Source organism: Phalacrocorax aristotelis, chromosome 2 (genome assembly GCF_949628215.1).
Source record: "Phalacrocorax aristotelis chromosome 2, bGulAri2.1, whole genome shotgun sequence".
NCBI classification, from domain to species: Eukaryota; Metazoa; Chordata; class Aves; order Suliformes; family Phalacrocoracidae; genus Phalacrocorax; species Phalacrocorax aristotelis.
In genome coordinates, this window is record NC_134277.1 from 1 (window position 1) to 70,671 (window position 70,671).

Here is a 70,671-nt window from a genome sequence, read left to right on the forward strand (position 1 = left end):
AGAGAAGAGAAGAGAAGAGAAGAGAAGAGAAGAGAAGAGAAGAGAAGAGAGCATTAAGGTCCCCACCATACTCTGCCTCCCAGCCCTTCCGCTCCTTGGTACCTGTGCACTGTTGTAGTTTCTCTGAGAGCTTGTGGAGGGAGAGTTATTTCACACCAACGACACAGAGGGCTTTTACACATTGGAGCTGAGACCCTGACCAGCTGCCCCCATTCAGCAGGGAGACAACCCAAACGGTGGAGCGGCTGGAGGGTTTCTGCATGGGGACATAGGCAATTTCACTCTTTTTTTTGTTGCTGTCGGGACATTGTGAATGCATTTCTAGATGCATGCGGTCTTTGGTAGCCTGTAGGCTGGGGTTCATTGCGCATACCTGTGGTAAAGTGAGATGGAGCGGGGCTAATTTCCAAGTCGGAAGCAGCTCAGTACGTGAACTCTTTCATTTTCTGACTGTTGCATAATCACTGTTTGGAGGCTTAATTGCACCAAGGGCTCAAATGAAACCCCAAACCCAGGAACAACTAAACACAAAAACTCTGTAGAAACATATTAAAGGCAGGAAGTTCTTCAAACCCCATTTCTTCTCTGTACCAGCATCATTTCTCACACGCCAAGGCCTGTGAGTCTCACCGCTGCTACTGAGCACAGGAAGGCCAAAAGTTTGTTATTTATATCAGACTTCTTAAAGGATTGCTTTCCCTCCCCTACTGTCTCCTCAGCTGTCCCTACAGCTCCAACCAGATGCTCTATGATAAGAGAGGAGGCTTTGAGACTGGAAGATTTGCTAAGCAGAAAGTCTGGCTGCCTGTCTTTTGTTCCCATGAAAAACTGCAGTGAAAAAAAGGGAAAGTATTTTGATTTTAATTTAATTTCTTGCTTCTGAATTTTATCAGAGAAATTGATTGTAAAAACCATGTGTGAGCTGATGGATCAAACTGACTGTTCTCTCATTTTTATTTTTCTTTTGATGGCTGAAAAGGAGATTAAAAATACAGGTTTCAGCCCATTTCTTTTTATTTCAGCCAGCCAAGAAAAAAAAATAGCCAGCTTAAAAATACCTCCCTTGTAAAGTACAAGCAGGCCACAGAAATTTCCGTTTTGAAGTATAAGCTTTTGTATCAATAACAGGGACCTTTGGGGTATTGCAGCTCTAGCCAAGGTGCACCTTGGCTTGGCTTCTCCACAAGCTGCTGATGTTCCTGGCCCCGCTGCCCATGTCCCAGCCTTCTGTGAGAACTTCTCCAAGACCCAGGGTGCCCACCTGGGTCTCTGGGACTTCGTATGGATGCTGGGAGGGAATATGGGAACGCTGTCCCAAAAGGTTGTCCCAAATGGTTGCCCAAAGAGGGGCAAGAAGTGGACACCAATCAGCAACGGAAACCTTTAGGCTGGAGAGGAAGACATGGGTTTGAGCTTTCAGCGGAGTGAAGGTCCGCAGCATTTTCCCAAGGGGGATGAGTTTGCAGGTAGGATTTGAAATGTTTGCTCAAGGGTTTGCAGGACTTGTTGCCAACGACCTTTATTCCTACAGAAAAGGAGAACAAGAAGGTATCTTAGCCTGACACACTGGTGACGGTGGCTAAGAATTAATATGGGACTGATTAATAGCAAAGAGTCTGGGGCCAGGTAGGAAAGATTAATAGCTGTGTTCATTAAGATTATTCCCACTGACGTTAATTAAAATGACAGAAGCGGAACGAGAACTTCAGTTACTTCGTTAGGTCAGCTTCTCTCTGGCAGACAAGATCTCAAATACAGGGCATGGCTCTTAATTGTTTAATACGTCTAAGGGTGCCTGATAGACTCTGTGGGGATTTACAAGGAATTAATTTCAAAGGGAGGACACTACGGTTTGACCCTTGTTGGTAGAATTCTGCCATTACATTGTATTTAATAATAAATAGAGATTAAGTCAGTCTTCTCCTGGCACAGCATTCAGCAGGTGAAGAACAGCTGAAAATTCTGAGTCCAAATAAAGCCCAGAAGAAAGAATGGGCAGAACACTCACCCTAAAATGCTGGTCTCCCCCCAAAAAATCCACCATTACATAGGCTTCTGTAGCCAGATCGCTACGTTCTCAATTCAATCGGCAACATGAAAATACAGTTCGCAGCTGAGTACAAGAAACATTCAAGGGCACTTGGTATTTTCTTTATATAGTGCTTTAAACTACCATTTAAAAAATGACATTACACTCCTTTTGAGTGCTTTACACTTGGCTAATGTTCAGTTCTCACTGAAGGCCATTTTTAACGCACTTATATTGATTTGATAGGAACCTCAGTGTCGCCACCCCTATTAAGGAGGGTTATTCAAGAGGCTGATGGGGAGAGCACAGGGGTTGCTTGGGACTAGAATCATTAAAGTCAGGTAGAAAAAAGTAGGGCACAAATAAAATCAGCTCAGCAGCCCACATGCCTTCTACCGGGGGGAAGTATGGAGACTTCATGTTGCACAAAAGACGATTCAATGGGCAAATTTTGCAACAGAAGAGGAAAGAAGAAAAAAGGGCTTGCTGGGACACAGCTCAGAGGGGCTGGGAGAAGAGATGGGTCTTGATCTCATTGTGCATGAGAAAACTGGGGATATTCCAGCTTCGTTCCCTCCTCGTGCTGCTCACAGACTTTCTTCCTCAGGACCTCTTCCATGACCTTCTTCTGCCCTGGTACAAGGGCGGGCAAGGGGAGAGGAAGAGGATCCTCATCTTCCTTTTCTTTTTAGCCATCTGGCAACAAAATCAGGACACTGTTGGGTTAATTTAATCATTTTGGCAAGTGTGGGTCACCAGCCAGCCACGCTCAGAACAGAGCTGGGGAGCAGAGCCATCCCTTCCATTGGGTAGAGCAAAATTTAGCTGTTTTGTAACCAGTATGCCAGTATCACTTGTCATATAACAGGGCAAGCCACATGTGATGGGGGCAAGAAAGGCTGATTTTGGTCACATCAGAGCCCCACACCCGTTTTTGTTGTGAGATGCTTTCCACCCAGTCTCCGACAGGTCACATCCCTGTGGCAGGGCAAGACACACAAGCGTATCATGGCCCCAAACACATTTGGACAGTGTTGCGAGGCTCCTGCTCACACTCAGTGTTGAGGTGCCATGTGCACACACTGGTGCAAAATGTACAGCCCCGTGCTTCACACTCGGTGCATCAGGCACATTAGGTATAGCACAGCACACTGCATGTAGCTCAGGACATCACACAAAGCCTGTGGCATCAAACTCAGCCCAGCACATTGATCACAGCCCTCGGCATCGTGCGCAGCCCAGTGCATCACACACAGCCTGCTCCACCTCGCACAGCTCGGTCGATCCCACGTGCCTCAGTGCGTCATGCACAGCTCAGCACGTTATGTACAGCACGGCACATCACACACAGCCCACTGCATCCCGCACAGGTCAGTGCATGGTGCATAGCCCAGCACATCACACACAGAATCACAGAATCCCAGACTGGCGGGGTTGGGAGGCACCCCTGGAGCTCACCCCGTCCCACCCCCTGCTGGAGCAGGCACCCCCAGAGCAGGGGCACAGGGCCGCGTCCAGGCGGGGGGTGAATGTCTCCAGGGAAGGGACCCCACAGCCTCTCTGGGCAGCCTGTGCCCCTGCTCTGGCACCCGCTCAGGGAAGGGGTTTGTCCTCATGTTCAGGGGGAACTTCCCGTGTTCCAGCTTGTGCCCGTGGCCCCTTGGCCTGGCGTTGGGCACCGCTGAAAAGAGCCCGGCCCCATCCCCCTGACACCTGCCCTTCAGATATTTATAGGCACTGATGAGATCCCCCCTCAGCCTTCTCTTCCCCAGGCTGAACAAGCCCAGGTCTCTCAGCCTTTCCTCACAAGGGAGATGCTCCAGCCCCTGATCCCCTTGGCAGCTCTGCGCTGGCCTTGCTCCAGCAGCTCCCTGCCCTTCTGGAACTGGGGGGCCCAGAACTGGCCGCAGCCCCCCAGGTGTGGCCTCACTGGGGCAGAGCAGAGGGGGAGGAGAACCTCCCTCGCCCTGCTGGCCACACGCCTTTCCATGCCCCCCAGGGCACCGCTGGCCCCCTTGCCCAGGAGGGCCCAGAGCCCATTGCACACGCATGACCCACTGCATCACCCGCTGCCCCACGCATCGCGCACAGCCCGGAGCACCACACCCCATCCAGCACCTCTTGGTGGGTCACGCCCCACCCCACACACCATGCCCCACCCACTGCCCCACCCATCACCCCGCCCCACAGTGCAGTCTGGGGTGCTGAAATGCCAGGGGCTCTGCGGGCAGCTCCGAGCAAAGCCTGCCCAGATGAGCCAGGCTGGGTGCTGAGGAAGCCGGGGGCAGCGAGCTGCCCCGCCTGGCATCCCTGCGCCAGCACCCGCAGACAGGCCTCGCGTAGGTTTAGGCAAATTGCACAGATTCTTAAAATAGGACCTAACCCACACCAGACTTGGGCTGTGAATTGGCTAAGAGTTTCGTGATGGAGAGAGAAAGATGTCTCAAGGGGAAATACAGAGCTCAGACAAGCCTTTCCCCCTCCTCTTCCCATTAATTGCAGGGTTTCAAGGGCTTACTCCCCCATACTGGGATGCATCTCATATCTGAAGATGCGCGAGGCAGATCCAGGCCCTGTTTTGGCAAATACTGTTGGCTTCCCTCAGTGGAAACTCAATTAAAACAGGAGAAAGGGATTATGTATGCTTCCGTTTAATTAAAACCTCTTTGTGCAGCACACTACCTTCTCCTAAGAAAGCAGTGCAATATTTCGGGGGGGAGGGGTGGAAAACGAGGACAGCTCGCAGGTGTTTAAATTACAACCACTTATCTCAGCGGGTGAGGTGACGTCTCTAGAGAGCCTCACAGACAAATTAGTTCAAGTCTTGCCGCTGAAAAGCCAGACTTTACAGACTTCAGAGGGCTGGGTAGCTCCGCAGGGACGCTTGCTGCTGCAAACCGAGGCCAGGCAGGGAAAAGCCCGTTCAGTGGCAGCTCCCCCCCTTGTTAGCACCAACCTACCCTCCACGGCTCTGCTGCTGGCCCAGCGGCGCATCGCCGAGCCGGCAGGAACCACGCTTCCACGCTGCACGGCCAACCATAGTCAAAAGGGAGCTGGAGCAAGATAAATTGTCCCATTGAAATGGATTCAGTGGCATCCCTTGGAGAGCCCAGACATCAGAGACAGTCTCAAGTCAAGCTGACGGCTCCGGCTGGAGACAAGGAGCTGCTGTAGATGAACCAGAGAGAGGAGGATCCACCACCGTGGGAAGCTGGGATGGTGGGGGGATGCTGGGGCTCACACCTGGCAGAACATGGCCCAACCCTGCCCCAGACAAAAACCAGTAGGCACGAGAGCTGGATCAGGCCCTCTGGGCATCCTCTGCAGGAGGCTGCTGAGCGCTCCACTGACAATGAAGGCGGGCCGTGGGTGAGGAGCTCGCGGTGGTCATGACTCTGAGCAGAACAACAGGCAGAGTAACGAGCATTGGGGGACACCACTTGGGAGCAGGGAGAGAAGCCTCTCAAAGTGCCTGGCACCATCTGAGATGTCTGACGGTAGCTGCGGTTGGATTAGATGACCTAAATAAGTCCTTTTCAGTCTAAATTATTCTCCAACTCTATCCCACCTGGCTTCCAAGCACCATCCAGAGGCAAGAAGGTCTCCAGAGGTCCTGGGTCATCACACTGTCTGAAAGTTTCAGAAACTCTCAAGCATCTCAGATGGCACCGAGTGTCTATGTGTGGGCATCTGAATCATGGCCCACATCTCTGGCTCAGATTTGTGACATATACATAGGCCATAGGGAGATGAAGACATTCCTGCAGGGGTGGCTGGCAGGTGTGACACAGACCCTGCAGGAGACCGACGCCTTTCTGGAGCAGCAGCCACTGTCCCCCACCCCAACTATCTCAAGCCTTGGGGCACTTCTCAGGGGACTCACTCTATCACTGAATATGTGCCGCTGAAAGCAGGAAATCCAGGATGTGCTGGGTTTTGGTAGGCATGGAGCAGAGAGAAAGACCTGATAGAGGTAAGGAGGGGATCGTGGAGAAAACTGGAGCAGTGAGGAGGATTTGGTGGCTGGGAAGAAAAGGTATTACAACCACATGTTTATTGGGGTGACAATGGCAGGAAGAAAGATGTGAGTGGCAAAAATAAGAGGCTGCCTTGCGGAGAGAGCTAAATAGATATCCAGAATATTGGAGAGGGTTTTGCTAAAGTCTGGGTACAAGCTGGGTACACTCCACCCTGTGGGATGGTGTTTCGGCTGAAAAAGCAAATCACAGAAAAGTCCAAACTTCTAAAAACCTTCTGATAGATAGGAGACAGACACCAGACGAGGACCCAAGTGGTCCACCTTGCTTTCTACTGGCGGCACTTAACGTCTCCATGAACCTCAGGACCTTGTTATTGACCAAGACCTCCCACCCACTATACATCAGCCTTTAGGGCTCTCTGGAGTGAAAAGTAGAATCATAGAGTCATAGAATCATTAAGGTTGGAAAGGACCTCTAGGATCACCAAGTCCAACCGCCAACGCAGCACTACCGTGCTTCCCAAACCATGCCCTGAAGTGCTGCATCTACACATCCTTTAAATACCCCCGTGGATGGTGACTGCCCCACCTCTCTGGGCAGCCTGTGCCAATGAAGTCGTCCCCTGCTCTCTTGGTGAAGCTGTGCTTAGGATGCTTTGGGCTCGATTGTGCAGAAAAGCACTTGGGATTGATTGGGCTGAAGTAGCAGAGGCCAACATTGCAGCTGAGCAACTACAACATTCAACTGGCAGCAGGAAGAACTGTAAACTCATCCTGTGCTTAAATTAATGTGAGAGAAAAGCTGCAGTAAGACAGGGGCATAGACACCTTCCAAAGGTAACTGCTGGCTGACCAAGAGGGGTAACGAAACACTGAGGCTGACCTTGGTCTTCTACAGAGCCAGATGGCTGTCCACAGCCAAGTGTCACCAGGAGCAAGGCAGGGCACAGTGACAGTGTCTCCTGTTGGAGTGGCTTCACTCGAGTGATGCAGAGGAGGTTACGCCACAGACAAGACAGAGCACCAAACGCAAGAACATTTCCAACTCCCCTAGTAGCTCAGAAACTGGTGATTTAGCTCCACAAGGAAGGGAGAAGTTCCAGTGAAGATGTGAATTCAATCTCCATCCCCAGCCCCCCTCAGCAAACAGCCCCTGCTCTGGTCTGTGTCTCCGTGCTGTGGTTTCACATGAAAACACTTTTACACAGCAGGTCAGCTGTGCAGAGCGAGAGAGGTGTGTTAGGAACTCGGGTCATGCCAAGGGAATGGGGCTGCTCAGGCTGAGAAACGCCACCAGGAGGGTCCCGTTCCTCATTAGAAGTCACTAATGAGAGGCCAAGGCCTGGCAGGATGCAGGAAGTGTTGCAGGCCACCAGTGAGCTGGAGATTTTCTTGCGAAGCTGGAGTTTAGGCATGTTCCACCCATGTCCCCACTTCAGACATTTCAGCATGTCAGTAGGTCTGTACCCCAGTGGCTGGGGTCACTGGCTGGCGCCCAGGCCAAGACTTTATCCACTGAATCATAGAATCATAGAATCAGTCATAGAAGCATAGAGTGGTCTGGGTTGGAAGGGACCTTTAAAGGCCATCCAGTCCAACCCCCTTCCAATGAGTAGGGACATCTCCCACTAGGACATCTTCAGCTAGAACATGTTGCTCAGCAGCCGTTCATTCTGTACCACCCCTGAGACTTAACAAGGATGACAACGAAGACGTTGACTCCTTCCCACCTCACCCTCACTGACGCGCCAACCTAAGCCTCCAGGCCTATCACCTGGCCTCTTCTCACCACACACTTGTCCTGCAAACCAGCCCCCTCCCACCGCTACCTCCTGGCTCCGACGCTGAGTCATGGGGTCAGAAGCACAGAGGGAGATTATTTTGGCATGGAAGATGACTCTATGCCTTGTGCTTGCGTTGTACCCAGGACCAAGGGGAAACAGGACTTGCTCCGCAACTTCCTCAACGCTTGTTTCCCCGTTGTGCAAAGGTTAAGCTCCAGCAAAGAGCTCAGGAGCCACATCCCACGTTGCCTTGCAGCTCTTTGGGGAATCCAAGCTTAAAGTTTCTGTCCATTGCAATGCGGCTAGCTCTGGAATCTTCTGCTTTTCCAGTATACACAGAGTGACTGTGGGGAGGCGGGAAATTAGGCTGAAATAAATAAATTAAAACCAGCAGGAGGGGATCGACATGCTGCTTGAATTAGTGTGGAGGGTAATTGTAAACAACTGGGGAAATGTGCCTTAAATTAATTTTTAGGACCTAATGGGATTTTGCTTGGACTATAGTCAAGAATGAAAAGCCTTCAATGGCAAAACAAGGCACTTTGCATAAATTAGCAGTTATGACATTAGTGGAGCTGGCTCTTTTTGGCCGGCGACTGAGAGTATGTGTGCGTATGTGCACGCCTGCATGGAGGACTTGGGATTTGCTCTTATTTATTATCTAGAGCTTGTTTAAAGAAGTTATAACAGGAAGGGGAGAATCTTGACGCAGACACTGAAAAGCCAGGACTCCTGGGCCCTGCCTGGCTCGCCGTGGGGGGAAGCGCGGGGGGAGGGAGAAGGACAAGTCACCAACCTCTTTGTATTGCCATGTATTGAACTGGAGTGAAGTTTTTCCTTCTGTAGAGAGGTATGTTGGGACTCCCCAGGACAGAATGACTTCTCTGGGAGAAGGGAAGAGGTGTTTTGGGAGGCAGAATGATCTGGAATGACAGCCATGGAGTCCAAGAAAACAATGAATATAATCTTTAGAATCAGTCTCTACTCAAAGACCATAAAAAACCATCTCCCTGGGAAATATACAGATTGCCCATAACACCTATTGCAAGCAGCAGGCTGGAGCCAAAATCACAGAATCACAGGATGGTTTGCGTGGGGACGGACCTTCCAAGGCCATCCTGCAGTGAGCAGGGACATCTTCAACCAGATTGGGTTGCTCAGAGCCCCGTCCAACCTGGCCTTGAATGTTTCCAGGGTTGAGGCATCCACAACCTCTCTGGGCAACCTGGGTCAGGGTCCCACCGCCCTGAGAGTAACGAATTTCTTCCTTATATCTATTCTGAAACTCCCCTCTTTTAGTTTAAAACCATCACCCCTTGGCCTGTCACAACAGGCCTTGCTAAATATCTGTCCTCATGGTGGACAGACAAAACCAGAACGGTTTGTAGCCACTGATTTTTGGCTCCAGTGGCACTGAAGGTTACACACCCTTGTGGCATTAATAGCAGGAGTCTGAGGAGTGGCTTGGGGGACAACCTACCGTTGAGTCACGAGGTCCAGACAGGACCCCCTGGCTTTCTAAACTCCTTCTCTGAGAGGAGTCTAGGTGCAGCTAAGGCCAGTCTTAGTCTCAGACTTGGTCAACAGTTTATTTTCTAAGGATTGTAGCTGTAACCACCCATCAGAGTATTTGTTCTTAGTAACTAATTTGGCAGATGCCCTGTTTAACGTTATAAGGCCGGTCGCATTCAATGAGAACAACCATGGCTAGATTAATGAATAGCGCGATTTATTAGCGCAGCATGTACACAGGTTCTTTGGATTACCAGTTACAGGACACACATAAATACCAAAGATATGAGTAACACTGCGAGGCTACAAGTGCATTAAGCAAATATGAAGCGACTCCAATGCATTAGAGATTTAAAGTGACTCTATATAGAGGTTTCTAAGCTTTCCCGGGAAACGCTTGGTATTAACAAGTGCTCAAATCTTACCCAAGGTGTCCCAGTGGTGGGGGAAGGAGGCTCAGCCCTTCGACTGGTCCCAGAAGTCAGAGTGGTACGTGATGATATCTTCCCTAAAACCTTCTTTCTCTTAAATTATTTTGTATTATTTTTTATCTTTCAGGTGGAGCTTGAGTGACTCTAGTCATACATACCTTTATTAGGATTGGTGTAAAGTTTCCTCGCTTTGCTTTTAAAGGCGTAGACTAGAAGAAATTCCAAGCGCATGCCCGGTGAGGGGTGGTCGCACCTTAGAGGTGGGTGACTTTTGGGAGGGAGGTGTGTTTTGGTATTATAATGATATTATAATGAGCAAAGTTCACCAAAAGGACAGCATTTTGTCAAAAGTATGATGGACTGTTGGCCCAGGGTGGCAAACATGCAGCGTGCCAGCTCCATGGTCCCTCAAGTTCCCATTTATCGCAGAGCCTGGCCGCGATGACTCCGCACCACTCCACCCTCCGGACAGCTCTTCTTGTAGTCAGTAGCCACGTTCTCCTGGCATTGCCGACATCTATGGTTACTGGGGACCTTCCATGGAATGGATTCCTCACGTCAGCTGTGCTCTACCCTGAAAGCTTCTTCTATGCTGTACCTTTTCTAAAAACGTAAGTTTAATTTCTGAGTCACCTCCAGCAATTACTCCACGACGTTATACCTGGGCTCCATCCCCAATGCTGTTGATGGTTATGCTGTATATATTTTTTATATATATATATATGTATATATTTCAGTATTTTAATTGCAGCTTTGCAAAAGCATCAACACTTTCCAGATGCTCATTGTGGAAGAAAATTGGCTTTCGGTTGGGAAACTTAAATTTTTCACTACATTCTTATGTTATCTTCGTAAGTAACACTTTTCTTTTTTACTCTTTAGGTTTTTTATTTTCCTCCTCTGCAAACCATAATGAGGTTCAAAACGCTGTTATGCTGTCTGCTGGATTAAAGTAAAGGAAATCTACACCTACTTTACCCAAACCCAGCATAAATACCATCGGCCACCAAGAAGGACTACCCATGATCCATTAGCCCTGAAACTGATTTATTTTGAAGTAGTATAAAATAAAATCAAATGTTTTTGTTTTGCTTTCACTTTATACGCCCACATAAATTGGAAGTACGTCCCCTAACCTCAGTGTCCACCATGTCTGGAGCGTTGGAGGCCTCGTCTTTCTGAAAGCAGTTCTGTTTTGTAAAGTTTGGTGGCCCTCTATCCTCTGGGCAATCCCTGCATGAAAGTACTGTCGGGTCCCTCAAAATCTCAGCTTTCATTGATGTTTATCCGGGCTGATTTTGAGGGAAGGGCAAGAAACAAAATCCCTGTGTAACAAACATCAAAATAACACTAAGACAGAGACTAGAACATGAACTTGGAGCTTGACAAGGGATGGACTTCTGCTTTCTTATCAAGCAGAGGTTAGGGTTAGATGCCCCAAACTTACGGTAGCTCACCTGTTAATATCTTTGACAGTGCCTTTAAGAGGCCATTTTAATAGATCCATGGGCTTCATTGTGCTCAAAGACCACACTTAGTCATAAACTAGATACATGCACAGTCTAAAAGCATCAGACTTCAGTAGCCAGCGCTTATGAAGGCTCCATCAATCCTGTTTCTCCCAATCTTGGCTACTCAATCACATAAGAAGGTGGTAATACCCGCGTATTAAAAATGGAGCTTTCTCTTTACTCATTTCATATTGATTAAGCTGTATTTTAAAGTCAGTTTGCTATTGGGTTAATTTACCTTCCACCCCAGTTCCCACTCTGCTTGGAAATGGGATCCAGATGGACAACATTTCAGAGTTTAATTCAAACTCATTGAAGTCAGTGGAAGTTTTTTTTCCATGAGTTTCAAAAGGTTCTGGCCTCTTTATCACTTTGCAGCAAGATGCCTGGCCACAATCTCCATCTCTGAAATGCCAATAGCAATTAAAAAAGCTGCGAGAAGGTTAATATTCCTTCTGCTTTTATTATTCCCACAGAACGCAAACAGATTCGTATCCTCACTGGAGGCAATAAAGCCATCCACATTTGATCATTGGGGCATATGAGTGTTCAAACGCCGCCTCCTGCCAAACTTGAAGGTCCTTCACCAGCCAAACTCCTACTGACTTTGGCAAGGCTTAGCCAGCACACAAATCGTCGTGGGGTTTAAGTATGACACTGCCTTCCCGTATGACCTCCGTAGCATTCAGAGGAACCATCCAGAGTACCTTAACATAGGCCTAATGCCCAGATACCTGCCCCGGTTCTGCCCGTCGTGAGTAGATGCACCTCCAGATGTTCCGGGCTAACGTAGAAAGAAAAGCATTTAGTACTATTTCAGGCCTCCCTAAGACTTTCGTGCATTTCCATTAATAAACTTTCTGGACTGCTTTTTTATTTGGCATGATTCAATCACAATTCCAATGGAGACCAACTGAAAAGCTTTTCTCTTTCTTAAACCGAAGCGTTGACAGGCATGGGAAGACCCCTATCCTTACATCTCCAAATGTTTGCCAGAAGTTTTTTGGCACTCCAGAGAGTTATACTTCATGCAGAGAGAGGGACAGGTCCTTAAGAAATTCCGCACATTAGCTGTTCTTCAGTTTTCTGAAGGACAAAGTCCCAGTAGCACCAACGCCTCAAGCAACCGTTTTGCAAAACATCAAGCCATGATAACTCCTGCCAAGCACTCCAGGACACGAACCACCCTCAGCTTTACAAACATGCCATAATTCTCCATTAAATACAGATGAACAGTAAGCCCTTCTCTCTTCTTTTTCTCTGTCATTATTTTAGTGAACAATAGGTCAAAAGCCTGCAGCCAGGCCGTTGCAAATGAAACACTCTCGGGCAAAAAATATGTCAAACCTTTCCTGGTGGTACCTAGGTGGAATGATCTCATCTGACCTTTGGGTTTCCTCAGTCCTTCAGATACCCCAGGGGGAAAACTCATTAATAACAGCATGGCTTTCCTATTATTAGTTACATTTACAATATCCAAATGCCTGCAAGATGTTGTTTTATTTAACACAGCTTCATCTACCACAGATAGAGTCTATGAAGAGCTGTGGTAGGTTAGTCTGCTGTTGAAAACTGCTTTTTACTGGACATTTTCTGCTCTCTAACAATCACATAATAAATTCAGCGGGAGTTTTATTAGAACTCTTGGGGTATTTTTCTTTCAAATATCGTAACATGAAGGAAAAAAAAAAAAGTCATACAAAGCTTGAAGCAATCTCTGGCTGTCTTGTTTTAACACAGTTTTTGAAAGGGAGAGACATTCAGAAACGGCAAGATGACAAGCGCTGTTTAGGAACACTCTCACTGGGCCAAGCGAAACGGGTTTGGTTTTCTCTAGTACAGCTGAAATCTTCTGCTGGAGAGGGGTATTGGGGGAGGGGGTCCTGCCCCCCTGCCCCGCTCTGTGAGACCCCCCTGCAGCGCCGCCTCCAGCTCGGGGCTCCTCAGCACGGGACAGACATGGGGCTGTTGGAGCGGGGCCAGAGGGGGCACAGAAATGCTCCGGGGGCTGGAGCCCCTCTGCTGCGAGGCCGGGCTGGGAGAGCTGGGGTTGTTCAGCCTGGGGAAGAGAAGCTGCGGGGAGACCTTATTGCAGCCTTCCAGGGCTTAAAGGGGGGCTGTGGGAAGGGTGGGGGCGACCTCTTTAGCAAGGCCTGTTGTGACAGGACAAGGGGTGATGGTGTTAAACTAAAGGAGGGGAGATTTAGGCTGGATATAAGGAAGAAATTTTTTACGATGAGGGTGATAAAACCCCGGCCCAGGTTGCCCAGAGAGGTGGGAGATGCCCCATCCCTGGAAACACCCAAGGTCAGGCTGGCCGGGGCTCTGAGCAACCTGATCTAGTGGGAGATGTCCCTGCTCACGGCAGGGGGTTGGACTGGATGGCCTTCAGAGGTCCCTTCCAACCCAAACCTTTCTATGTCTCTATGATTTCCTTTGCCCAAGTATTTCCAGGATTTTCCTCTGCGCTGCCTTATTTTGTGGGACACATTTCTAGGTCAGGATCTGAGTAACTGAAAATGATCTTGGCAAAAAATACAGGCAAAAATGAGGTCTTGGAGGTTGAGGCCCAAAGAAACTGAATGGAGAGGCAGTGTTGATTCTGTATGGCACTCAAGAAGTGGTTACAGAAGGCTAATTCCCATACCATCCACACTGAAAGTCCTGTCCTTGTGGGCCTGGAGAGCTCATAGAAGAAGTGGGGCTTCCTCCTCCCACCCTACTGCAGCATAGAGATGCTGCAGCACTTGGTGGGGTGAGGGTCATCTTATTTTTGCCCCAAGACTTCAAAACAAAGCAACACTGTCATCCACCTGGTGCTTAACTAGCCAAGCCACAGAAGTCTGATGGAATGCAGTCACAGGAGTATGCCAATGAGATATGTTCATGGAGGAGACATGAACAACGTCTCTAAGCGCAGTGGTCCAGGTGTAACTTCAGACCCAGGTACGTCATCACCACCAAAAGCTGTGAGGGTAGAGGATTACCTTATATTTGCCCTTGCTGTACTTATCCTTGAATACCAGCAACTTGCCATTGGTTAAATAGGATACTTGGCTGGAAGAGATGGTTTTCTGACTGAATGGGGACATTTTTATATTCTTAAGTCCTCCAGATGCTTGGGAAGCTCTGAGAAACTACTCTCAAATGCATCAGCCAGTGCTGGGAAACTTTGAAGTCACAAAAACATCACCATCCGGTAAGCACTGCAATTCATTAATCCTCTTTAAAAGTCCCAACTCATCTGCACGGTTCATGGTGCAGCGGGAGTGTACAAGGGCCCTACCAAAAAGGAGCAGGATGTAGTCGTATTTCACAATGATACTGGTGTACAACACCCCAAGGGAGAGAGAGATCATCTCTTGGGTTGTTTCACCTCTGGCTTCCATGAAACCAGACACGACGTCCAGCTCCCATCTCACCCTTCACCAGTTCACCACCAGCAGCTGACCATGAGTCACCACAGGTATGAGAGAATGACCAAAAGCATGGAGCAACCTGGTCTCCTCCAGTCACTCAGATTTTTAATTTCTCATCTTAAATCATATGTCAAAAACTGGAGCATTTACAGACAGAGACACAGACTTTCAGCTGGCAGCATCCTTTCAGTCAACCAAGACTGTCTGGTACCACATATGGATCTGGGGTAGACAGCACACTAAATAAAAGTCTTCTGAACTGAAGCTCCTCCAGTTGGACCTCATTTTTCCCCTAGAAAAAGAGCTGAGAACTTCTTTAACTGTTCCGTGGCCCCAGATTGCTCTTTTTGCCAAAGTCAGGGACATTTGCTATTAATGTACTACAGAAAAATTTCCCTCCAGGACACACATTTACCAGAGCAAATCTCTGACCAGGTGATGCCTCTTGGTGCTGTTCCTGAATTTCATCTTACCTCCAAATTAGTGGGAGGAAACGTAAATAGATGCACAAATTTACACACATAGCTATAACATAAAAAGAAATATATATACTTAGCAGCATCCACAGATCACATGCAAAATCTTCCATGCCACAGTACTTTTGACTTTTGGCAAGTCAATTGGGGAATAATTCAAGATCTGGGGTAGTTCTTTGGCCCTTGCAGACTTTGCTGCTGGAAAGGTTCTATATCTGCTCCCAACCCAAGGGATGGAAATGTTACATGTGGAAAGGCCAAGGAGGAAAGAAAGGGGAAGACCAGGCCATTCTCACCTTCCAGCAACTGTGTCCTTTGCTCCAGAGAATGGGACTGATGGGCAACCCACGGATGGATGGATGAATGGGCGGACGACAAGCTTCTCATTATTGCTTGACCGAACAAGCAAGTCAAAAACTGATGGGTCAGCCACCACCCAGGGGAGTCTAAGCACCACCCAAAGTGGTGATGCCTTACGTTATGCTGTTCCAAGGTCCGACATACTTCACTTTTTTCTAAAAGGTCCATCCTTACAATCATGTGGTTACATGAAAGAATTCTGGTTTTCTTTAAGCGTAGATCCAGCTCTCAAGGTTTTGGTGGAGGACACTTAAAAAACAGGAGGAAAATAAGAACACGTACATATTTATTGTTCAACATGCGATGTGCCCATCCCATGCCATTTGTACTGCAAATCAAGCATAACTCAACCTCTGCCTGCTGTGACCTCCTGGCTCACACCGTAACCTCCTTCCCAAGCATCGCTCACAAGGAAGATGGGGAAATGGGAACCAAAATAAACCAATGGATCAGGTGAGCTCCTTTTTAAGTGGTTTTGCTCTGTGTGCTCTCTGTGGCCCTTAAGATTGGGTCAGCAGCTCCAGAGGCAGCCAGGGAAATCACGGGCAGCCCCAGGAGGAGCCTCCTGTCCTCAGCACGGCTGCCAGCCACCTCCTTATGGGACTAAGCAGTGACCCTGCACCAGATCTGTTGGTAATTTGGGCCACTGAATTACGCTGCCACTTAGATTTGGTCACTCGCAGATTGCCAGGGCTGGAAAACTCTGGAGTCCTGCTGGGGTGGAGAGCAGGCTGGCCACCTTCCCCAGCCGCCATGAGGTGGTCCTGAGCCACCTCCAAATGCATCACATGGCCCTTTTTCAGACTCATGACTCCTAAACCAATATGCTCTGGTTTGTTTGGCTGTTTGGCTTTTTTTTTTTTTTTTTAAGCTTTTTATCCACTTTTGGGGTTTTGGAGGCCTTCTGGATTTGTATTTGTGAATTCTGAACTCTCCATGAGGGCAATTCTTCTCCCTCACTTTTTCCAAGTGATAGCCAACTTTTCTGTGTGATGGCAGAAAGGGCAGCTTGGAGCAAACCCTGCCTCATCCCCAAGACCCCTGACAAAAAGTCGTGAGGGTTGGTGAGAGCAAGAACCAACACTCGGAAGTTTTCTCTATCCTCCTTTCTCCAGGCTGCATTACCCATGGAGAGGGGTGGGATAGAGAAGGGGGGAGAAAAACTAATGCCAGCCACGAAAGTAAAGCTCAATCTCTGCTAATGCACCTTCGTCCCGAGCTGTGACCTTCCCCGTCTAGCCCCAGCCTTGCACTCGCAGTGACTCCCAGAGCTCTCCGGCAAAGCCCTTGGCTCCGATCACCGTCCCACTGTGCCTGAAACACCTTCAGCACATGGCTGCCACCTCGGCGGGGTGTGATGGAAATAAATCCAGCAGCTGCAGCAGCTACCACACACTAATGAACTTCCAGACAGCAAAATTATATTGGGACTTTGCCATCTCTTTTCCTCCTGCCCCGTTCTTTTATTGTTTGCCTCTTCCAGCCAAAACTGCAGGAATTGCCTTGGGAAGTTTTCGCATGCCTCTGCCAGTAGGAAGTGGAAAATCGCGGTGGTGGAACATCGCGTTGAGGGCTCTGCTGTGCACGGCCCGTGGGATTCGCCCCAGCACCTGCTCCAAATTCCCGGACACAGCAACGAGCCCCAGGCAGGGGAGGACATAGTCCTGCTGAGATCAGAGGCTGTAGCATCAAAAGGCAAGTCCTGGATGCAGAGCTGCTTCCCACTGCGTGTGTCCCCCCAGCCCCTTTTCTGCCTCTGGTCACCCCATTAAAGCCCCAGAGAAATCCCCTCATTAGAACTGGGGCAAGTGGGGCAGGAGTCCCCTTCTCTGCTTGTGCCATGTCTGTAATTAATGCTCAGTGACTGTCGGGCTCGGGTCTCCTTAGGCATTGTAAGATCACATATAATCATAGAAAGGTTTGGGTTGGAAGGGGGCTTTAGAGGCCATCCAGTCCAACTCCCTGCCATGAGCAGGGACATCTCCCACTAGATCAGGTTGCTCAGAGCCCCGGCCAGCCTGGCCTTGGGTGTTTCCAGGGATGGGGCATCTCCCACCTCTCTGGGCAACCTGGGCCGGGGTTTCACCACCCTCAGAATAAAAAATTTCTTCCTTATATCCAGCCTAAATCTCCCCTCCTTTAGTTTAACACCATCCCCCCTTGGCCTGTCACAACAGGCCTTGCTAAAGAGGTCACCCCCACCCTTCCTACAGCCCCCCTTTAAGCACTGGGAGGCCGCAATAAGGTCTCCCCGCAGCTTCCCTTCCCCAGGCTGAACAACCCCAGCTCTCCCAGCCCGGCCTCGCAGCAGAGGGGCTCCAGCCCCCGGAGCATTTCTGTGCCCCCTCTGGCCCCGCTCCAACAGCCCCGTGTCTGTCCCGTGCTGAGGAGCCCCGAGCTGGAGGCGGCGCTGCAGGGGGGTCTCACAGAGCGGGGCAGGGGGGCAGGACCCCCTCCCTCGCCCTGCTGCCCACAAGATGGTGGGAGCCATTCCCCAGCACCTCCTAGGACAGAGCCTTCACACCATGAAGAGGTCATGATTTTAGCAGTAACCGAAGGAGTCTTTTTCCCACTTTTGAAAGGGCTTGCACTAAGTCCTGCCAAAAAAAATATGAAATCAGATCAAAAGGTGCCTGACCCTTGATTGCTTTGGCCCAGTTCCTCAAAGGCATATGGGCAACTGAGCCCGTTCCAGCACAACAGCATTAATGTGGGCTGAAATCTGTAGGATTTGCCACGTCCATGTCAATAAGGCCCAGCAACCCATCCCTCATACAAGGACAGCACTGGTGATCTTGCAAAGGGCTGCAGCTCCCGTCTGCTGGTTACGCACAGAAACATGGCCAGAGGCCAGACATCAGTGCCAAAACTCCCCTAAAAACACAGGGTTTAGGCACCCTTGAAATCATAATCCCCAGCTTGGCGTGCTCACCCCTTTTTAAGGTACCATAGGGTCATAAGACCCCCCCATAGGTAATTTCAAATATAGGTGCCATGTGTAGACACCCAATTCAGTTGCCCACACCTAAGTATCCTGTGCCATATGAAATACCCTGTGGAATCCCTCCACGCTTCCACCTCTGATTGCAGAGGGTCACCTGCCATTGCCACAGGTCTCCCAGAGGTCCCAAGCCCCATCCGTCAGCCATGACCAGAGCATCCCAGACGATCCTTGGAAACACTCAACCATTTCCTAAGCATTTAAGAAGCAAAATTCTGCCCTACAATCTCTGCTCAGTTTTGTAAGATAATGTTGCAGAAGAAAATTTTGCAGAAACCTGTTTTGGAGGCTTGGAGGCCTGTCAAGTCGTGACGGCAGCCCAGAAAAGTGGGGTTTTTTGTTTCTTTACCAGAAGCAACAATGGTCCTAATTCTCCAGGGAGCTCAGCTCATGGGACAGGCAGCAGAAGCTCTGAACTTGGCAGAAGTCTGGCCAGGGACGTCATAAAAGGATTTTTCAGCAGCTGTCAAAAAATGGGTATTTCCTTTCATGTTTCTGCAGCAACCAGACACTTGAAAGCCTGACCTTGTCCATGGGTGTGGACAACTGCAGAAACATGGCCTGAAGGGCTGAGGACTTGGGATGAAGCCTCCCCTCCATCATCCCAGCAAGTAGGACTCTGGGATCTCCTGGCTTGGGGATCCCACATGAGCGCAATTGCTCCGGCACACCAGGGTCGCTCCTGCTTCGTGTCACGCAGCTGTCAAAGTCTCCTTCGAAATCTGGCCCACCCTGCTGTCTTTTATTCTGACCGAGCGCATGTTATACCCAGTTTCTCGTAAGACAAACAGAGGGGTGTCAAGACAACTGTCTGCTAAGGCATTCTCCAATGCCGGAGCGCAAAGAGCACAGAAGGAAATCCAGTTAAAAGATGCAGGGGGTGGCATTTTCTAACGAGAGGAGAAAGAAGCATCATAATTTTTAAAAGGCCATCATATTGGCTGAGGATAAACCAGATCAAGTGACCAGGAGAGTCCTGCAGGGATGTATTTGACATCGTTGTCAATTTTGTAACATATCAGCCCTTTCTACAATTGTCGGTAAAAGGCAGTGAAGCGACCACACTCCAAATCAACCAAAGAAAAACAGTCTGTTGTACAGATGCAAGTTATTAAAGTGAAAGGTTGGGAGAGCAGCAGCGACAGCAGATGGTGTTTAGAAAGGAGACAGATTTGCCTGACACGAGGCAGAAAAAGGCTGGAGAACATGGAGACAGCAGGAATAGGACAAGGCATGGGCTGGTTGGGCTTTGTTTCATTTTTTAACCAGTAAATATGCCCTATCCCACCACCTGCCTGCAAAAAGCCCCGCAGCTACTCAAAGCACAAAATGGTTCATACAAATACATAGGCATTTATCTACTCATCATGTCCCCTCTGAGCAAGGAGGGAAGGTGGATGACCCAGCACCACCTTACCCCGACCGTCCAGCTCTCCCAAAATTGTGCTTACACCCCAGGAGTCTTCACAGCGTGACCTCCAGGCTGCCGTCACCTCCTGCACGCAGGACAGCGTCACCTCCAGGCATTCAACGCTTTCCCACTTGATGATGGACCTAGAACAGACCTAGACCTGAGGTGTGGAGGAATTCAAGACACAGGAAGAGGACTCTCATCAAGAAGTTGTTATTCAGTGATTCACTGATGTTTCCTGTGTTCAGCCTCTGTCTCTGGTCCCTCAGCACCGGGAAGCTGAAATCTGAGGCTGTGGTTGGCCAACCAGTGCTGCTGCCAAGGCCCAGTACCATCCATGGACAACTGTCAGGCACCTGCAGAAGCAAGACGGAGTCCGGGGGTGAGGACACCAACCCCACGTTGGGCCATTGGTGAGCTGGTTACCCCAGCCTCAGCTCCCCTTCCTGCACAGCATATGTTGTCCATGAGCCTTCCCCAGCCCAGCTGCCGACTGCAAGAGGGTCCTCAGTGTGGGTGATTCTCAAGGAGTCCCTTCCATACCAATATTTATAGTGTCCTTGGCAATGAGCAGTTGGGTTAGGTCATTGGTCAGCACAGGACATGGTTTCTGGATTAGTTACCGTAAACCAGGCTTCCAGCTGTGCTGCAATTAGCCGAGCAGAGGGAAGAGCAGCACAATTGACCTAGGATTTATCTCACATAGTGATTCCTCTCATTCCCACTCAAGTCTCATGGCCAGCAGAATTCCTGCAAAGACCTCACCCTCCTCCATCAGGGCCATGATCCAGCTCCCAGCAGCATGGAGGCACCCCAGGAGATGTATGTGATCCTCAGGTTTGGCCAGGGATGAGGTCTTTGAGCCATGCTGAGCGGAGAGGGAAAGCTAAGGAGCATTCCCAGCATCCATGTCTGCAAGACCCAAACCTACTATCATGAGCTACAGCTAAGGCTGGGTGCAGAAGGCTCATATGCAAAGGATACAAGGCCATGACACACAGCTAAGCAAAAGCAGGTCCCAGACCATACCAAGGCATTGCATTCCCCAAGGAATTCCCCCGTATTGAGAAAGCATGATTTGCTCTGCTCATCTGCACACGTCACCAGGAAGTTATCAGAGAGTTTGTGCGCTGGACCCAAGACCATGGCTGTTGGTTTTTCCTGTGTCTCCAGGACGAACAGATGCACCTCCAATCTCTGAGTGGAAAGCAGATCATTATTAACGATTTCTCTTCCTCTTCCATGGAAGGCGCTTGTTGTACTAGCCCCTTGTGGCCAAGAAAATCACAGAATCACAGGATGGTTTGGGTTGGAAGGGACCTTTCAAGGTCATCAGGTCCAACCCCCTGCCATGAGCAGGGACATCTCCCACCAGACCTGGTTGCTCAGAGCCCCGACCAGCCTGGCCTTGAATGTTTCCATGGGTGGGGCATCTCCCACCTCTCTGGGCAACCTGGGCCAGGGTTTCACCACCCTCAGTGTAAAAAACTTCTTCCTTATATCCTTCCCCCAACCATCTATTGTGTCTTTTTCCTTGAAATTTCTACAATTTACTTGAATCCCATCCCAGACTGCAGCAAGAGAGGCGATTTCAGCCCAAAGGCAGCTTGAATACAGCCTCTCCTGTGTCCTCAGTGCACTCTATATGTTTATCCACAGACAGATGGGTTGGAAATAGATAGGCAGCTCTGCACGCTGTCCTTGTCCTTGCCCAAGTAAGAATTGCACCCTTTATTCCTCATCGTATTAACACCAATAATAAATGCTAAGCCTACCGCTCAGCCCAATCCAAAAGGAGGAGGACTTCTCGTTCACGCACAAGGACAATTTCCCAGTTTGTGGTCCTCACTGCAGCAGAGGCCTCTTCCACATCGGTTAGGACTGTCCTAATGATGTTCCCAATGGATGACACCGAACCTGCCGCTCCTTCTCCCTGCTTTGTTCACATGCCACGTCCAGCCTCTTGGGAAGCTGGAAAGCAAGCCATGCTACTAACCAGCTATTCACCAGGATGGAATAGCAGCCAAGCAAAACATGAACAGAAATAGGAAGGTATTTTTTCAAATCCTTTGGCATTTTACCGGATTTCCATGCATATATAAGCAAGCTGCTGGCAAGATGCCACTTTATACCTCAGCAGCTAAAATAGACACTCCTGAATTCAGTCCATTCCATCCCGTTAATCATTTGGCCAATATTTCTCTCTCTAATCACATTTCAGTTGATTAGCAGATGATGGTCTGGGCCATGAGGCTGAGCTTCATGGTCTCCCAGAACCATGAAGCCCATCTGACTACATGCAGATGTGCCCGACACATCTCCAGCTGAACTAACCGCTGTTGGCGTTCTTTGACATTCAGTGGAGATCAAGTCAATCAAGTTCATCCTTTCACTCCAGCTTACACTAAAATAGACATTTTGAGTAAACCAGAGGCCTCATGCCCTAGAAGTTCTTGTTTCTGTCCTTCAACACGTAGAGGGAGCCCAGGGTGGTTTGTTGGGCTGGGGACACCCACCCTGAAGATGGCCAACGTGAAGTGAGAGCCACTCCACACCATTCAACATGACAGTGGCGTGCATCAAAATTCACGTAGCTCTTTAGAGGCACTTGATAAGACCAGTGCTTTTCACAACCTCGTCCTACAAAAGGGCAAGCATTTCACCCCCCATGGCAAACCAGGGTACTTGCTCTCTGGCCCAAACCCGGGCTGCACCTCAGAGCTGGTGTCCACACACTTAAACGCATTCCATCACAGAATAAATGGGCAAATTGGGTCTGGTCCTTGGCCTGTGCCACCCCTGACCTTTGCCAGGACGTTGTTTGGGACTGTTTCTTCTCACAGCCCAAACCCACGCCGGGTCCATGCTAGCCATGAAACAGTCCAGGCAAACTTCTGACTGAGCCTGGGGCCATCCCTTTTTAATTTAGTAACAGCTGGGGCCATCTCTGACTAGTGGTCAGAAGGGGAAGAGCCAAGGCTTTATGGCCAGGCTGTGGATGAGACCAGATGATCGCCCCAGAGGAGCCATTTGGCCTTCTCAGAGCACCATGACCCAAAGATACTGCACTATTTTTATTATAATTGGTCTTATGAGACACCATATCAGCAAGGGCAGAGCTCCTAGGTGTCATTATGGGACTTTCTGTCCACCCTTGGTCTTGCTCAGGACCAGGTCTTTTTAGGCTGCTTCCTTCCCCTGAGCCTGCCCAGCCCATCCTTGCTCTTCCTTCACCTCCATCGCTGCTCTCTGGGTGGTACCACTCCAGCACAGCCTCTTTCAAGACATTTCCAAGCCTCCACAGCCATTTTCCTTGACTATCCTGTAATCTCTATTTCTTCGTCCCTCCTTTTTGCATCCTCAAAACATCCCAACACTCCCACGATTCCCAAACTCTACCACTCCTCCCTGCAAACCCAGCGCCTATATTTACACAGGGCACCTCCTGCAAAGCCCACGTTTGCCATTTTTTAAGGCAGTGCCTGCAGGTTTCCAGATGTCACAGGCCCATCCAACCACACCAGCAGCCAGAAGAGCTTTCCCCACTTCTCCTGGGCCCCATCCCACCTCACTCAGGGACACACAGCACTTTGGTCCCAACACTTGGCTCAACAAAGCAGGGTTGGGTAGAAATTTGACCTCAGAGACTCCTACACTCATGAAATATTGGTGCAAATCATTTCAAGGTGTGCATTGAGGTGATTGAGTCTAAATCACGTTAATCCCCTGCTCCTGCCCATAAGTCCAAAGAGCTGTAATTTGATTTCCATCTAATAAATGATCCTAAAACAAATTCAGACCTCTTTGATTCTGAGGGCTCATCTACTCAGAGACACTGATTTAAGGTCCGCAGTGGATTAGTTAAACTGCGTTAAAACCCCGTGAGAACATTCTTATTCAGAACTAAAGTGGCTTAATTTGATTTAGCTAAATTCTCTTCCAAAGCTTATAACAATTGCACGGGCAGTAAATCAAGATGCACTTAATTACGCATAGAGGGCTGGTGCAGCTCACTAGTGATGCTGCTAAGGTGTGAGGGGAGGTGAGCTGATGCGACCATCGTCCAACGTGAGGTCATTTCTCAGGTCCTCCAGGCAGCCAAGGTGCGAGATAAAAGTAGAGATAACTCAAGGTGCCTTGCCAAAGGGGAGTTTTCAGCCCCAGCAAGCTGCAATCCCCTCAGAGGACTCTGCAATCAGCTCTGCACGGCCCAGAGCTCGAGGACCTTAACCAAAACAAGATGTCCCCAAATAAATCACAGAGAGGAGGCAGAGTGAATGCAGTAAATAGCCCAGGAAATCAAAGAGCAGTCCCCCACCGAGCAGGCAGCTGCGCTCCCCACCGCCGACCGGGAGCATCCTCCTCCCACTGGGAACAGCAGCCCATCACTGCTTGAGAGGGGCTTGATGGGTCCTTTCTGTCCTCCTGCTCCACTCGGGGAAAGTCCTGCAGCAGCTCCTCCTCCCCCAGAGCAGACCTCACTCATGGGGCGCCACCCTCAAGGTGCACAGGGTGCAGTTGCCCCCAAAAAGGCCGTGGGTTGGAGTCTGGCACCTTCAAGACGTAGGGAAGGCAGTGCCCTGCCTTTAGAAACCAGCTCTCTTGATGGATCTCCCTTGCTCTCCTGAGGCTCAGAGCATCCTTCTCCTTGCACCCAGCGCGCAATCCTGGGCTGGTCAAGGTGGCTAATGCCAACCCCGGGAAAACTCCTTTGCTTCTCAAACACGGCCCTTGGCCAGGATAGCCTGCAAAGCGAGGAAGCCCCCAACACACTGGAAGGATGTCCTCCAGCCTCCTTCATACCACGAGGTACAAATGTGCAGGAGTATCATCAGCTGAGCGTGAGCCGTGGGATCCTTCTCCTTTCCTTCATGTCTCAGTCACCCTGGATGCCTTTGAAATGCCTAATTCCTCCCAGCCCCTGGGCACCACGAACACAACGCGAGTTCAAACGCAGCTCTCAAAGATGGACAAGTCCCCAAACGAAACCACAGAGGAAGGGGAGGTTTTGCGAAAACGAAATGGGAAAAACTCACACACGCAGACAGACACACAAAGAAACCCTTTAATAAATAACACAAGCGCGTGCCGCAAACGGAGAAGCAGGGGAAGGGACGCTGGTGACCAGCCGGACTTCATCCACATGGTAGAACTTCCCTGATTCATAACCCCAGCCCCACCTTACCTCCAAAGTAGCCTGCGACTGGGACATGGACATACCTCTGCATGTGAGACACGGAGAGCGGGACAGCGGAGTCCACTGCACAGAGCCACTTTTTTTTTCTTTCTGATTCCTAGGATGTCGAGGAGTAAGAATGAAGTTTCCCCAGTCATAGGAAGGACCTGCAGCTATTTCTATAATGATTTTCAGGTAGAGGCTGTAACCTGGTGGAGAAAAAATAATACATGGTACCTAGCAAGCCATGACGCAGTAAATAAGTCAAAAATAGCTTAATCATTTAACAAAGAATGCCCCATTTGGGACAGTAACATTTCACAGGCAGGGTGCCATTAATCAGAGGGGGAAACAGCTCCTCAGTGATGGAGGAAACAGAAATATTACTTCCAAGACAAATAAGCGGACTTTGAAAAACATTCATATATTCTTTTCTGTTATTTTGTGACCTGCAAAGGTGAAAAGCCTTCTGCAAGTGAAACAGAAAGCTGGCAACAAGGGCAACAAGCCAGCCAGCACCGGGGGAGCTTTGATGCTCTTGTGCTCCTGCAACTGCTAAAAGAACCCCCCCGTAAAAAGAATACTGGGCTGTCAAGAAATGTCCCCATCACCAGGGACCAGGTGTTTCACAAGTCGCTTAGCGCCCAGGACCCCATCACCCTCCCTGGACACAAGTGAGGCAACACCAGACATCGCCCCGGGGCCTCGGCCAGCTGGCCCCTCTGGCACGGTCACCCGTCGGGGCTGGAGGGTGTGCAGCCACACACCTAGCAGAAGCAGCATTGGCCCCCCAGATTTGCAAATCCCCACGTGCACAACATGAAAAAAAGGTCTCCCTCAACTCAGAGCAGAAGCTGGTGGTCATCCAGGGCAGGCATCTGGCTGATATCCCAGGAACATCTCCTCTAAAACGAGATTGCCACTTTGGCTCAGGCCAAACACTGCATAAGCATAATTCACAATTCTCCTGTCATTGCATATTGGCTCTGCAGAGAGCACTGTTTGGATTGCACCTTAAAAAAATGTCATTATGTCAAGTTTCTAACCCATAATCCTGTCTCCTCTTTGATTTTGGCATGGGTCTCCTTGTTAGAGTGCTGCTAGGGCATGCAGGGTGGTGGTCACTGAGGGTTTTCAAAAGGAACGGCAAATCAGGCACTTACAATATTCATGAAGGCTGCCGTGGACACCGACTGCTGTCAGAAATAGCCTTCATCTTCTCATCATCCTGCGGAGGATTCGCCCTCCGATACAAGGGCGTGAAGACTGAAGGGAGTTGAGAGTACAAGGCAGGGAAGTGTGGGCTGATTCTCCTGGGTCCACCAATACCACCCGGAGTCCTCCCAGTAGAAGCTGATGGTGGTGACTCCACGGTCCACCATGGACCAGTTTATTCCCAGCACTGGGAAAAGGATATCTCAGAAGACCCTGAATAGCTTCTGGAAAAAAGGAAAAAGTGAAAGAAGCATTTTGATAGAGATGACATGGTGTTAGCAAATCACAGGCTGTGCATCTCCGCTTCAGAATGGCATTTTGATTGGCCCAACATGACTTTTTAGTTTTATTTCATCTTGCGGAGAGCTTTGAATTTGGTTTGGTTTGGAGAAAAGAATCAGAAATCATGAAATTTCCCACAAAACAAAAAAAAAATCTGTTTCCTACCCACTTTATTATTTAGCCATGAAAGACTGCTTTTGAAGGATCCCAGGCTCGCTTGAAAATTTGCCCATAAAATATTCACAGCTTATTTGAAAACAGGCTCTTGCTGAAAGAATAGGGCAGAAATGTGACATCCGAAACGGCCCGCAAGCCGCAAGCACTTTGTGGGTAAATATTCACACCGAACCCTCAGATCTGCACTGTGGGCACACGGGATGCCAAACATCATCCCATGGCCAGAGCATGGGCCTCCAGAAAGGTCACCCTCTGCAGAAAAGGGCGGTTCCCACAGCAGGGCACGCTGCAAGGCCACCCTACGGAAATATTACGTCAATATGAAAGAGTTTTGCAGTTTGGCATGTGCTATTAGGGAATTTGGAAGGTGTTTGGTCTCTGAGCACACGCTGATCTCCAGACCCAGGCCACCGGTCTGCTTTCCATGGGCAACGCTTCTGTTCATAGAGTCATAGAATAGAATCACAGAATGGTTTCGTTTGGGTGAGACCTTTAAAGACCATCCAGTCCAACCCCCCTACCACGGGCAGGGACACCTTCCACTAGATCAGGTTGCTCAGAGCCCCGGCCAACCTAAGCACTTCCAGGGATGGGGCATCCACAGCTTCTCCAGGCAACCTGGGCCAGGGTTTCACCACCCTCATCGTAAAAAATTTCTTCCTTATATCCAGCCTAAATCTCCCCTCCTTCAGTTTAACACCATCCCCCCTTGGCCTGTCACAACAGGCCTTGCTAAAGAGGTCGCCCCCACCCTTCCCACAGCCCCCCTTTAAGCACTGGGAGGCCGCAACAAGGTCTCCCCGCAGCTTCTCCTCCCCAGGCTGCACAACCCCAGCTCTCCCAGCCCGGCCTCGCAGCAGAGGGGCTCCAGCCCCCGGAGCATTTCTGTGCCCCCTCTGGCCCCGCTCCAACAGCCCCGTGTCTGTCCCGTGCTGAGGAGCCCCGAGCTGGAGGCGGCGCTGCAGGGGGGTCTCACAGAGCGGGGCAGAGGGGCAGGACCCCCTCCCTCGCCCTGCTGCCCGCGCTGCTGGGGATGCAGCCCAGGGCACGGCTGGCTCTCTGGGCTGCCAGCGCACATGGCCGGCTCGTGTCCAGCTTTTCACCCCCAGCACCCCCAAGTCCCCCTTCTTGTCTGTGCCAGAGGACGGGTCCATGAGCAGCTTGGGAACTAAGTCCCACTGACCAGGAACAGGCATGCTCCCCTCCTATTTCTCAAAATCAGGCCTTTCACCCTCTTGTGTTTAAATTTAATCTCCAAGACCTTGTGTTTGCCACATTTTTGAGCAAGTTTGGAGCTAGAAGCCACCAGGTTGGGAAACCATGAGAGATAAGGCTGTGTTGGCACAGGACATCGCGTGAGCTGATGGTGGCCCAAATAACTACCGAGGTGTCTGGGGCATTTAATGTCATGTAAGCCCAAGAGCCCGCAGGTAGAGCAGCCTTGAAACACTGATCTCTCCCCATGCGCTCTCCCCTTCTGTCCCAGCTCCACTTGTATCTTGCTCAACCTCTAGCCAGAGTTCGCATCCAAGCGCCTCACCAGTGGCCAGAGCAACGTGGTGGGATCATGTTCATGGAAACGGGTTACCAGAGAAGCTAACCAAGCGATGGCTTTGCTGAGCTGCACAGAGTGGGACTCCCTCGGCCTCCAAACACTCCATCAGGCACTACCAAAGGTGCCAGGGAGCAAACATTGAGTCCTCAAGGGTCAACCAAGATCATGAGAAGGGGCCAGGAGAAGATAAATAGGGACAGATGTAACCCAAAACCATAGCAGGTACAAGGAACTAGGGCGAGAAGGGCTGGATCTCCAGGGGGAAATTCAGCACGTTGTCAAGAAGAGAGGAGCACAACCAAGACAAACACAAGCCTCTCCAGACCCAAGAGCTAAGCTTTGCTCTGAGACCTGTGCCTGCTGCTATAGTTAATAAAATCTTTGCAAATAATAAGATAATTTTTATAATACATGTGTGTGTGTCTATTACATACAAACACACACAAATACATATATAACACAAAACACCAACAGCTATAAAATAAACATTTAGGAATATTCCAGTGTACTGAACTTGGGTGGCCAAAAATCCATGCCAGGGAAAAAAGAGGAGAGGTAAAACCTGGGGACAATTAGGATCCCACCAGGTTGGACACCCACAAGGGGACCTTTGCTTTGGACTTGCGCTGGTGGAGCACAGGACCATTTCGTGCTGCTGAGGCTTGGCTCAGCATCAGGATGCGAGGAATGGCTTCTGAACAGCCCCATGCTCCAGAGCTGCCACTGTGGATAGAGCTCAGGATGCTTCTCCCCAGCTACATCTGTATTCAGGGCTTGTTCATTCGTTTTCCATGAATATATATACAAAGATATACGTGGCCTATAAAATATTAGGTCATAATTAAGATAACCTGCTAGCAGAAAGAGCCTGGGTGGCTGAATTTCATTGCACTAACGCATGTGTTCAGTTCCAGATCAGGGATGCTATTTTTCTCTCTCTTCCAGCATCCCCAGCTCAGAAATTCAGTTTTCCTCCAGGCTATTCACAGATGGATGCTGAGATTGATGTTTGTGTGCCTGATTGAATCCTGTTGACTTCCAGCGGCATTCCGGCTGCCATCATGAGCTCCAGGCTGACACTTTCCAGCCAGCGTCAGGGGGGAAGAGGAGCATGAGATGTTCGACCCACACCTCTTGGAGGAGGCAGGCAGCAAGGGGTGGGTGCCCAGACCTGTGACCAATGGAAAGAAGAGGGGAGAGCATCTTGGAAAGCCAAGATTGTCACCCTTTGGAGACCACATCAGGACCTTTCTTCATCAACTAGCTCTGTGCTGTCAGTCTGAGGGCTCTGCTCCAGCTCTGTTGCTAGAGGTGAAGCTTCCTCAAGCCCCACTTAGACCCTTTGGTCTGTGAAACACCCCCAATCTATAGGTGGATCTTTTTTATGCCTCCCCACCCCCAAAAATAGACATTTTTGGCAGAGTTCAGCTTCAAGGAAGCATCGCACAGCCCCTGGCATCGTCCCAGTCAGCTCCATCCTCACCTGTGTCTCTGATTCCCTCCGCAGACCTGAGACCTCAGCAAAGGACAAAGCCCCGTCCCAGGAGCAGATCCAGCCTGGGCTGTCGCTGATGACCCAGCTCGTTCCGCCAAAGCCACGGTGGTCTCGCTCTGGGTTAGCTAACAGCTGAGCTTACTGGGTCCGGCCCTGGGAGCAGCGGCTCCATTCTCCAGCACTTTCCTTCCTCACCAGACACGTGAGTTCATTCGAAACCCAGCTGGACGCAGTCCTGGGCAACCTGCTCCAGCTGACACTGCTTGAGGAATGGTTGAGCTTGAGCAACGGTTGAGCTTGAGCATCTCCAGAGGTGCCGCCAACCTCTGTGGACAACACCTGGGACAACAGGCCATGCCATCAGACCCAAACAAGGTGCTACAGACTTCTAGCTTCATCTTTCCTTGCATCTCCCCACACAGCCACCACGTCAGCATGAGCTACGAGTTACGAATTATTACCAGCTCTGCTAGGTGCGGGTGTCTGCCTGAAACTGGTCTTGGTTTGGGGGAATTACTGCAGGTTGCAGCACTTTCAACCCAAGGGAGACAACGGCTGTGTCGAGATCTCTCACCAGGACAGCAGATCCCAAGGCATTTGGGAGGGACAGATGGAGGACAGACGTCATGCCGTCGTTCACCACTGGAACCTGTAGAAGGGAGAGGCAGGGCTGGGCAGCTGGACTGGCCTGCAAAGAGCTGGGACCTACTCTGACTGCTGCTGGGGAGGCGGGAGGAGAAAGCGCAATGGACCAAATCCCCCACGTCCACCCCAACACACCCAGAGGTTTCCAGAAGGACGAGCTCACCCCTGCAGACTCGTGTGGGCCACCACTTTCCTTATTTCAAAAAGGGCGGCATGAAAAGCAGCCCCGTCCAGAGGAGCTCAACGATGACGTGCCTCCTCTGGTATCTGGTGGTGTGGATGGAGCATCAGCTCAGCAATCCGGAAAAAAACCCCAAGAGGCACAGGGTAAATGTTAAACCCTTAATTTCCCTGGAGATGAGGGGATTATCTTGCTGGGTTATTTATTGATGGTTCTCCCGTGGCCTTTCTAATCTGCTTTGCTTGAGAAATTGTTAATTCTGGTCTCACTGGCAACTTTGCAAACAACCTTGAGCAAAATGACCTCCCCATCCTTGGGGCTCTCCCATGTCTCATTCTCTCCAGTCTCCCTCTCAGAGGAGCTCCCCTCATCTAGGGAAACCAGGGCAAAGCAAACCACAGCTGTTTCTCTGAGTTTTTGCCACTGCAGCATCCCGAGGATACAGGCATGGGATGGGCACAGAGCAGTGCACTGTCCCCAGGGGGCTTCAGGTGGGTCCCTAGGACACCTGCAATGCAAAACAAAAAAACCCCATGGTTAAGTTAAAAATGTTTCTGGGCAAAGAGAAGCAGCATTTGGGATTTTAAAGGGTCTAGAGGTTAAACACAGGCTTGGGGCACAAGCTTTGAAAGGGAGAAGTTCCCTCACTGCCTGGCCACACAGCCAGGGAATAAATTAAACCCATGGGGTGCAGAGTTTGGTGTTACATCCCAAATGCCCCAGTTCTCCCAGCCCTTCCCCACGTGCTCCTCTTTCCCTGAGGCTGGGGAAGGGAATGCGCCAGGGAAGGGGGGATTAGTACCCAAGCACCTGCCTGTTAGACCCCAGGGCTGTCACGTGCTGGACCCCCAGTCCTATGCCAGGACCCCAGCCCCACGCAGGGAGCCCAGTCCCATGCCAGGGCCCAGATCTCATGATGGGGCCCCAATCCTCTGCCAGGATAAGCGATGCTTCAGTGCAAGGCCCCACTGGAGAGGGAAATGGGCTTGATCCTGCCCATCCTGCCCACTGCCCCGCTCCAGGTACAGCCCAGCCCCTCGTGTCCTGGAAGGGTGGCTCTGCTCCGGGTGATGCAGGCGGAGCTCAGGTTTCATAGAATTTGAATCATTAAGGTTGGAAAAGACCTCTGGGATCATCAGGTCCAACACCCAACCCAACACCCCCAGGCCTCCTAAACCACGGCCCCAAGTGCCACGTCTGCACGGTGTTTGAACCCCCCCAGGGACGGTGACTCCCCCACCTCTCTGGGCAGCCTGTGCCAACCCCTGACCCCTCTGGCAGGGAAGGCATTTCCCTCACACCCAACCTAAACCTCCCCTGGCGCAGCCTGAGGCCGTTCCCTCTCGCCCTGTCACTGGTGACTTGGGAGCAGAGACCAGCCCCCCCCTCACTCCAGCCCCTCTCAGGCAGCTGCAGAGAGCGAGAAGGGCTCCCCTCAGCCCCCTCTTCTCCAGGCTAAACCCCCCCAGCTCCCCCAGCCGCCCCCCAGCACACTTGTGCTCCAGACCCTGCCCCAGCCCCGCTGCCCTTCTCTGGACACGCTCCAGCCCCTCCAGGCCCTTCTTGTCCCGAGGGGCCCAAACCTGAGCCCAGCATTCGAGGTGGGGCCTCCCCAGGGCCGAGCACAGGGGCCCCATCCCTGCCCGGCCCCTGCTGGCCACACCAGGGCTGACACAAGCCCGGGGGCTGGTGGCCTCCTTGGCCACCCGGGCACTGCTGGCTCATGCCCAGCCGGCTGTCAGCCAGCACCCCCAGGGCCTTCTCCGCCGGGCACTTCCCAGCCCCTCTGCCCCGGGCCTGGGGCGATGCCTGGGGTTGGTGTGACCCAAGGGCAGGACCCGGCCCTGGGCCTTGTTAAACCTCACACAACTGGCCTCGGCCCATGGATCCAGCCTGGCCAGGTCCCTCTGCAGAGCCTCCCTGCCCTCCAGCAGGTCGACACTCCCGCCCAGGTTGGTGTCATCTGCAAACTCACTGAGGGCGCCCTCGATCCCCTCACCCAGATCACAGATCAAGACATTAAACAAGACTCACCCCGGCACCGAGCCCTGGGGAGCCCTGCTTGTGACCGGCCGCCAGCTGGGTTTAGCTCCGCTCCCCACAACTCTCTGGGCTCGGCCCAGCCAGTTTTTACCCAGCGAAGTGGTAAACTGTTCTGGGAAGGGTGACACTTGCAACCGGAGGCAGTTTGAAGGCAATTTATGTCCCTCTAGAGTCAACAAGGGAAAACTTCCTTCTGCTTCACATGGTTGCAGGGAGTGTTCGTATTTACATTTGACCGATGTTGCAAAGCGGAGGCCACCAGTGCAGCTGCAGCCGGGGCGGGACGGGCAGCGCAGGAGCCACGCAGCCGGGCCGATGGAGGAGCGTGGCAGCATCCCAGCCCGAGCGGCTGCCGGGGGTGCAAAGCTCGGCTTTGCACAGGGTCCAGCTGCTGGGACCAGCCAGACTCGGCGTGGTTTTGTGCACGGAGATTTGCTGACATCTACAGGGCATTTCACGGAGAAGAGGCCGTGGCTCCACAGGGGACGCGTGCTCACGCTCCGCTAATTCCCTTCCCAACGAAGAAATGCACATTAAGGCGTGTGACAGCCCACATCGTTTAATAACTAACCATAAATAAACCCATGTGGTGGAGCAATCACTGAACACTCATCTCAATCATTGGCAGCTGTGCTTCGGCGGCGGCGAAGCCATCACTGTCACGAGTTTGGGGGGTCCTTTCCATTTTTAAGCACCCTCAAAGCATCACCACGTGCTCTGCCCGGTGCGAGAATGTCCCCGTCCAGACCTACCCCCACAGGGCAGCGTTACCTGATGGCCAAGAGCCCCCACGACAAGCAGCACCCACCTGCCCCTGCTGCGTGGGGTGCACGGGTGGCACCTTCGCACCGGTGACAGATCTTGGTTTTCTTGCCCAGAAACAGTCTGATCCAGGAGAAGATCGAGGGGCACTAGGGCTGCCTCCTGCCTGGGGAAGAATAGGGCAAAGCAGTAAAAATAACCAAAAAATGATCCCCAGGAAGGTTTCACCCCAGGTGCTTTTCCACTAGAGAGCCCAGAGGGAGCCCACAACCACACACCAAAGTCGGAGCCTGGTGCTGGATCACCCCTGGCCCAGAGGGGTACGGGTCTCCCCTCGCTCTGTGGGATGTCTCTCTCCTCACGGACCCAGGAAAGGGCCCCTCCAAGGGGTGACAAGAACCAGCCCAAGGGGAGGAGGCAGCAGGGATGGCTGCAAACACCGGGAACAGGGAGCGAAGGTAGAGGGGAGCTGGGCGTGGAGGGATTTAAGTTTGTGCACGGAAGCTGGAGGAATAAGAAGGCATTTCACCAGATCTTTGCCCACGGTCTGGAGGCAGGAACGGGGCTCTGGCAGGTGGGAAGGCGCTTGTGTGTCCTCGCCACACGCACACACAGTGGTGGGCGCTCTCAGCAGACCCTGGCAGAGGGACAAGCATTCATCGGTCTGTATTTAGCGCGGCTGGGACTGATCTCGCCCCGCACAGGGATCTGGTCTAGCTGGTGACAAGATGAGACGGCAGCTGCAGCCACCAAGATTCCAGCAGGCATGAGGCCAGAAACACCACCCCCTCCAAGGCAGGCTGCTGCCACCTGAAGGACTTCTCTCCCCCCAAGCATCTCTTTCCAACAGGCTTTTAAAAGCAGCAGGATGCGTGCATTAACAGGAACAGCTATTTTTATCACAGGTGAACTCTTCTGTAAATACCGCTGTCAAAACCATACGCGCCAGATGTTTTACCTCGGGACAAAACCACTTTTGAATCAAACACAGAAGATACAGGAGCCCGTATGATCAGGCCTGGCCAAGGCACCCATCCTGCAAGATCTCCAAGAGCCACAGCAAAGCTTCCCAGGGAAGATGTGGGGTCAGCTCTGCAGCATCCCACCCGCTCGCTTCTTCCAGCAGCATGGGGTTGGCGTCACCGCAGGCGTTGTGCTTGACCTGCTGTAGCTACAGCTCAGCCACCTCAAACTTCCATGAACTGAAGCCCATCCCAGGGGAGCGAAGGGGACGGGGACCAGCAAGCAGTGGCCTGAAGTCCCCACAGGCGTCAGGGAGATGGAAGTGAGCTGCCTCCACCCAGCCCTCTGCAGAACAAGCGACAACTTCTTCCGCTGCGGGACTGTTTTATTACGAAAAGATTTAACACCAAACTTTGTCAATTATAAAACACACAGAGGAGCGGTACACGCTGCACAGCCTGGAGGGTCGGGAAACCTCAGGGAACAGAACAAACCCACGTTAACCTCAGCTGGGCGCGGAGCAGCCAGCAGGCCCTGAGCCACGCAGCCACTTCCAGCAGTTATTCTGCACGTGCTGGGTCTGACCACAGACGTTGCCAAATACTCACAGCCAGCTCTCCAGAGCGAGAGCCCCCGTTGTTCCCCACGTGGCTGTTACACCGGCTCTTCTGCAGAAAGGAGCGCCCTGAGAGAGGCATCTCTGAGCAGGGACAGGAGCATCGGTCCCCAGGGAAACGGCAGCGCCTCTCTAAGGGCTGCTGTAGGCTGTGTGGGCATCTTCTTGCTCACCCATCAAGTGAGAGGAGAGTTAGCCTGGATTTACCTTCTCTGGCACTCGCCCTTCTGCCCACGCCTTCCTTGCCCTGGCAGCCTAGGTTCAAGCTAACGTGGGTGTCTGTCCCGCTCCCATCAGCCCCCCGTGATCCCCCAAAAAGCTCTGTGAAATGTTCCTCAATGGAGGAACAGCTGTAGTCCTAGAGAGTACAGCAGGGCTCCTTGGATCTGTCCCTCTCCTTCAGGCATGGTAGGATTCACGGGCTCCTGGCGAAGCGTAGGTGAGCAGCGTGTCCTGGAGAGGTGCCTCTACCTGAGAGCAAGGGGATCGGTGGTGCTGGCAGAGGCAGAGCCCATGCCCAAGGCTGCCGGACAGACCTCCTCAGTCGGAGTCACTTCCCTCCTGCTTTGCTGACTCGACAGCAGACGCCAGCTCCTCCTCCTGCCCTTTCAACCGCTCTCCTGCAAGCGAGAAACAGCAGCGGCTTAGAGATACCGGGGAATGCACGCCGCGGAGGGCCTGAACTGCAGCCCCCGAACCCACAGACCATCCTTCCCTGCCGCGCAAGCCAGGCGTGCGCGCAGCCTCGCAGAAGCTACACAGACCGTCAGCTTCACAGACCCTTTTGGGAAGGGCCTTAAGCTCCACCAGTCCCTCCCCAGCCCAACTGCAAGGCACCGAGCTCCCAGTAAGGATCGTGTAACTCCCAGAACAACTGGTGACCCCATAACCCCATCCCTGCGGCACCGTAACGCACGTATCAATTCAGCGATGGCTCTCTGCGTCCTCTTCTCCAGCTTCTCCAGTTTCTTGGCTACATCTCGCTTCAGATCCCTGGGGAAGAGAGTGGCAACGTCAGATCCTCGCCCCAGGCAGATGTGAATGCAGAGACCACGTTTCCCAGTGGAAGAGACACTCCTTCTCCCTCCTGTGAGCAGCACGGAGCAGAGCGTGTGTCTGCCCCAAGGCAGCTCATGGGCAAACCAACCCGACGTCCAGAGCATCCCTTGTCACCGAGGCCACCACAGTGACAAGCACCCCGAAGGGTTCAGTGGAGTCACTCAGCGTAAGCACCAAGAGGGAGGACAGCCCCGTGCCTTGCGTCTCCCTCAACAGCAGGGAAGGGTTTCCCATTTCCAGCACTTTTAACCCACCCTGGACAACCTCGAGGTGACGGTAACCCACCGCTGACGCCAACACCCCTTTCCCAGGAGCAGGGCTCTGCAGGCACTCACCAGTCTGGCTTCCTGGGCGCCAGGTTTGCCAGATCCTAGGGAGGAAGAGGAGACACCCAGTGAGAGCTGCAGGCAAGGTTCAAGCCCAGACACAGACAGATGCACCCGGCACCCAGCGGCTCTGAATATACGTACCACCTCATCGATGATGGGCTCCGGCTTGGCAGCCTCCAGCTGGTCCTTCACCTTATCTTCCACTAGATGGGGGAACAGGACCAGCATCAGCACAGGGCACAGCAGCACACCAAGGGGACAAGGCATAGGGGAACCCACCAGAGCTCCAGGCTTGGTTCACAAAAGCTTTTACAAAAGCCAATTGGAACGTCTTTGCTTTAAGAGCTCGGTAAATACAAGTACACGTGGGTACACACATTCCCCCACCGCCCAAACTCTTTCAGAGACTCCTAAAAACCATCTGAAAATGATGCAAACCCAAAAACCGTTTAACACCACGAACAGCAACAGCAGCAAGAATTCTGCTGGGTTCAAGTCCCCTTTCCGTAAGGCCTGCAGGGATCAGCTGCTCCGCGGGTGTTTAAACTGGAATTTGACTCACCGTGACTCATTTACAAGGCCACCACCTGAGACATCTCGGAGGAACCAAGCTCCAGCCCAGACCTTACGTAAAGGTCTGCAGATCCTAGGGATAATGGCAAAGCACGCGTGGAAAACAGCCCTCCATCCTTAAACTCGGGCCTCTGTGCATGGAGGGGGTGCAGGTACCAGGGAGCACATCCCTGAGGGATGAATCCTGCTCCAGCAAACAGATACGCCCGAGGCACATTTAATATTAATCCACCCCAAGCCCCAGCTCCTCTGTCCTCCTCCATCCTCAGCCTCCGCATGAAGTGCCTGAGGACAGACAGGTCACTCCAGACACGGGACCGCAGCCGATGGGCACTGCAGCTCCCAAGAAGGGCTGGCAGAGAGCACGAGTTTTACTGGAAACGGTCAGAATTGCTGTTCCAGATGCCAAACCACACGCCTGGGAAGAGTCAGGGGAAGTTCTATACTTTTACAAAAGGATAAAGAAAGCACGGCATCAGCATTCCTACCTACGAGATCTCTGCCGTGCTCCCAAAGGCAGCCTTTTTATTTAGGGCATTTTTAAAGAGATCTTTTCCGGGAGGACTCAATATTTCAAGATCAAGGGAACTTTTGCCCTTCGCCTCCCTCTCAAGAGTTGCGTGGAGGTTCAGCGCTAGGAAATAGCAGACTAAATGCCCTGGACTCACGAGTAATATTTGTTTAAAGGTAATTCAAACAAAAACCAGCCTGAATCTCCTTGAGAATCCTCCAGCGAGAGCTCAGCTCCTCTGAGTATCAACCCCTCGGTTTGGGGCTGGACTCGGTGCGCTCAGACACACGCCCCACTTGTGCAATGCAGGGTGTGCAGTCCCCACGGGCGAGAGGGGACGATGAAGCAACAGGGCCTGCAAACATCACGCTCCCCCAGCTCCCGCCACGGCTGCTCGGACACGCCAGCACCCTCCAGGGCCGCAGACACTCATCTCCTAGCACCTACCACCCTCACACCAGCAAGCTGCTACCAGAATACATCCCGGTGGCTTTTCCACCTTGGGCTGGAACGAGGAGGAACACAGAGGTTTCCAAGACACCTGATTTTTTGAAAGAAAAGGTATAACCCATCCATTTTGCAGCACACTGGCTGGATGCAGAGCCCCACGCTGTTTTACTTGTCCTCACAACCACAAGCGCTGCTTCATTCCCTCACCACAGGCACCAGCACCACCACTGGCAACGCTTCTGCTTTCGTGCTCCCTTGTTTCACCTCCCACGTTCCCGCTTGCACCCACCTGAGGCCGGCTTGGCCTGGGGCACCTTCCTCTTCTTCAGCTCCTCATCTTCGGGTTCGTAGTTTCGCAGTTTGAGCTCCCTGGGGAGGAAGGGGAAGAGCACAGAGCAGTCAGACACATCCACGCCACCCCAGACTGTGGGCTTTCGCCGGGGGCTGGCAGCAACCCACACAGGTCAGAAAGGGCAGGGTCAGCCAGGAGCTTGGCACGATGAAGGCGATGTCTTGGCAAGCCAAGCAGGGGCAGCTAGTAATGGACTCAAGCTGCTTTGCAAAGCTCTGAACTTCAGCCCAGCTCCCTTTTAGGTCTCAACCCAGGATGGAAACACCAGAGAAGATCCAGAGTCAGGAAAAAAAAAGATCCCAGAAGGGTACGTGAGAAGGAAGGGGGGAAATAAAGAGTATTTAGGGTACAAGGTGGTTATCCGGTCACCAGGGATGCTTCTGGAAGAGCTACAAACAGGGGTGCAGGTCAGCCACGTGCCGCAAATAAGGGGAGCAAATTCAGGCTCCCGAGCAAACGGGTGGCGGAGCTGGCAGCGACAGGGATGGCGATATCCAAAGGACACCCAGAAGTTCACCCATCCTTTCACCTCCCTCCAGAACAGCTCAAGAGCCAGCAGTCAACCCTCTCCCCAGCGCACACACCTCCCCCATATTCAGACGCTAACTCTCCCCCTTTTCAAGGCTGCTGTTCTTTTATTACACCTCTCGGGAATAATTTGGGCCCCAAATGGACAACCATTAGACAACGCCAGTCATGTGCATCCCCAGGCCGATTACTCCCCGAGATCAAACCTTGCAAGCTTCAAGAAGAGGCATCTCTAAAACCAGAGCCCTGAAAACCAAGCTCGCAGGACCCCATCCCACCTCCAGCTGCTTACGCATGCCTGCAACGCGCTCTGCAGGCTGCCGGATCTATGTAACAGCGCACTAGCCCACAGGGCAAATTAAGTAGATTAAACTCATTTAACACTGCTGATGGGTTTAATCAGTTTAAACAGAAACCGAGGCACTTGCTGCCCAGGCAGTGCTCCTGCCCCAGCCATCAGCAAAGCCTTCAGCAGCGATGAGGGTGGCTGTGGGGCTGCGGAGGAGGGCACAGAGACCCCCGATGCAAACACAGGCGAGGGCACTTTTATCAGGCAGAAAAGTCAACAGTCAAATATTACCATTTTTCCTCCCAGCAGAGAGCTGGTACCTGGGGCCACTTCCCTGCTAGACTTCACTGATGGAGAAGCAAGTGAGATACAACCCGTCCCGAGGGCTGACAGTCACAGCGAAGAGAGGCAAAAAAGGGTGACGAAGCGACAGCCCAGGAGAGGCGAGACAAGGAAGGTCAGTGGTCAGATGGCCACGCTCATCTGGGAAGCACAAAAAACCCCAACCTTGGAGGTCCCTGGGGCACGGCAGGAAGGTCCTACCCTTCCCACACCATCCCGTCCCCTCTCAGCTGAACCTACTTGCGAAGGGTCCGTCCCACACCATGGCTGGTGCCACGGAGGCGGTAGGAGCACGTGGCTGGAGCTCGGCGAGACCTAACTGAGATAAATGCGACTGCAAAGCAGGGCCCAGGCGGATTAAGAGACTTGCAGACATTTCTCATGTAATCAAGCCCAGTTCCCCCGAGCCCTTCCATCAGTGCAACACTGTGAAACAGGAACAACCTTCCCCGGCACTGGGGAAAAGGGTGTTTAAAAGAAACACAGCAGAGATTAGCACGCAGCTGCAACACCTCTCCCAGGCCACGAGCACCTTCACCCCACAAAGACAGGCTGCTGTGCACAGTTTTATGCGTATTTTTATACACACAGGCCCTGGGAGAAGGGATTTATTAAATTAACCTGTACCGCTCACCATCAGTCCCCAGCCAGAAAGGCAGTTCTTTTCAGGAAGGCTGATCTTAGATGATCAGGTGATTGTTTTTTTGCAGGAGATGCCATCTCCAGGCACACAAGAATCACCGTTATTCCATTTTACGGACTATCCCCGCTTAGCAGGATTTTGTGGCTAACCTGAGAGGCTGGGGAGGAAGAGGAGCAGCTAATTCATTCAGGAGGTAACAGGACGTCAGGCCGCGATGTCTAACATCTGGCCACAGGCTGGCTCACGCTCGTGGGAGAGGATTTATCCGACAAAGTGGCAGACCCTGCAGAACGCAAACTTGTCAATATCTCCCAGACTTTCTAGTCTCCTTAGCTGACGTTTGGAAGGATTTACTTGCAGCTGAAAAGGAATCAAACACAGACTCCCTAGGGTCAGATCACCTAAAACAAGAGAGCTGCGAGCTAAGCAAGTTGTTTCTTTCAGTCCAGCACGATCTTACCGTTACACCTTGACAAGCAATATTTTAAAATCATCGTTTTGCACGTGCAGCAGGAGCTGCTCGGCCGCAGCCAAACCAGCAGAAGCTCCTGGATCCCCCGTTTCAAGGGACACACACTCTGGAGGTCTGGTTCCTGCTATGAGAAGGGCGTCTAGCCCTTCCTTACACGGCTGCAGGGCTTCGGCACCACTTGGAGAGCACACAAGGAAGAGGGATGGGAGTTTAAACCCGCTCCCCAACACTCTTCCCACCCGGAGAAGCCCCATTTCAGCCTGCAAACAAAAGCCTCACACGCCAGCGCTGCTCGTGCTCGCTGGAGGTTTATCCACGAGATTGAAAAAAAAAAACAAACAACAAAACCAAGGCACAAGGCACAACTTGGCAGGTTCTGCCGCAGATGGGACGAGCGGCGGCGCGGGTCTGGCAGAAGGGGAAGCAGCTGATGCGAGGGGGCGAAAAGAAGCGCTACGAGACGATCCCACCCCCACCCCGGTGCCCAGCACCAATGCTTTCAGATCCTTATTAAACCCATGCACAACTGCAAGTGCCAGGAGGAAACAAACAAAAATTGATCCCTTTAATTAACTGCGCAAGGCGAGAGCAGCTCTCGCACCTGCCTCCGGTAATTCTCGGTGCCCAGCGCTCCCTGCGGCCGCCTCCTTGGGGGGCTCGGGGATTTCAACGCTCTCAAGCCCCAGCAGTGCCACGCTCGCCAGGAACAGAAGACATCTCCCCATTTTTCTGTGCACGAGCATATCTGTAAAGACAGAGAGACAAGCAGCAGAGCAGTGCTACCCCAAGTAACTCAAAGGCAGGCAAGCGTTAAGAATATATATATTTAGAATAAGTTACTGGTCTTCCACAGAGGCAGGTTAAATAAAGGTCAAGTGCCCGTGGTTCCTCTAACGCTGCGTTCCAAACACAGCCTGGTGCACTTTACAAGTGATTAATTATCCAAGTTCCCATGATAACAAAAAAAACACCCCACCCAAACCCAGAGCTAAGAACAGGCTCCAGGGCAGAATGGGCACGGAGGAGCCGGATTAGGGAGTGAAGCTCCCGAGGGCGGAGGGCACGCCACGGCGATGCAGCGGCACTAACGTGAGGGCTCCCGGAGAGGGACTGAGCACCCTGACACGAGCTGGGTTTGAGCCATTTGGCTCTAGGGTGGGCTCTAGCTCACGCAGGGTCACTAGCAGATTTCATCAGCATCTTCTTACTGATGGACGTGCCAAACCCGGGAGATGCTCTCCTGCCCCTCTGAGCGCCTTGCGCAGCGTTTCCCAGCCTGTTTCAGCCCAAACGAGCCAGGGCTGCTAGGGATGGAGGTGGTTATAGCCTTACAGCCGGCAGCGGGCGCAGCTCTGTGCTGGAAGCTGCCAGGACCGCCTGAGGATTTGGGTAGCTGCAGTGATTACAGAGGGAAGTGATGGACACAGCTTTCCAGCATCTCCTAAAAAGCCCGTCAGGGGCAGCAGGTTCCCAGTTTTGGGTCAGGAATACCTTAAATCCACTTTCTACTGTGGGCCCAGAGCTCCTCCCTGGGGAAGCAGAAGGGATGTCAGCCTTTCTTTGAAGCGGGCGGGTTGGAAATGGCACGGCACGCAGGGTATGCGCAGAATGCTAAGAGCCATCTCAGCGCGAAACACAGGGTACTCAAAGCTGTCTGCGAGGTTGGTTTTTTGCTTTACTCCTCCAGCCCCGAGGGCTTTATGGAGAAAACACCGGTTTGCAGTTGATGAGCGGATCACGGGGAGTGGGTTTGCCAAGAAACCCCATCACGGGTGATTTCTTCAGATGTCACAGCGGCCCCGCTCCCATTGTTACTTATCACAGAACAGTCTCTTGGAGCTGCGCCGACCAGAGTGCTTCAAGAGCACCTTCCTATTTTTACCTCTCTGGGGACAAGGCTAAGAGCCGAAGCAAGCTGCCTAGGACATCTTGATATGGTTTTCTTAATGCTTCTGGAGGTGAAAGAGGCAAGCAGACCTCAGCGGGACAGATACTAGCACAAGGCAGGAGTCCAGCGGCGTTTGCAGACCCTGCTTATCCTGCCCAGGATCAGAGGTGGGTGTCTGCCATGGCTCTTCACCTCTCAGTCCCCCTCAAGCCTTCACATTGCTCGGCTTAAATGTCCCTTGTGCTCCTCAGCATCAGTTCTAGGCACCTGATGAAACCTGATGGAAAAAAAAAGATGCTTCCTCTGCTGCATCATCAAACCAAAGTGCTTTCAAACACCTAAGTGCCAGACAACTATTTCTGAAGCACTGTGGTAAAGCCTTTCCATTCTTTAGAAGCAGTTTAGGGAAGTCAACCCTATGTCAGCCATTTCAGGCAATTTCTTTTCCAAAGCCCTGGAGAAATACCACCTGGTTTGAGAATTTGCTGCCCTTTGACCTTCCCAAGCTGCTCCAGAGCCCCTGTTTTCAGAACCTTCCATTTTTGCGACAGCCACCCCAATTTGCTTGAAACCGAATGTCCTCGGCAACCATTTCCACATCACCCTTTAAAGAGGAACCAGCGCAAGAATTTCATTTCATTTTCTCTGCACCTCCAAAACTCACTTACTCCTGAGTGGTCCTGGGAAGCCACGTTCAAACATGTAAAGAAATTACTGCTCTGGAAGACACGAGGGAGGTTTCAGATCCTCGAAGGAGCGGTGGTTTGGCAAACCTCCCTCTGCTCCACCATGTCCTCCGTGAGGGCAAGAAGGTTTGAAGGAGCAGGGACAAGGCAGCCGGACAGCAAAGGACGGCAAAGCAGGAAACTTCGGCAGCAATCCAGGAGGTTCTGGGCGCACGTTGCAGGGAGCTGGGCTCTGGCCAAGCTACTGAAGAACCCGAAAGAAGCGGGGCCGCTGGGGTACCTGCGGGGCCATGTGGTGAAGGTGTCCCCTGGGGCAGCACTCAGACGCTCTTCGGTGGCAGCAAACGCTTCTCCTTAAAGCGCCTCTTCCCTTTTCTGTTCCCAATTGCAAACCACAGAGCAGAAGTCATTTTCAAGCTTTTTCTATAGGTCCCCTAATCTTTTTGCCAGGGAAAAGTCACCATACAGTGAGTTTAACTGACTGACAAGCTTACTCTTTCTTACTGTCTGCAGACCCCATGGAAAGAACCAGATTAAGAGCACCTGGGCAGAGATTTCAGGCTTAGACTCTGCTCCCCTCAGTCACCCCCCCACCGACCCGCTGCACTTCTCCACAAAGTCACCGAGCGCATACAGGGTGCTGCGTGATCACCCATGGGTGCTGAGGGAACTCTACAGCACCATCACCCTCCGGGGGCACCGTGAGACTTGCTCTACGACACCCATCAATCCTGGCACAACCCCCCATTTTTTGCACTTTGCTTTCCTATCCAGCCTGTTCCCTCGCAGACAGCTTTGACGTTTGCTCTTTGACATCTGGGTGCACCGTCTCCTGCCGCAGCCTTCCTGGAGACCGCCCTACAGCTGAGCTGGCTCAAAACCACAGTCCGTACGTCTCCAGGCTGCCTCATTGCAAGCAGTGACCTTTCCAGCCACCAAGATACACGCTGAGATGATCTACGTCTGCTGCGACTTAGAAACGAAGACATTACTTTCACGTCCCGAACGCACACCGCGTTAGTCCAGGCTCTCCTCGCACCCTCTCCTTGTGGTAGGATACAGATGTCTGTAACGCAGGGGTCCAGAGCTGCTGTTTGATCAAGAGGACAAAGATGTTGCCATCGTTCCTGGATTCCTCGCCCAAGGCAGAAAAAGAGCAAGCAACAAGCAGAGGCCCATCAGCACCCACCCTCCAAGGAGCAATCTGTTTTTGCTGGGAGAGGGCTGCTCCTGCTCAAAGAGCTGAGCATGTCGGAGCACATCCTCCTCCCCAAGCGGCTGCCGAAAGGCACTCGAGGAATGCCAAAAAAACAAACGCCTCTATTAACACCCCCAGCCCCCCAAAGCTTGCTGCCGCAGCTGGTTTCTCAGGACACGCTTCTTGAGGGAGCACGGATGGGGAGAGGTGTACCCCCAGGTGTTGCAGGAGGAAGGCTGCAAGAGAAGCTCTTCAAATGCAGGCAGGTGCCATGAGGTTGTCTGGCCTCCCACGCTGCTTCACCAGGCAGCTGAGCGCTTCCGAGGCAGACACAAGCAACTTCAACATCAGTAAATACAACCAGGACAAAACCCATGCTCCAGCTGAAGGCAGGACCCAGCCTGGTGATGCAGCACCAGGAGCTGACTGATGTGCAAAGCCTGCCCCTGCGAAGATGCTGGGAGCTCATAGCCCTGCTCCTCCAAGTGCCGGCACAAAAGCATGCTGCGCCCATGCTCTTATGAGGCTTCTCCAGCTCCTTTGGGTGGGTCAGAAATGATCTGCCACCCCTGAGGCTCATACCAAAAAAGGGGCCCTGAAGGTACCTTGGTAGCATCTAGATGACCACAAGACCTCAACATCTCCCTAGCCAGCCTTAAAACAGTACCAAGCATGACTTTGCTGCAGCTCTGCACTTCAGTAACCACGTCCAGGTCCGCTGTCTTAGCACAGAGCCAGCACGAGGTCTGTGAACAAGACGCTCAGGATTACAGACACCCACCAAGAGGCCTCCCACAGGCAGCTCAGACAGAGGTCTAAGCACCCAAATGGTGGTTTGGTTACAGCTGGGATGCCTCCCCAGCAAGGACTACGGAAGGAGCAGACTGCTGGGAAGATGCTGGGAGCTCACGCCAAGGGTTGGGTAGGAGGGACAGGGGTTTCACCTTTGGCGGCCCACCCTTGCTTGCAGCCTGCCTGGGGGGTGGGCAGAGGGACACCCAGCCTGGGGGGCGGGCAGAGGGACACCCAGCCTGTCCGAGGCAAAGCCAGGATCACCAGGCACCCACTGACCACACCAACCACCTCTGTTAGGAGGGTGCAGCCAGGCTTCAGACCAGCTGAAGCTCCATGGGGCCTTCCCTGCGAAAGCAGATCATCTCCCACATAGCTCCTCCGGAGTGAGACAGGCAGGGCTCTAACCAGAGGGAAGGTCCACAGCATCCTCACAGCTCTGGAGGGGACAAGGGCTCTACACTGCATCAGAACAGGGCCAAGCATCTTCAGGATGGAGCCAAGATCCTGTCAGCTCCTAAATCTCCCCAGCCAGTACCCCACCAGTTACCAGCCAGATGGATTCACAGCATCCCAGACTGGCAGGGGTTGGAAAGGACCTCTGGAGCTCACCCCGTCCCAACCCCTGCTTGAGCAGGCACCCCCAGAGCAGGGGCACAGGGCCGCGTCCAGGCGGGGGGTGAATGTCTCCAGGGAAGGGACCCCACAGCCCCTCTGGGCAGCCTGTGCCCCTGCTCTGGCACCCGCACAGGGAAGGGGTTTGTCCTCATGTTCAGGGGGAACTTCCCGTGTTCCAGCTTGTGCCCGTGGCCCCTTGGCCTGGCGTTGGGCACCACTGAAAAGAGCCCGGCCCCATCCCCCTGACACCCACCCTTCAGATATTTATAGGCATTGAGGAGATCCCCCCTCAGCCTTCTCTTCTCCAGGCTGAACAGACCCAGGTCTCTCAGCCTAACGGAGGGAACACGCGCTTGGTCCCTGGAGATGTGGGGTGGGGATGGAGCACGGTGTCCATCGGGACAAGCCACAGGTAACAGGTCCAGCTCCCCACGCAGACATCAATCAAACCCACGGGTACTCGGCTCAGCCTACACATAAATGCTCCTCTCTCCTATATTTGATTATATTTTTTTTTAAGTTTGTTTTTTTTTTCTAACACTCTTCATTAAGGTCTCCACGCTCCAGGATGTAAGGAGGCACGTCCACAGAGCAGTTATCCTTGCTACTGCTTGGCTGTGCTGCCAAGCTGAAGCCAACACTGAGCGGAGTCGCTGCTGTACTGGGTTTTGTGCAGAGATTAAAAAAAAAAGTATAAAAGTGGTTTTGACCTGCCCCGTGACATTCTTCCCACTGCGAGGGGAGAGATCGCATTTCCCAACCCCTGCCTCCCCCAGCTCCTCCCAGAAATTCATCTCTGCAAGCGGCACAGCACGGAGCTGTAATTTTAAAGGATGACTAAGTGCCAAAACACCAGCAGCTGATTAACAGCAGCTCACTGAAGCTTAATTTCCAGCTAAATTGAAGACTTGGAAGATATTCCCCCCTCCCCCCTCTCCAAGCCCTACCTTGGATTTTTATTTACACTTTTAACATCCCTGATGAGCTCCGCTTGCAGAACTGCAGCCTAACTTCAAAGCTCAACACCCCTCCGCTCCCTGCAGAGCGGCAAAGCCAGCCTCCAGCCAGCCGCGGCTTTAGGCAGCGCTCGCCCTGCAGGTCCCCGAGCCCCAGTCCCACTCCTTTTCCCAGCGGGAACCGGTCGGAAGGGCCAAAGTCCACCCACACCCTGTTCCTTGCAAAGGCAGATTGCAAGCTGCGCCGTGGCGGGAGGTGTTTCCTGGTCAGTGGGCTAAGTATAACTGGTTTAAAAAAGAAAATAAATACGGCGAGCTCTTTGCAATTACAGATATAAACTCCCCTGAGAGCTCAGATCAGAGATGGCCCGAGCTGAAATTGCTGCAAGTGTGTATCAGGGTTTTCGCGGAGGGCTTTGTCAGCACTTGTTCCTCCGGTGGTAGCTTGCGGCGTGAAAGATAAAAACCAGGAACAAGAGAAAAAATTTAAAAAGCGGGGTGGGGGGAGGTGGGGGTGGGGAGATCTGAGGTGATCAGAAAGAAAAAAAAAAGGAAAAAAAACAGGAAGCTGCCAAAACGCATGTCGTCACATAGGCAGTGAGAAAATATCGGCAAAGCCAGCGCCCGGCGGTTCTGTCCTTCCTACAGCGTAAAACGGGTCTCGGGCGCGGGCTGGTGCAGAAGGTGCAGCTGCAGGGACGGAGGAGGAACCAGCCTGCAGCGAAAGCCCAGGGCGCTGCCCGGTTTTCGGGGTGGTCAGTGCACCTAAACCCCGCATACAGGCCGCAGGATTATTTAATGAACCGCTAGATTTCCCCTCCCCACCTCGTGCTCTCGGTGGTTTTCAGGATGAGAAAGCAGCACAGCTATTGAGGCACTTGTTTGGGGTGAGGGAGCGGTTTGCAGGGAAGGCACACTTCAGTTACCAGGACCTCTCGTTTCCCAAATCCAGGGTAAATTTCATCTTACTTTGTGCCACCAGCCAGCAGGGCATTAATGCACAGCAATCCCCTTTTTCAAAGGGCTGGGAAGGTTCAGCTACACTATTGGGAAATAAAAATCTAAGACGAAATCAAGTTATCGGCGCACCAGCCCTCTAGATCTAGTTAAAAACACACATCCAATTCCGGCGACAGAAAAAGGACATTCAACAAGTAAAGCAAAAGCTAAGAATCATCTTAGCCAAATTTGTGCTTCAAACATTTCCCACAGAGCAGATCTTGCTCTAATTTGCCTTGCAAAGTTACGCTTGGATCCCGACAAAACACGCCGTGGCTGGATAGACAGACAGCTACAGAATCCTGCGGGGGGAGGTGTGGAATAATCTATCTGCAAAGCAAACTTTTTGCCCCAAAAGCTGCCTCCCCAAAGCCATCGCTCCCACGTGTTTCAGGAGAAGCCCTGTGCCCACATCTGCGGGGAGTTTCATGCACCAGTACAGAACTGGCTAGAAACGGGAGTTCCTACTCGGCACTTTTGCTCTCTGCATATAACCTCGGCGAAGTTTCAAGGGCATCACCCACAGGCAGGGGAAGGCTTTTTGCTGAACCTGCCGCAGGATGAGAGCTCACGACCAAAGCGCTCGTGGAAAAAGTGATTTGCCAACTTGATACTAGTGACGCCAAAGCCTTGGTACGAAACCACATCACCACTGAGACGCTCCAGGCTGCTCAGCAGCAGTTAAAAAGAAGCAATCCCCAGCCTGAAAGTCAGTCGGAGTAAAAAAGGAGGGGGTTTTTCAGAGATTTAGCAGACCAATTCAGAATTCCAGGTTGGGAGCAGGGGTTGGGCTCCAGCCCACCGACTCCAGCTCGTCGCGCAGTAAAGACAGCCCAGACCTGACGTTCGTCGTCAGCAGGCCACCGCACGCCGCATCACCTCGCCACGCAGCGTATCAAGTGGCAGGGCTGGAAAGCGAGAGCTGGTTTTTCATTATTCATCATTTCCAAGATCTCTAGCTTCTGTTTCAGCTTCAGCCCAGACCTCGTGCCTCTCCCGACACAAGACCCAACCACGGCACCTACAAAGTTCTCCAGAACAACGCCCAGCCCCAAATCCACGTGGGCAGTTCTCAAGAAGGGATGCATTTTCTGCTGGGAGTTATTCCCGAGAAGCAGCGAGGATTGTGCTCTACTTTCTCAGCAGAGCACATGTGCTAATCTGCAGCAGCATCTCTGATGCACGCCTCCCACAGAGGAGGTTTCTAAGCTGGCAAAACGATGAGAAAAGGTCACATCCCGCATCTTCAAACCAAACTTCACTCCCCGTCATCTCCAAAGGAGACCTGACGGCGTTTTTACCGGCAGGAAAACAACTGCACTGTCAGCTGGTCCTGCCAGGAGTGACCCCCTGCCTCGGTTCGTTTTGTGCTCACGTTTTCCAGCGACAAGAGAGAACAGCGGTGGGCCGCCGTTAAACAGCCACGTGTACCCCCACGGGCCTCTGTTCACAGGAAAAAAAAATAATCCGCACTTAAAACGCCGCACGTGCAGGGGACAGAGATGCAGCAATGGCTCTTGAATTCAGGGGAGCCTAAAGCAAGGCAGCCTAAATGCTCCCAACACCTCTGATGGCACCCAGCTGCACCCCAGAAATGCTGCAAGTCAGCCCCAGGCTGCTTCTCTTTATTTCCCCCATCTCAGATCATTTACACCGTGAGCTCAAATTCACACTAAAAACAACAAAAACCCATAAACTGCATTTTAGAAGCCAAGGAAATGTCCTAATTAGCAAACTCAAAAGCAGCGCCTGAACAATACATGGAGGGAGACAAGTGGGAATAAATAAATAATTACTTGTGCTTTAGGGTCTCCTCGTCCTCGTCTTCTCTGAACTGCTTGTTCTCACGTTCGCCGCCATCCTTATTCTGAAAGGAAAAAGAAGTTGATCTGTCAGGCCCCGGCCTCTCTGGAAATGCCAGAGAGCAAAGAGCAGCCCAGAAACCCTCCCGGAGGGCACGGGGCAGTCAAAGGCACACTTGGAAATGACTTTTAAATTACGACACCTTTAAATTAAGCCTGTTTCCCTTGTTCTCCCTTTAGGATTCTGCTTGTCCAGACAGCACGACACACAAGTGTAAGAACAGGCAAGAAAAATTTAAATTTAAATTTTCTTCTCAGAGGCGCCCACGCCACTGAGCGCGGATATCTCTCTTATCAGTGGTAACTGCATCAATCCAGAGAGCAAACACTGAGTTGCAATCAATAACAGAGCTCAGAGACCTTGTCCAGTGCTTGAATCCCCACCTCGCGTTAAATGGCAGAGCAAAAGGAGATGGGGGCACTGAGCAAGAGGACTGCTGGCAGCCACCGTGTTCGCCTTCACCATGGCGCTGCGGCAGGGGCCTGACGTTAAATCCCGTCCTCCCAGATCCAGGAGAAAGGATGGATATTATTGTGTTGGTTGAAGGGAACTACAGGCAGACAGAAGAGAGAATAAGTTTAGGAAGTGAGTGAGCCCATGCTTGGCTAGCTTGTGAGAGAGCAAATGACCTGCAAAAGTCACAGAATCATGTAGGTAGGAAAAGACCTCTGGGATCATCAGGTCCAACCCCCAACCCAACACCCCCAGGCCTCTTAAACCACGTCCCCAAGTGCCACGTCTGCACAGTGTTTGAACCCCCCCAGGGACAGTGACTCCCCCACCTCCCTGGGCAGCCTGTGCCAACCCCTGACCCCTCTGGCAGGGAAGGCATTTCCCTCACACCCAACCTAAACCTCCCCTGGCGCAGCCTGAGGCCGTTCCCTCTCGTCCTGTCACTGGTGACTTGGGAGCAGAGACCAGCCCCCCCTCACTCCAGCCCCTCTCAGGCAGCTGCAGAGAGCGAGAAGGGCTCCCCTCAGCCCCCTCTTCTCCAGGCTAAACCCCCCCAGCTCCCCCAGCCGCCCCCCAGCACACTTGTGCTCCAGACCCTGCCCCAGCCCCGCTGCCCTTCTCTGGACACGCTCCAGCCCCTCAAGGCCCTTCTTGTCCCGAGGGGCCCAAACCTGAGCCCAGCATTCGAGGTGGGGCCTCCCCAGGGCCGAGCACAGGGGCCCCATCCCTGCCCGGCTCCTGCTGGCCACCCCAGTGCTGACACAACCCCGGGGGCTGGTGGCCTCCTTGGCCACCTGGGCACTGCTGGCTCATGCCCAGGGAACACATGTCAGCAGGCCTCATGCAGCTCCCTTTTCTTTCTCCTCAGTAATGATTTTGGACGTTTTAACGGGTTGCAAAACAAGGTGGCAGAAATCAAACAGCGATCAGCACAACAAAGGGTATAATTTCAGCTCCCAGACACACCGTGTAGTAACATAAATCAAATTTCTCTTTAACAGGGTGTTCGGTATTGTAAAGAGGCTCATTTTGCATCATCCAGACACTGGCACGAAGAGCTTATTAGTCAAGTTACCAATTATATTTATTACCCAGACAGGCAGAGATATTGAAATGTTAACAATAATGAGCTGGAAAGGGGTTTGCTGGGTTCTCACACTTATTAACTAATTTCATTCAACCGCTGAACAAAGTATGCTCCGTGACAAACACATCTGCCCTTATTTCACAGAGCATATTGTTATAGCAAAGGCAATGAATGAACAACTTCCTTGGAAGCTGTTGCTTTTCTGATTGAGCTCCCCTGTCATCCTCCAAATGAAAAGGAAAATGTGGCAGCTCTCGCAGACAGCAGATGAAGTCTTTATTTCCGTGAGCGTGGCCGGTTCCAGGAGGGGTATTACCCAAGTTACCTGGTAATAAATACGCAGCATCTGTAATATCTACGTTTCACGGGGGCTGTTGTGCCAACATTCATCTCTGCCTTTCAACAGGAACAGCTCAGAGACCAGAAATTGTTTTCAAGAAATGTCCTTTCGTCGCACCGCAAAGGTTACCGGTCCTTTTCACCCAGTTCAAAGAGGTGAAGCCCTCTAGGGCAGCTTGTTCACAGCCTTTTTTCAACCCTGCAATAGGGGCACATCTCGCCTTGGAAAATTGCAAGGAAAAATTGGTGATAGCCACAACACGACCAACATCACTTTCAGATCAGAAATTACCTTGATTAGTCACTTGCTCTGTTAAAAGCTGCGCTGGAGGGTTCAGACACCTAACAGCCAACTTCAGGATACCAAAACTATTTCCCGGCTAAACGTATTCCTAACCTTTGCAAGGACCAGAAGGGTTTCCCTACTCCAGAGCTTACTTATCGTGTCCATCTTGACTCCACGAACTTTAAAACTCTATTCTGTGACCTGGGTTAAAAATTAGATTACGTGCAAACAGGAAGGCGAGCCAGGAAATAGCTCAGTTCTGGTTCAGGCTCATCAGCGACTGCAGTTGTTTGGGTTCAGCTCAAAGGGCAAGAAAAATGGTCCTGTCTTTTTTAGAAAGAGAATAAAAATAATCATTCCTAAAACAGATATTTCGTACAGTTTTAACTCCCTGTTTGTGATTTTGTTTTTAAGTCCATAGTAACCTCGTGATATTTGCACAGACATTTCTTGCTCAATAAAGACTGTGAGCTGGGCTCACATGAGCACACGCAGCCCGCCGTAACCTGTGCGAGCTCAGTGCTAGGTGATATTTAGACCCCCTTCAGCCCACGTTATTGAAAGCTGTGGGAAGCACCTTCTTGCACTCTTAAGCCCTTTCTCATTCTTTTCATCTCTTCATACTTCTAGCGCATGTGCACAGAGCCAACATTCCCCTCATTCTTGCTAGAGCTTTATCTGGGAGGGTTATAAGCAGGTTCTGCAATCCCAAAGAGATACTTGGCAAAAAACATTCACATCAAGCCGTGGCTGTTCTTCCCACCACAAGCCCGTGCTCTTCGCAGCCCTGCAAATCTTTCTTTTCCCCATATGCTGAAATAATTTGATATTGAAATCCTACCACTCCTCTAGAGCTTGCTCAACATCCCCAATTCCAATTTATTCCCCGTTACCACCCAAATATTTTCTAAAGTCTTTCTGATATTTGTAGAAAAACGGAGCACACCACCAGCGAACGCAACTTCATGCAACAAGTCCTGTAGTGCCTTCAACCAGGGACTTCTCCTCTGCTACACCTCTCCTCGTAGTGCCTTCTCGGATGGCACAAAGCAGGCGCGCTGCCCTTCGGCACCACGAGAACGTCTCCCTGGGGATGTCCTGAGCCGGAAAGAACGAGATATGGTCCCTCCTGTACTTCAGCAGAAGGGGATACAGGATAATGAGGATTGCAGCACAGTCCAAGGAGACGGCGTAACTGCATGTAACCGTTTCCGGCCTGCTCATCACCCACACGAATGCCCTCTAAATTATACTCCCTGCCATCACCCGCCGCTAATCAGGCTCCGCCAGACAGATCAGCGCGCAGGCGCAACACAAACGAGGTCTAAAATGGATGTCTGAAGTCAGGCTTCCCCCCCACCCACCCCCAGCAAGAGAAATTAAAGCTGGTTCCCTGTTTGCGAAACAGTCTGTAAACAAGATTTCGGTTTCATTAGCAGAGCGCCGAAAACCCCCAGACACAGGGCAGAGGCGACACACGGCGAAGAGGCCGTAAACCTCCAGCAGCGTCGGGAGCGGTCGCAGCTCTGCAAAGGGGCAGCCCATCGCCGACCCTACGGGAAAAAGAAGGGGGGGGGCTTTTCTAAAGCAATATTTGGTGGATGCAGCAGAGGAGGATCGCTGCTCCTCTTCCAATTGCCGAGTTTTCTGCTTGCATTTCCAGCCAGGCTGCGCTGCCTTCCACTTGCACACACTCCTTACCCACAGCTTACCACAAGGGCTTCCTGTGCCGCCTTCGAGCGCTTGAATTCACGCAAACCGAAAAAGGGCAAGGTTAGAAAATGACAGTGGCTTACTCTACATGCTGTGTGGAAGGAGCCATCAGGGGTTTCTAAATAGACACACAAACGGCAGCTGATTCAAAGCGCTTCTCGATGGTTTTACACTGGAGCAGGCAGCAAACAGGGTGCATGGCTAGCGGCACCCAGCCAGGCAGGCTTTGAAGAAGATCCCTCCTTTGCTTTCCATGCTTCCTTGCCCAAAATGCTGGGGTTCCCCGTCATACAAGCAAGCTGGAATTTAAACTACTTCGGCAGAAAGAGGCAATTAAAGTGCCTGCAGCCTTAGAGACCGACTGTGCGCATCAGCAGCAGGACATGGTAAGGAAGGGACTGATTCAGTGCTTGCAGCAGCTTGGTCCATTAGATCCCCTAACGGATTTAATTCATTCCCCGTTACCACCCTAAAATTTTCTGAAGTCATGGTGATATTCCTGGAAAAAATCCTGTTAGATCCCCTTAGAGATTATTCTTCCTCCACGAAAACCAGAGATGCACCCCATGGCCTGGCAGCGCCCATAGCTTTGGCTAGCGATAGAAAAGCTGTGTCACGGCAAGCTTTACCTGCACCCCCTGCACCCTCCAGGCAGTTACTCAGAGCACACCCTGAAATTATATTCAAAACTAACACTTTAGTCTGAAAAAATAACAGCCAAACTGTTCAGGGGATACCTATCTGAAATCCCTGGGGCGTCAGCAAAGAGCTGGGGCAGAGCTGACATGCTGCACGACGCTGCTGTCCTCACGTGCAGGCGCAGCACGTCACAGCAGGGCTGCGCGCGCTCCTCCGCTCCAGCGCGGAGGCAGCCGGAGCCGCTCACGCGGCCTCCGTCAGCGCCGTGAATGAACCTGGCTGAGATGCGAAGCCGCCTTGGTCACGTCACCTCGCCTGAGCGTAGCTGAGAGACGGTGGCATCGAGAGGGCCGTTGGTAAGCAGACGGAGAGGGGGGAAATAACACTCCCTTGATAGCCTGGTTAGCGCAGAGGCACGTGACCGACTGCCCTTGCGGAGAAGCGATGGGGGATCACAACCAACGTCTCCTTCCTCCTGTGCGCAAGCAGCTGTGCAGACAACAGCTGCAGGAACGTGGAGGAGCTTCCCTCTCCGGCCACTCCTGCAGGTGCAGAACCTGAAACCACACGCAAGATACGGAGCCTGCGGCGAGGATGCTGGGCCTCCTCGGGAGCAAAGGGTGGCAGAAAGGCAGATCCCATTACCGCGACCATTTATCGATTCAGAGACGGCCTCTCAAACGCGCAACTTATCTTACAGCTCCATGTTTTACTGCTGCCCTGTCTCTCTCCTCTTTCTCCTCTGCCCATACTGGATTTATCCAACCCCTCGGGACTTTGACACAGCAGCAACGCCTTGGGGTTCTCCACTTTGCACCAAACTTTTGTCTTAAGCTCTGCCCCTTTGTCATCCTCTTCAAGTATCTCTGTTCAACAGCTGTGTCACAACTTGCATTTCTTAACTCAGGAAGTGAAGTATTCCTCCCCAAAACAGCGTTTGCCCCATTACCGATTCATCCTTCAACTGTTTTTAATGTGTTTCTCTTTCATTGCCGGCGGTCACTTCCCGCAGGTGCGCAACAGCAATTCAACTCTCACTACTTTTCGCTTCAAACTTCATTTTCTCACATTTCAAACCTTAACGCCACAAAGGGAGCCAAAAATAACCCCCTCTGCCATTCCACTCTTGCTTTAGCGATTCCTCTTTTGAAAGCACCCCGTGGCGAGGTGTTTATTATTAGCTGTAAGACAAAGTCATAAGGTTGGAGACACGCATGCACAAGTCTACAAGACCGTTCACCAACTGCCTGCAAAGTCACTCCCATCCTTCAGTCTCTGGAAGAAGGCACTCCAAAGTTAAACTTCCAACATTAAAAAGCTTGCTCGCTTGAAGCTTCCTACCTATTTTTATTTGCCGATGTCACAGCTGGCAACCCTTGGCTCATAGCTACCAACGCAAAGGCTTTTGCTCCACAGACTCCCGCTCTTCACAAAGAGGTTGGAGATGAAAAGAGTCCAATCCACGGCCTGTTCAAGGTGTAAATTCAAAAAGATTTGCATCGGGTTGTTCAAAGGAGGGTGTCAGCTGCCTCTTTGCAACACCCGCAAGGCCTACAGCAAGCTTTACATGGGATCAGTTAATAGCTTGTGCTCCTGCCTGAGCGTATCTGGGGAACTGGACCATGTCTGCAAGCTTCAGAACCTGGGTCCTGCAAACCTGCGATGTAAACCACGTTACTCGGTCAGCATGAATTGCGTTAGTTTGTTTTCTTCCTAGCCAGCACTGGGCAGAGAGAATAATATATCCAACAGTTCGATATTCAGAGCCGGACGGCGACAACTTGGTAAGACACTTTGTAAGCACGGCCAAGGTTTTACACGTAGCAGGAGGGCAGCGAAGACGACGACTTCTGGGTCATTACGAGGGAGATGAGCTCGTCTCCCGCTACCACCCACAACCTACAGTCCTGACAGGCAGAAGTTTTATTTGCCTGCTGAAGAACCACTGGATTGTATTGAGCTTCCACTGCAAAATATCAGGCTCTTCCAGTGTTTTGGGGAAAGCACCAGACTGCGTGTTCTCCCACTTCCCAGACTTCAGGCAAGCCGTATCACAAAGGAGGAGGTAAGCCTTGATAATCAGCAGAGAGGAATGCGGTCGCGAAGGCATTTCTGTCATCTCCTCCTCTCCTGGCACCCAGCCGAACTTTGCATATGAAATTACAAGACACAAGACTTATTTTTCCTCCAAGTAAAGTGAGGAAAATGTTCATGTGCTTCCCTGCGTGTGGAGCAGGTCTTGGCTACCTGCAAGAAGCGTCTGCTCCGGGGAAAACCACATGTTGAGGAATATGAAACTTTCCTCTGGGCTTCAGCACATTATCATGAGTTTTGGTGCCTTCCACTGTAATAACAAGGGAAGCAGCTCACTTTGCATCGCATTCAAATTTTTAAGGCCAAAAGGGATGTTTAAATCACCTCACCTGCTGTTTAAAACGCCTCTGATCTGGGAAGTCTCAGCCAGTTATCCCTACACCGCAGCAATCCACACCTGAGTAAAGCATCTTTTCCACGAAAAGGGGAAGGACACAACCTTGCCCTGGGGGCAGGAGGTGGAGGAGCCACTCCTTTCTTTGGCAGCTTCTCTTAAAGCCCGTATCATGCTACAGCTTATTTCCAGTTGGTTCCTGCCATCGCTCACTTCCAAAGAGCATTTTGTACCTGGTACATTTAAAGGGTACAAACACTTGTGCGCTACGATCGAGGACGCTTCTCAAACCTTTTTGATAAGCCACCAGATTAATGGGGCTCTCTCTTCCTACCCCCACCCCATCGCTGACTTTTTAAGATGTCACCAAAATGGTCACACCGGACCACGTGAGCCAGGGTGACACGGAGGGGACACCATCCCTCACCTGACATACAAACCCAAGGACCAGCATCCTTCTCAACACCGCTGGTTTCCCAGAGATGAACCCATTTTACGGATACGCCCTGTAGTTTCTCCACACAGGTGCAGAGAGCACATATCCCCGTGCCTTAGAACCCCTTTTTTGCTCAAAAGGGCTCTTACTTGATATAAAGAGATGAAAATCGCTGCTCGGACCTCACCAGCCTTCAGCCTTTGAGTCAGCTGCCATCGAGCCAGCAGAAAAATGTACGTGTATTTCCAAATGACTAATGGAAATCTGGGTGCCCGGGCCCCAAAAAGCAACACTTCTGCCAGATGATGATTCCTCGCTGACAGCTTTTAAGCTATCAGTTACCCATTTCAGAGCTGTAATTTTTAACCAGCGTGTTGTGCAATCCTAACCCTTCACTAAATCAAATTTGCATGACAAAAATGACACTCTCTTTCTCTCACTCCGTTAAAAAGCAGTGCAAATCAGGCTTTTCATCATTCTGCTCCACACCAATGGCAGTCGAACTGGCTTCACCCAAGTTACCCCTCTTGCCTTTATTTTTAAATAGTGGTGCTTTATTAGCACTTCTCCAGTCCTTTGGAATTTGTCCAGTATTCAGAAAAAGATTTAAATCAAAACGCAGCAGGCTAACAATCTCTTCAGCTGATTATTTGTGATTCCTAGGTGCAAATTACCTACAACTGCTGATTTTAAGTGGTTTTGCTAGATGTCTAACATCCTCTCATCACCGTTGGTCTGGAAAGCAGCTCATCATTCCCATACAACACAAGTGGGTCACTTAACTCCTTCCCAAATACACTTTATAAACTGAACTTTATATTTGTTCCCTTCTCTTCACCTTCTTTTAAGAATTTCTGTCTGAAGAACTGCTTCCCCCTCTCATCGGGGTTGGCCTTTACCCAAAGTTACAATAACCAAATTGCCGTGTTTTAATATCTGCCTAAATCTTCCCACTTGCATTTCCATTCCTCCCTGGCTTTAGCAGAGCTGCTTTTTCAAATCCCTCAGGCTACTCAGTTTGCCCCGCGTGCCTGTATTAAATGCGGCCCAGCCAAGGCTCGCCATCCCCTGGCAACCCCTAAAAGTCAACAAAATGACCTGACAGCTTCTCCTCTTCCCAGGAGCTAATACCGACTTATTTTCCTCGGGGATTGACCAGAATACTAAAGATCTCCTTATCTTTCATTTAAAGCTTAGAGGATGGTCACGTTACCACTCAAGTGCTTCTTTGGCACAAATAACTGTCTCTTTTTGAGGAGTTAAAAAGAGGTCAGCGCTGGAACAAAGCAAGTTTGATCTCTGCCAGCCAAGCTGTAGCTGCTCCTATTCCCACTTACTGGCTGCCGAGAGCCAGCCCCGGGGAGCCTGTGCAAGCCAAGTGCCAGCCTTCGAATCAGCGAGAGCAGCCCGTCCTCATCTCGCTGACAAAAGGGAAGCTCCCAGGTCATGCAGTCTGATTGCCTGCGCAACAAGCGGACAGCTTGATCCGGGTAACGAGCATTCCTCTTGTGCGGTGGTTGCGTTTGCCGTTTTTCCTTTGGTGTTTCTTTGTACGGAAGCATACGTGGCGGTCAGGTCAGCGACGAGGTGAGCGCAGAGTTACGGTGCCTTGGTCCGAGCATGGCACGTACTAGTACTTTTTGCTTCTCGCTTGGCTAAGATTTAAGCTTAGATGTCCTTGAAGTCTGGCAAAGCACTGCTGTGCTGCCCCGCTCTCACCTCGCTGCTCTTTCGAGACGTTTAATGCCAGAATGCAAAAACCTAAGTCATGGAATGTCACCGAGTAGCTCAAAGTCTCAATTAGCAATAAAGCATGTTCTAAAACCAAGAGAGTTTCAATTCTTTAAGTAGCCAAAAAAACAGAACTCAATAAAATTTTACAGCAAAAAGTTCTGAACATAAAAACGTCACTAAGGTATACTCAGCACCCAAGATCCACCGATACTTTCCAAAAGCAGTTTAGAATCCATTTGCTCATAGCAACCCATGTGGTAGTCGTGTAAAAACATGATTTTTAAGAGCCAGAGCTTCCGTGTCCCTGCTGCTTATTCCTTATTGAAGTCCTAATCCTGGTTCAGTCATAGCTGGTTACTACGGAAATGGTTAAATCAGAGCCCGAACAGTGCGACTTCCCGTAAGAAACAAACACAAGGAGCAAAACCACCTCTGAAATTCAATTAAACACCTTGGTTTATGTCCATGCCTCCAAAAATGTATCCAAAATGAAAGGTATTTTTAATACTATCTCTTTTTTTAATAATTATGCTTATACAGTAGACTAGCACACCTATTTCTTCCCTTCAAATAACCCAAAATGACTCCTAAGTGGCTGTGGTTGGCTGGTTTAAATATACCTGTTATCACGATTTCAGAACCCGCGTGTTTGCGTCGCAAACGCGGCTGTTAAGCGGCAAAGACTGGAGAATGTTTCTGGCAGCAAGCTGCTGTCCCCCGGTGAAACGAGCGGCACCACCATTCCCCTGAGATCAGAACTACAAACTTTTCGTCGAAGAAACTGCTTATGTGCGAATGAGTTTCAATGAGATGCAGAAAGTTTGAGGGGGAAGAAGTAGGCACACCTGAGCAGGAAGAACAGGACATTTCAAAGCCAGAACATTTTTTTCAGGCAACAAAGAGCTGGAAAAACCACGGATAAGCTTCTCCATCCCAATACGGCAGGAACATCACTAACTCCTCTCCCCGTCGGACACTGTCAAAGCCAAATCTAAGCTAAGCAGAACAAGAGCGTTGGGGGAAGCTGGCGGAACCCCTGCGCACACGTAGTTTACCAGTTCCCTCTAACAGCTTTGCCCAACAGACTCACAAAGAACACCATTTCATGCCAAATTTCCTCGGCATCACCCGTTTCGGACAAATTCTTACCATTCTTCTCCGGGCCCTGAGAAGGTTTAAGGTTACATTTCATTCTCCATCCTCACCCCAGGATTTTTCACGACACCGATCCGATCAGGCCACTGAAGTTCGCATCAGCGCAAGACGCTGCTCCAGCATCGTTACCATATTTGTTAACGACAAACACACGCACGCGTCGGCGTCGCTCACATTAGGCAATATTAGAGGTGCCCTTGATGGTTGTTAGAGGTGCTCTGCCACTGCCCTCAAATCCGGGGTGTATGACAGGTCCTCTCTCAACCCCTGGGCCAAGGGTCTCCAGTAACGCTCCCTATTGACGCAAAAGCGTTAGCACGAAGCTTTCCTTCACATGAACTCACCCTCCGCAGCGGGGCCACGGCGCTGGTGTGAAGACACAGCACGCTGCTACGAAATACCGCTGCAACGCCCCGGTGGGAGCATCGGGGAGCCCCACCGTGCTGGCAGGGAACAGCTCGCACCTTGAGGGAGGAAGGATGGAGCCGCCGATGCCCAAAAGCATCAAATAATTAACATTTGAGAGGGAAAGCGGTGCTTTCCTGAGGTCTGAGTCTAAAAATCGCGTCTCCAAAGGAAATAGCAGGACCAGAGCCACCGCCTTAAATGGAGCAAATGCCCATTGGGGACTACTTAACCCCTAGTCTGCAGAGGTGCAGGACCACCTCGAAATGGCAGGGCGAATGCGCTTGAAGATGGGCCGTAAAGCATCGCTCCCCCACACCCACTAATACACGTACCAGTATTGGCGACGGCAAGTTTTATGGGTTTTGTAGGCTGCTTTCAGAGCCCTGACGTGTAAGATAAAGCCAGCCCTTCTGAAAGAGCGGCGCTGGCAGAGCAGACCATTACAGCTTGTTCTAACCGACCACAGAACTTCTTTATTTGAATTTGACAGGTTAATGTGCTCGCAAGAGTCGTCCCATCCCCCAATAAAAGCTGTTGATTTACAGGACACAACACTCAGGAATCAGCTGAATTTCTACCAAAAAAGGGGTTTTAACTCGAGGCTTAATTCTGTCTGTGCCAGAGAAACGGTGTGCCTGTTTTAACCCCCATCACGTCTTCTTCATTAAGTCGCATAATTGCTTTCTACTATCCGGGGGGGGGGGGGAAAAAAACCTTTAAAAACCCTTCCTGTTAAGTCATATTCGAGCCAAGAAGCCACCACTGCCTTTAGTGGACAATGTTCCAGTTACCTGTTCTCCTCTGGGGTGGGAGGGAAGAGAGGGCCAGGCTGGCTCGGGTGGATTTTAGAGGCGTTTCAGTGAGTTAATGTGTCACCTCTGTTGCTCTCAGATAAAAGCAGAAACAAAACCAAATGCTACACATGGCCAGTTTCATTTCTCCAAGGAAGAAAAAAAAAGAGTGGGGGAAAAATGAGAGACTACAACTAGGCTTGCGATTGCACACCGAGACCTTGCTGAAACGTTAAAGGTTTGCTGTAGCCAAGAAGCTCCCCGCATGAATCCTCCCAATCCCGCATATATATATAAAAGAAAGTTAAATCAACTACCCAGAGTTTCGCAAATGTAAATCACAGCTTCGCTCGTGCTAATTAACTGGTGCCACTTGAGCGCGAGACAAACCTAACTCTGCGTTTTTGGGAGCTGATGATTAACCTATTTTCTGGAGGTCTCTTTTTTCCTGTTCATAAATTAAACAAAAAAGCCCGTCGAAAAGCAATGCCAGCCGGCCGTGCAGTGACATGGCCGCCGCTCCCCAGCTCCCCTGCCATGGATTTTCCTTTGCTTTGTTGCATCTTTGTTCTCCCAGGCAGAAAGACACTGGGGAAACTTGCTTACTGATGGAGATCGCCAGGACCATCCCATCTTCATCAGGATTATAAATTATTTCCTTGGAGGCTACAAGGGAACTAACCTTTAAGAGAAAATTCCTCTATAACCAGCAGCCACCTTACACTCGCGTAGCGAAAGGATAGCCTGGCACCACAGAGCCGCTTGGTCAGGCTGCTTACGACATGTTATTTCAGCAACGAGATTTTAATTTCCCCATCCGTGAAACTGGGATGGCTCAAAACCACCCGAGAGAGGTGCCGTGTGGTTAGATGAACACACGGGCTTGGCAAATAACTCAACAATTTCATAGATGGTGCAACCCAGGTATTTATCATCCAGCGCTGAAGTAACTGGGCGTCGCAGGGAGACACAGAGTCAACAACTGCAGTTTCTCTCTTCTGTGAGTCACGCAAGGTCACAGCCACAGGGGATTCTCAAGCCACGCACCAGACTGGCCCAGAACACCACACTTAACTGAAAAACAAAACAGCTCCTCGCAGAAACACGGACACGAAGCCTCCGTTGATCCTTTCCTTCCCCATACGCAGCAACCCTCCGCCAGGCAGTGGCGGTCGGCAGGGGAGGGGCAGCGCCGAGCCACCAACGCCCACCGCAAAGCACCGGCCGAGCCTCAGCTAATGTTTCAGGATTGGGTTGAAAATTCAGTTCAGGGCCTCATGTTTTTTGGCTAAGGGATGAATATTTTCCCTCAAACTTCATTTCTTTTGTTCATCGAACTGGGCAATAACCAAGGTCTTCGCCCAGTGCTCTGACCCCAAGTCCTGACCTGCTTCAGACTTGCTTTATGGCAGAACAGCGGAATATTCACTTTTGCGAAGAGCCTGAAACATACGGCAGAAGGCAAAATAACGTGCTCAAAAGCTGAGCACTGCTTTGGTTTTTTTCAATGAGCGGTCCCCTATATCGGTATGTCTCTATTTTAATTTTTTTTAAAGAGTCTGACAACCTTTATGAACATTTAATTGTTCCATTCAGACACCACGTGAGATGCTGAAACCCCTGCAGTACCGTAGCAGCACACCAACACTTCAGACGACGGAGCCAGCAGCAAATACGGCCCTGAGCAAACAGCATGGAAATTTAGCACAAGTACCCGACGTGGGACACGGGAGAGCGTTAAGGGCTCTTCAACAGAGGTCAGCAAGAACCGCGGCTACTTGGCTCCTTGGGAAATTGCCTGGAGAAAAGCTGAATTCCCCAGCGCCGCAGCGGGAACTGCTGCAGGTACCTCCGGGGAAGAGCATCGTGGTGTGAATGCTCCCACGGTGACGTCCCCATGGGGAAGAGAAGCAGCAGTGCCTCACCCTACGGAGCGGGATGAGCTCAGATGTACCCACAAGATGCACGCCACAGCTCCAGTAAGCATGTTTTCCTGTAGCTGGGTCTAATTTCTACCTCTCTGCAACAGCTCTAAGGCAGGAAGGAGAATAACATTGTTTTATGGGGAAAAAAAAACCAACACGTTCCCCAACACGTTCCCTCAAAAAAAAGGCTAAATGCAGATTTCCTGGCCTTGTCCCCAAATCCCTCGCATGGCCACAACCAACCAGAAATTAAATGGGAAGGAAGAAAGGCTCCTCTTCCACCGGCATCGAAGCGTGAGACGGAAGGAAGGAACGAGCACACAGGGATTCCCAAACCAAGCACAGCCCGATTAACGCTCAAATCGCGCGGAACAAAACGTTTTACCCGTCCATCTGCTCTATGACCGCGCCGGGTAATCCCGACCGCGCGACATTTGATGGATTTTGCTGACGAGGTCAATTATATCATCCTCTCACCACCATCTCTTGGAGAGGCAACAGTTAGAGATTGAAAAGCTTTTGTGCCACTGTTACTAATTGCTGCTGGTTTCGGCACAGGATTCCCCCAGCTCCCCCAGGTCTCAGCAGCTCTGCAGATGCCTGCCCGGCTTGTAGCAAGTTGCCAACCTCCGCGCTACACTTGATCCACCTGCAACCAACAGCAAGACCGGCCGCCCCTCGAGAGCCGGGGCTCTGGAGCCCTGTCGGAGCAATGCAGGTGGGTGCACTGAAGAAAAGCCAGTTTGGGGGAGTCCAGCATCTCCCAAGGATGAACAGGAGCGCTGTGCCACAGACAGCACTTGCTGGAAAACCTCCATCTCGAGTGCCTTTAATGGATTCATAGGGGTTGGCAGGGCCCTCTGGAGCTCACCCCGTCCCACCCCCTGCTTGAGCAGGCACCCCCAGAGCAGGGGCACAGGGCCGCGTCCAGGCGGGGGGTGAATGTCTCCAGGGAAGGGACCCCACAGCCTCTCTGGGCAGCCTGTGCCCCTGCTCTGGCACCCGCACAGGGAAGGGGTTTGTCCTCATGTTCAGGTGGAGCTTCCCGTGTCCCAGCTTGTGCCCGTGGCCCCTTGGCCTGGCGTTGGGCACCGCTGAAAAGAGCCCGGCCCCATCCCCCTGACACCCGCCCTTCAGGTATTTATAGGCATTGAGGAGATCCCCCCTCAGCCTTCTCTTCTCCAGGCTGAACAAGCCCAGGTCTCTCAGCCTTTCCTCCCAAGGGAGATGCTCCAGTCCCCTGATCCCCTTGGCAGCTCTGCGCTGGCCTTGCTCCAGCAGCTCCCCGTCCTTCTGGAACTGGGGGGCCCAGACATGGCCGCAGCCCCCCAGGTGTGGCCTCACTGGGGCAGAGCAGAGGGGGAGGAGAGCCCCCCTCGCCCTGCTGGCCACACGCCTTTCCATGCCCCCCAGGACACCGCTGGCCCCCTTGGCCCCAAGGGCCCGGTGCTGGCTCAGGGTCACCTCGCTGCCCCCCAGCACCCCCAGGGCCTCTCAGCAGAGCCGCTCTCCAGCAGGTCCCCCCCAGGCTGTGCTGGTGCGGGGGGCTGTTCCTCCCCAGGGGCAGGACCCCGCACTGGCTCTGGTTGAACTCCACGAGGCTCTCCTGGGCCCAGCTCTCCAGCCTGCCCAGCGCTCGCTGGATGGCAGCACGGCCTGCCGGCGCATCGGCCGCTCCTCCCGCCTCGGTATCGCCAGCCAACTTGCTGCGGGGACGCTCTGTCCCTTCGTCCAGGGCATTGGTGAAGGTGTTGACCAGGGCTGGACCCAGCCCAGACCCCTGGGGAGCACCGCTAGTTACGGGCCTCCAGCCAGACCCTGCCCCGTTGATCACGACCCTCTGGGCTCTGTTGCTGAGCCAGGTCTCTGTCCACCTCACTGTCCTCTCACCCAGCCCACGCTTCCTTAGCTCGCCTGTGAGGGTGTTATGGGAGACAGTGTCGAATGCCTTACTGAAGTCAAGATAGGAAAAAACACTGCTCTCCCTTCGTCGACCCAGCCAGTCCCACCATCATAGAAGGCTCTCAGATTGGTCAAGCATTTCAGATTCATCAAATCAATTACCCTGGATGCCTCTGTGCCAGCTCTGTGCATTGTTACTCAAAATAATCCCACCGCACTCCATTATTTATACCTGGGCACTGGCTGTCATAAGCTTAAATAGAAATATATCTCACCTAACTCCCCAGTTTGTCAGCCCAGCCCTGGCTCGGTGAGGAGCCCGCTTTCAGGCCGGCCTCGCCATCCTGCAGCCTGTCCCTGTCCCTCCAAGGCGGCCGTGCCAGAGCCCCTCTGTGTCCCCGGCCTCCATCCATCCCTACCAGCCGCGCCTTCCCATCGCCAGCGCTCGCCTCGCCCCGTGGGAAACCACTTCAAGGACTTACCCTCCCACAAAAATTAAACCAAACCAACCAAACAAAAGCAAGGGGGGGGGGGGGGGGGGGGTGTGATAAAAAGAAAAGCCAGTTAGCTTCCTGAACCAGTTCATGGCAAGGTCAAAAACATGCCAGCACAGGCAGCTACAAGCACAATGCTGCCGCAGTAGGATCAACTCCGACAGGTGTAAAAGGTTGTTAAACTCCAGCCTACAGCCACAGTTTCACAGCCGCACCGAAGTCAGCGCTTAAAACAAAGGTCCGGCCGTCCTCCTCCCCACCCCTCCTGTTCACAAGGTGTCCCCATGAACCAGATCCAGGAATCAAAGCAGAGAGAAACCAAGTATTTCCTTCTTCCTGTTGGGTTAGTTTTAACCCGACTCGGTTTGGTTTAATCTCAGCTCACTGGAGGGAGGGCAGCAAAAGCAGGGAACAAGCAGGGCCGCTTTGGTCCCTAGCGCCGGCTGCACAGCAGCGTCTTGGGGACTATGGCAAAATACTTGTATTTATTCAGCTCCCCTGCACAAAACCTATCAAACAGTGCACGGAGGAGAGAGCTGTGACTGCCGCTGTTTCCAGCGATTATGGCAAGGAGCTGTGAATAAGCAGACGTGAGTTTGAGTCTTGGCTTTAACCGCCAGCCTTGCACATCCTTAAGGGAAACAAAGAGACCCACCTGCCTACAAAGGCAAGCATAGCTCCGTATTTCACAGGACTGTCATCAGCGATGCACAGACAAAACACTATTCGGCTGCAAGCTTTTACTTCCCACCCTTCGTGTTGTGTACAGCGCCATTTTAAGTAATTATATATCGGCACTCCTCTACTCCCAGACCTTATTTCCCAGCCTTTCCTAACCACACGGTCACAAAAGGTTTCCAGAGCTTAAAAAACAAAACATATTTCACACAATCGGCTTCCAAGCCGGAGCTGCCCACAAGACAAACAAAATGAGTGTTCAAAAATATATTGCTTTTCAGGTTTCACTATCAAGTTTTCCCTGCGGATACAAATGACGCAGCACGACGCCAGAGCCCGCCTGGCCAAGGACCTCCCTGCAGACACCAAGAAACACCTGAGATCTCCAGCAAGCTCCAGAGCCAAGTTAACAACCAAGCCCCCTTGATCCCATCTTCCCCATCACCCCGGACCCCGGGGTACATGACACGGCTCTGGAGGACCCTCTCGTCTCCAAATCAACCACGTTCATGGGGTGGCACCGCAGAGAAGCGCCTCAAAGAACATTTCCCAAGGTTAGATGACCGACCCGTCTTGGCCACCCACCGCGTGTGTATTTGAGCCTTGCTGGTGGAAGCACAATCATTTTGTCTGCAGGCTTCCACCTCCAGCCATTGCAGCACTGCTGCGATAGTTTATTACTTTCCTAATAAAGCCTGAATAGAAATGAAGCCTTTGTAGCCCTAAGTGTGCGTTTTATTCTCGCTGTAATAACTTTACTACGCTCTGTTTCCACAGCAACTGTTTTCTCAGCCGTTTGGCACTTTGCTTTCAGGAATGCAAGGCTGCTTTGCTCCACCAAAATAAAAACTAAGCAGAAAGCACACATCTGAGGATGGCAGCGAGCCAAGCTGCCGTGCCACACGCTGGCCCTCAGATGGACAAATGGTTCGGTTGCTTCGGTCGGAGTCCAACAGCATTTGCAGATTGACCGACTCTTCGGGACAGCCGGGAAAACAGGCGGAAAGGCTCCTCGTCCGCGGCAACGGCAGGAAAATGCGGTGCAGAGCTACGCTGCAAAGGAAACGAGCAGCGCCGTGACCTTCCTCCCCCTCCTACCTCTCTTGCCAGCACAGGCAGGCGTGGAGGGGCAGGGAAGCGATGGGGCCGCAAAGCGAAAGCAACGTTAAACAAAAGGTTGGGCTGCGGCCAAAGCAGTTTTTCCCCGACGTGATGCATGACACAGCCGCGAAAGCTTTAGTGCCGGCGCAGGGATGCGGAGCGAAGGAGCGGGTGGGAGACCCTTCCTCCCCACGCAGACACGGCTGAAAGGTCGTACAGCCTCGGAGGGAAGGCTCCTGCTGGTTTTTTTTGGCCTCCTTCAAGGCTTTTGGCAAACAAGAGCAGGAGAAATGGCTACGGGGCTATTGGGCTCGTTAGGTTATCGCATTACGAAGGCTCGGTGCGGAGGAAGGCATCTCCCCTGCTCAGGCGAGGCCGCACGGCGGCCGAGCAGGGGCTGAGCCGTGCCGCTCCGGCGTCTCCCCCACAACCATCTCCACCTTGGTTTTGCTGACAGACACTTTTGGAAAATGAGTAGCATCCCCTTGAGCTGCCAGGTGTTGTTGTAAAAGGAGAGGAATAGCCAGGCCTTTTACTGGGAAATTACCTAGTAGTGGATCCTGTCATTTAGCGACAGGAATCAAACGCTGTCCCAGGATTTAATAGCAGCAAAGCCAAGTGCAAAAGGAAAAAGAAAGCCTGTACAGCCAGAGCACGCCTGCACAATAAGGTCTGTCTATGGTTTTAAATGCTAAACACCACTTTCACAGCAAGGACTTTTCTTCCATACACTCGTTCCCCTCCCAAGTTACAGAGAAAGTACTACACCACCCACTTTGCAAGGGAAGAAGGCGAGGGAAGGCTGCAAGGAAGGTGGAATCTGAATGCAGGAACTCATATATATATATATGTATATATGCACTTATATTATACGGACAATACTGAAATACATGCCTACAACAAGCATTGCCACAGAAGCCAAAAGCATAGCCATCTGCTTTACTCCCTTGGAAGTTCAAACACTGCAGAGAAAGGATGCTTATTAAGCTGCTTTACTCTTTGCTGTGCCCGTTTCATGGTATTTCAAAGCAAAGATCACATTATTTGTTTTATTTATTATTCCCTCCGATTATTTTTTACACCTAGGTACAACTAAACATTTTTGGAGAGCTCTCCTTAAGCCGATCTGACAGACGACCTGAGCAGGCCTCCACCTTTTGCCTCTTCAGTGCCCCCAACACGTACCCCGGCACAAAACCCCCAGCAGCCCCAAGCAACCTGGATTTTCACAGCACGGGCAAGGATGTAACCCGGGGCCAAACACCAGTTTCTCCACGGACCCACGCGCATCCCTGTTGTTTACCTCCGTGCCTCATTTCGCACAAAGCCACAGGAATAACCCAAAGCTGCCACGTTTTCGGCACAAAGCCACGCGCGTCCCAGGAGACGCGGGAACGACAGCGAAATCAAAGGGAGAGCAGTATGCCTCATCGTAAGGGCTGCGCAAGCTCGAACAATCCCTGTTAGGTGCAAGGAACGGGTGAAATGTGGATATTTACAGAATAGATTATCTTATTTCAGCTTGTCCCTAACTTTTGGCAAACAACCTCCAGTCTGAGACGCTTCACATCGTCTTCGCCACCAGCCCTGATCACACCTTCAAGGTGCTTTGCTGCCCTTCGCTGCCTCCTGTCACGCTACTAAAGGTCACTTGATTTTTGCTTAATAACGATATCCTTTGTAGCTGTCCTAAATCCACTCAGGAATGTGTCTGCTGCTTAGCTCAGCTTTGGATTCCCCATTTCTGCATCACGTTTGCAGCTTAAGGAGTGAGTCTGAAAGTTCACATATACGCTACTTTTCCCTGTCAGCATTTGTATTTCAAATTACCTTCTTCCAGATGAAAATACATTACCCTTGAAATGTTCCTGCTCTACACTAGGCGGTCTGATTTGCATTTGCTGTATTTATGGAACTAAGGGCATCAGGAACAGAAATGTTGAGCCCTAGTTTAAAAAAAAAAAAACCAAACCAAGATGCTGTGAGTTGTCAAAGGAAAGAGAACCAAATCTGAACAAAGCAAAAGCTTTTAGAAGTTTCAAAAAGAGAATCTGAAAGGGAATCAAACACTTACATGGGAGCAAAAGCTTCAAGCTGACCTTTACCTACATTGCTCTTGTTTAACAAACACCTCCTTGAATTTAACCACAATTTACAAAGCCAAAGAGCTCAGGACCACGCTGATGCTGCCTTCCCAGCAATAACCGTTGCGCATTTCCTTCAAGAAGAGGTGCCAAGTGAAATTCCTGCAGGAATCATTGTAGGTTCAGGCCTGCTTTCCTATGGATACGACTCCTGGGTATGTTCTCCAAGGTTTAATAAAGCAGGAGCTCTAATCAAAACATTTTCCACTGTTAAATCACACGACAAATCTCCCAGATGGGTTCCCTGAGAGCTGGTAACAACAGAGCTCACACCGAATCTTTCAGTAGGGTGGTAAAAAACAAACAAACAAGAGTCTCCTCCTATATCCAACCTCTTTTCCTGAAACTTATAGGGGCCTCATAGCTACAGCGTGCCCACCCTCCATCACCCGGGCGTGAAACCGGCCAACGAGGCCAGCAGCTCAGGAGGAGCAACACAACCCCCCCGGCTTCCTCGGGAAAAGAGGGTTTCTCTGTTAAAAAATTAAAAGCTACCCACAACGGGTCATTTAAACAACCTCAAGAGCAAGTAGTTATAGAGACAAGTTTATCCATTTGAAGGCTAAATGAGATTTCCCCAAGGGAGAGCTGACACGCCATCCGTATCTCCTGCCGCTACCACAACTCATCCCTCTGGCTCTGCGTTACCCTTTGGAGCTCCTACTCATTCGGCACGAGCCTTATCAGCGACGGATGAAAAGAGGCTTCGTGGCAGTTATTATTTCCATGGAGCCCATTCAAAAGCTCCAGTAAAAAGGCAACCCAGACGGCACAGCTGGGACTACTGAGCAGTAGATGAAAGGAGCCACGGTTTTAGCACTGTCTAGTAGGGGTTGAAAAGGAGCGCTTAATCTTTTTTTATGGGTACAGATGAAAAGAGAAAAATTATGTAAAAACCCTCTGTCCATTACCATGGCGATGCAAAAATAAGTCAAGATTAATGAGCATCAGGAAAATCAGATCTCAAACTTTCTGCTGGTTTCTCCTAGGAAAGTTAACCCTCCATTTGCAAGACACACGTGGGGCTCCCGACGGGATTTATTAGATCCCTGTGGTTTCATACTAAAAATAAAAGGAAAACATCCGCATGGTGTTTTCAAATATTTTGCCTCCGAGTACCGGCGTCTGCTGGGCTGCTCCACTGGGGGTCTGACAAGGTGGCAACGGCGCCTGCTGCGAATGGCAAAAAGCAGGGTGAAAAAGAGGGTCTAAGGCCGGCTCTGCCTAACGCTTCTGCTCGTGCTAACCTTGGCCGAAGGAACAGCATCCCAAACATCCCGGGAGCGGCACTGGCAGTTCAGAAGCACGTGCGGCGGGCGAGGGACGGGCAAACGGTGGCCATGCTGGAGAGGAAAGCGTGCCACGGCTCAAACGGGACTAGCGTTGA

The 70,671-nt window shown here is 51.6% G+C and overlaps 1 protein-coding gene and 4 long non-coding RNA genes across 5 annotated transcripts in view; 1 reads left to right on the forward strand and 4 right to left on the reverse strand.

The window, feature by feature from the left end:
* Positions 1–4,533: 4,533 nt before the first annotated feature.
* Positions 4,534–21,868, reverse strand: LOC142052248 (uncharacterized). The gene is made up of 4 exons (XR_012658781.1): positions 21,689–21,868; positions 15,438–21,110; positions 8,589–8,715; positions 4,534–8,136 (listed from the first exon to the last, which is right to left on the reverse strand). It is a non-coding gene; the product is annotated as an uncharacterized LOC142052248 (long non-coding RNA).
* Positions 21,869–24,957: 3,089 nt separating this feature from the next.
* On the reverse strand, positions 24,958–31,814 carry LOC142052252 (uncharacterized). The gene is made up of 3 exons (XR_012658783.1): positions 29,306–31,814; positions 26,253–26,528; positions 24,958–25,298 (listed from the first exon to the last, which is right to left on the reverse strand). It is a non-coding gene; the product is annotated as an uncharacterized LOC142052252 (long non-coding RNA).
* Positions 31,815–34,771: 2,957 nt separating this feature from the next.
* Positions 34,772–70,671, reverse strand: part of CCDC12 (coiled-coil domain containing 12) — a 42,946-nt gene continuing 7,046 nt past the window's right edge. The window contains exons 2-7 of the mRNA XM_075081994.1: positions 49,505–49,575; positions 38,235–38,314; positions 36,553–36,614; positions 36,418–36,452; positions 35,940–36,016; positions 34,772–35,643 (exon numbers count right to left, since the gene is read on the reverse strand). Of these exons, the coding sequence (XP_074938095.1) occupies positions 35,564–35,643; positions 35,940–36,016; positions 36,418–36,452; positions 36,553–36,614; positions 38,235–38,314; positions 49,505–49,575 (405 nt within the window). The 3' untranslated portion in view covers positions 34,772–35,563. The remainder of the gene's footprint in view (positions 35,644–35,939; positions 36,017–36,417; positions 36,453–36,552; positions 36,615–38,234; positions 38,315–49,504; positions 49,576–70,671) is intronic.
* LOC142052249 (uncharacterized) lies at positions 51,091–53,073 on the reverse strand. The gene is made up of 2 exons (XR_012658782.1): positions 51,743–53,073; positions 51,091–51,649 (listed from the first exon to the last, which is right to left on the reverse strand). It is a non-coding gene; the product is annotated as an uncharacterized LOC142052249 (long non-coding RNA).
* On the forward strand, positions 61,181–66,745 carry LOC142052253 (uncharacterized). The gene is made up of 2 exons (XR_012658784.1): positions 61,181–63,683; positions 66,321–66,745. It is a non-coding gene; the product is annotated as an uncharacterized LOC142052253 (long non-coding RNA).